This window comes from Gavia stellata, chromosome 22 (assembly GCF_030936135.1).
Source record: "Gavia stellata isolate bGavSte3 chromosome 22, bGavSte3.hap2, whole genome shotgun sequence".
NCBI classification, from domain to species: Eukaryota; Metazoa; Chordata; class Aves; order Gaviiformes; family Gaviidae; genus Gavia; species Gavia stellata.
In genome coordinates, this window is record NC_082615.1 from 2,441,737 (window position 1) to 2,511,630 (window position 69,894).

General features: G+C 52.5%; 3 protein-coding genes across 3 annotated transcripts; 1 reads left to right on the top strand and 2 right to left on the bottom strand.

The window, feature by feature from the left end:
- Positions 1-22,898: 22,898 nt before the first annotated feature.
- Positions 22,899-29,680, top strand: CCDC42 (coiled-coil domain containing 42). The gene is made up of 8 exons (XM_009817328.2): positions 22,899-22,983; positions 25,458-25,545; positions 25,868-25,973; positions 26,092-26,196; positions 26,751-26,948; positions 27,696-27,917; positions 28,978-29,136; positions 29,609-29,680. The coding sequence occupies exons 1-8, from the start codon at positions 22,899-22,901 to the stop codon at positions 29,678-29,680; spliced, it is 1,035 nt and encodes a 344-aa protein (XP_009815630.2).
- A 12,141-nt stretch (positions 29,681-41,821) lies between these two features.
- Positions 41,822-59,280, bottom strand: LOC104251934 (bMERB domain-containing protein 1). Its single transcript, XM_059828338.1, has 6 exons — positions 59,135-59,280; positions 52,173-52,293; positions 46,500-46,573; positions 42,811-42,925; positions 42,605-42,678; positions 41,822-41,940 (listed from the first exon to the last, which is right to left on the bottom strand). The coding sequence occupies exons 1-6, from the start codon at positions 59,208-59,210 to the stop codon at positions 41,822-41,824; spliced, it is 579 nt and encodes a 192-aa protein (XP_059684321.1). The 5' UTR covers positions 59,211-59,280.
- Positions 59,281-66,610: 7,330 nt separating this feature from the next.
- Positions 66,611-68,578, bottom strand: MFSD6L (major facilitator superfamily domain containing 6 like). The gene has a single exon (XM_009819135.2). It carries the CDS (start codon positions 68,576-68,578, stop codon positions 66,611-66,613), a length of 1,968 nt encoding a protein of 655 aa, XP_009817437.2.
- Between the last annotated feature and the right edge of the window lie 1,316 nt (positions 68,579-69,894).

The following is a 69,894-nucleotide window of genomic DNA, read 5'->3' on the forward strand; positions in this document are numbered from 1 at the left end:
CTGCAGCCTGCAAGTGGCATTTAGACTAACCACAGAGCAATGTCAGGGGCTGCATGAACTTGTGAATTCCCCAAAGGAAGGCGATGTTGTGGTACCAGCTCCTTGCAGGAAGAAGGAACGTCAGAGGTGCTTGCAGCCTGCTGATGTGATTGTCCACCTGGAAGGGTGGCAGAACAGCTTGGCATCCCCTAGCAATCCCAAACCATTGCAAGTCCCTGATGTATGTGTGTGCTTTGCATTCCTTTTGCTGGGGCACGGTGGAGGCATGGGGATGGGAACAAGGGCAACGAGTTAGGCACATGTCTTCTGCAAGGCTCTCCATATAGAGCCAGCAATGCCTGGTATCTCTCCATACCTCCAGGATTAAGGCTGCTGCTTTGTTTAAGCAACACAGGCTTGGCTGGATGGCGGAGAGGGATCTCCCAGCAGGGCAGAGACCCCAGGACAGTGTGGTATGGGGTGTCCCAGGGAAGCTGATCCACCTTAGCAGGAGCTAAGGGCCAAGAGCAGCTGGAGTGTGCAGCTGTGCAGGGAGCCTGCTCCAAGCCAGCCCACACTGAGGCCCAGCAAGGCTACACTCCCCCAGCAAAGTCCCTTGGAGTGTCACAGCACCAGATCCTGCAGGGCTGGGACCTGGCTGGAGTGCCCGACCCCCCTTAGATGTGGTCAGCACCGCAGCAGAGCTGGGAAGCTGTTGCACATCCCTGCATCAGGCTGCAGCTCCAACACTATTTCTTTGCTCTTTTCCTGGGGATTTGACACAAAAATGCTGTTACGCAACATCTGTTAAAAATTACTGTCTTTCCTGTTCTCCTGAAGATCAGCGGCACACCAGCAAAGCATTGGACTCGGGAGCCTTCATCTAAGCACTTGGGCTTATAAACCTGTGTACAGAAAACTGGAGCTGCAAATGTGGGAATTCCCTACTGGGAAGCAGCTGGGAGGTGGCTGCCAGTTCCTATCAGCCATCAGTTGTCGGGGGCATGTGCGGTAGCTACTGATTTCCTCCAGGACCTTCGCACATCAGCCTGGGTGAAGCAGTTCATTAAAAGCAACTAATTGCTGCAGTCAGTTGTGACATGAATTTTTCAAGGTTAATTTAGTTTAGCATTGAGAGTCCTCCATTTATCTCCAAAGAGGGCGAACTGCACACGCCGCACAGCCAGTCCTCTGCTGCTTCACTCCTCTGTGGACAGACTGTCCAGGATCGGGAGTTCAAATACGGAGCATCCTCAGGGACTGCTAAGAGGGAGCACACTGGGCTGTGATGGGGAAACCCAGCCCAGAGGATGCAAAGTGTTGGTACCACTCTGGCAGGGTGACCAACAGGGCAGCTCGGTTTGTGCTGGATGCAGGCATCAGCTTTGCTTTGTCTTGAGATGAGCAATTCCTTCAAAAGTCCTTTTAACCATTTACCTGAGCTTACAGGAATAGTGGGGAAAGCAGAGTCTGAAACGTGGCATGTTCAGTAAAATGTGCATCAGCAACCATGTCCCCTGTGGAAGGCATCTGCTGCAGAGCCCAACTTTGCCCAATTCTGGGTGTGCCAGGGCTGAGAGTTGGGGCACGGGGAGCACCCTGAGCCCCAGCATCCTCACACTCCGCAGTGGCACGGCAGGGTGCTGGTTCCAGCATGGGGCTGCCCCCCTGCCAGACCCCCCTTGGCTGGGGTATGCGTGGCCCCAAGGTGCAATGCTGGAGGGGAGCCTGAAGAGCTTCACTCGTCCCACCTGAGCAAAGGCTGACTTGGCACCCACCATCAGGCGGGGAAGGGAAATAGGCTGTTTAATGAATATATCCTGTGTTTATGGAGGACCCGCCAGCTATGACAATGCAGATGTTTCCTGTCTCCCTACATCTGCAAACAGCCATTTGCTGACTGAAAGCAGTTCCAACCACAAATCTGTGCATCCAGGCTTCGCTTCTGTGATCACAGACAGCAACTGACCTCCAGCGAGCGGGGACGTGTCCAGGCAGTGACCGTCTCACCCTCTCCAGGGGTTAGTGCCTGCCTGTGGCCGGTCTAGTGCTGCACCTCTGGGGAGGAAAGACAAGCTCAAAGGCCGGTGCAGGCTTGGCTGCCCTGTGGCATGACGCAAGCCCTCCCGGGGAGGGATGGGGCCGTGCAGAGTGCGGCCGGCCCTGTGCAGGATGTGGTGCTCTGCAGGTAGGCAGGAAGATCCCATGTGTGATCAGGTTGGGAGGATGTGACCATATTTACCGCCCACCCTTGTTGAGTCTCTGTCCTTTCCTTGTCTGCCCGACAGCCCTCTGCCCCCACTACCTGGACCCCGTGGAGGCGAGTGTTGCCTTCTCTTCTGGCTAAAGGCTGCGATTAGGAAGCAGATAAAAGCCAGGTTCCACTCCTTTGCTGTCTTGAGGACAACCTCCTGGCAAGGCTGGGTGGAAACCCTCTCCCTTTCTTTGCCTGAACAAGCCAGCGTGCAGCAAAGACACCAAAGAGCAGCTGTAAACGCGCAAGACAAAGCTGTTGGGAAACTGAGGAAGGGCTTGGCTGTAGTTCAGCTTCAAGGTCACTTTGCTAAATGGGACTCCTGGGCGCTGGTCCCTTTTCTCTAGATGAGTTGTGAACAAATTCAACTGTTTTTCTAGTCTCAAGACCAGGATCTGGTCTGGGGCTGCAGCTCTGACTAGCCAGATACCCAACCAGGGCGTCACGGCTCAAATCTCCAGATGAGGTGGCATCAGTCTGGACTTTTCCACCCAAAGGCTGTTGGTGGGAAGCTTCCAGAGAGGAATCCCTGCTGTGCCACCTGCAAATCCTAGTCTCTGGGAGGTTCACAGGCCACAGAAGTCAGTAGGAGAGGCAAGTCCTTTTAGCACTCCCCTGAGCAAGGCTGGTGCTCTCAAAACACAAGATCTGAGGTTCAGAGGCACCTCTGGAGGTCTCTGGTCCAACCCCTGCTCTGAGAGAGACCAACATAAATCGGTTGGCTGAGGTCTGCGGCCAGAGTACCTCCAAGGATGGAGATCCCTCAGCTTCACTGGGTCACTATTCCAGGGTCTGACGACCCTCATACTGAAGGGGATTTTTTGTTAAATCTCATCAGAATTTCCCTGTTTGTGACTTGTGTCTGCTGCTGCTTGTCCTTTCGCTGTGCATCTCTGAAAAAAGACTATCGCTGTTGTCTCTATACCCTCCCAGTAGGGATCTGAAGACAGCTGGCTACCACACCCCCTCTTCACCTTCTGCAGGCTGAAGAAACCCAGCTTTCTCAACCTCTCCTCATGTGTCCTGTGCTCCAGGTCCCTAACCATCTCAGAGCCTCACCACTGGGCTCTCTCCAGTTTGTCAGTGTTGTTCTTGTACTGGGGGCCCCAAAATTGAATGCAGTCAATTCAGAAGTGGTCCCACAAGTGCCACAACAGTTACTTCCCTCTCTTGATGCTCTCCAGTCTTGCTCAATTACATGTGTGGAGTCTCTTGGGAACCATGAGTGCAGAGCACCATGAAGGGACCATAGACACTCAGAAGACACCCTTTCTGCAGAAGGGCATCAGGGATGGTTTGCTTTTAACCAGTTCAGCATCAATGAGTCTCAACACTTTGAATAGAAAAGTGTGAGAAGTCTTGCAGCAAAGAAGCCCTATTTTCATCCCAGTTTGCGACAAAAAGCCAGGCCAAATGAGCAGGACACCGAGTGGAATGGAAACACTGACTGTTTTGCTTTGCTTTGCTATTTAATAGCACAAAATCCAGTACTCCTTATTCGCCTGCATCTCCTTTTCCTTTCCCATCTTGCCAGCTTTCCAAGAATCTGAAGCTGTTTTGGAGCCTCCGGTGGATTTTCCCCTCTCTGCTGAAGGGACTCACCACCATGTCCACCAACTCATTGCACAGGGCCCCTCGTGTTGTGTCTCCCTCAAGGTGTCTGAGTTCCTTGGGCTGTTGCCACCTGGGCTTCATTCAAATTGCAGAGCTGCAGCAAGGGAGGAGCCCTAGGCAGGGTGAGGGGGGTCCTTTTTCGTCAGCTACCTCAGAAATGCTGATGAGCAAGCACACTGCAGCCCCAGGGGAAGGGAAGGGGATACCAGATCTACTCATGGACACATCAACTGGTGCAGTGTGATCTGGGTCAGACTGCCCAGGTTGAGTTCACCCACCGTGAGAGGAGAAGGCATGCAAACCCAGGGCACATGCAAGTCACAGAATCACAGAATCACAGAATCACTAAGGTTGGAAAAGACGTGTAAGATCATCAAGTCCAACCATCAACCAAAAAAAAAAAAACAACCACCACCATGCCCATTAAACCATGTCCCACAATGCCGCGTCCACATGTTCCTTGAATACCTCCAGGGAGGATGACTCCACCACTTCCCTGGGCAGTTTATTCCAGTGTGTCACCACTCTCTCAGTAAAGAAATTTTTCCTAATATCCAGTCTGAACCTCCCCTGGCGCAACTTGAGGCCATTTCCTCTTGTCCTGTCACTCATCACTTGGGAGAAGAGACCAACACCCACCTCACCACAACCCCCTTTCAGGTAATTGTAGAGAGCGGTGAGGTCTCCCCTCAGCCTCCTCTTCTCCAGACTGAACAACCCCAGCTCCCTCAGCCACTCCTCATCAGACTTGTGCTCCAGACCCCTCAGCAGCTTCGTCGCCCTTCTCTGGACACACTCCAGCTCCCCAGATGGGTTATTAACAGTCCATGGGATGGGAGAGCCAAATCCTCCCTTCTAACGAGCATGGTGCCTATTTGCTGGCATGGAGCTGGGGCAGAGCGAGCAATGAGCCTGCTCCCACCCACCCATGCAGGACTCAGGACTGCTCTGGTTTCTGTCACACTGTGTTAGAGCCCTTCCTAAGGGATGAAAACGAAATGCAGTGCCAAGAGACGTCTCTCTCCCATACCTCACTTGGGAGGAACCTTGGACATCAGATTGTTTTGCTTCTGTCATGGTTTCTTTGTCTCCTCTCTTCACAAACTCAGGCAGATATTGGGAACGGCTCCTGGTCGGAGCAGAGTGCAGCTGGCGGAGCCCTCACGGCCAGCCTTTGCTTTGCAAAGGTGCAGTCCTCCAGAGAAACTGCTGGGGCCAACCATCTTTTCTTGTCTGCACTGCTTCGCTGCTAACAAAAAAGCTTGGCTTTTGGAGGGGCATGGTAGGCTCTGAGCTGATGGAGGGATTTTAGTTCCAAGTTTTCCTCTTGTGCCCCCTGAGCTACATTGAGCCCTTTCCTGACTCTGGTTTCTCTCTCCAGTGACAAACCTCTGCAGCGGGGAGTGTCTGGGCATGACCAAGTCCTCACCTGGGCTGACCTGTACACTTTCCCTGATGCAATGCACCGGGAGCAAGTATTTCCTCTGATGTCTCATGCACTGCAGTGCTGGAGCAGGTTCTGGGTGAGGATGCCACCCTCAGTGAAGATTCCTACCTGCACTATTTCAGATGAACTCTCTTCCCACCAGCATGGAAACACGGAGGTGAATTCCCTCCCCGCAGACTGAACAAGTGAATCGGTCTGCATGGAGCAGAAATGCTCTCTCAGCCCTGCCCAGCCCCAGTCAGGAGCAGCTAGCCAGCAGGCCAGGCTGGCCCGGGGGCTACAGGGAAGGCTGGCTTGTCACCAGTGGGCCCAGGTGTCACCTGGGACAGCCACTCCACTTCTCCGTGCCTGGTTTCTCTAGACCCCAGGAGGACACATGATTCAGAGTAGGGTGAATCCCCTCCAGCAGTCCCAGAGGAGGCAGGTTGGGTGCTCGCTGGACAGTTTCGAGCTGTGGTTGAGCCCGGAGAAGCCTGTCCTTGTGGCCCTCTGTCCCTGCAGCTGGGGATGCAGGACAGGGGTGCTGCAGCACAGACTGCTCTGTCCCTTAGAGTTCTGGGGTGACACACACCCCTTGGGGTCCTTTCCATCGAGGAGGGGACCACTGGCTCCAGGGCAGCTATGGACCTGTGCTGTGCCTCTGGAGCTGTGGAGCTGCAAACTCTGCTTGGCTGCTGCATGGGTGAAGATGGAGGGGGGCAGGGGTTGTACCCCAAATCGTTCATTTGCGTACCAAGCTGTGGGACAGCCTCAACGACCTCCAGCCCTCCCTGCCTGCCAGCCATCCTGCCTGGAGGAGCACCTCCTGGAGCAGAGCCCCGGCACCCTGCGCTGGCACCGTCAGGCATGCTGGGCTGGACATGGAGGATGCCCCGCATGCCTCAAAACCAGAGGAGGTGAAAAACTCGTGGGGATTGAAGCCAAAACTGGACAATTTAGCCACTGTTGCTGGAAATGCTTACTCAGAGCTAGGCCTCCATGCCGGTGGGCACGGCTTCGACCCCCACCTGCATTTCCCACATTCAGCCGTGCAAACCCACATGCAGTGATGGGAGATGTGGGGGCCAGGACTCTGAGAGAGCACTGCTGACGCATCCCCGAGAAAAAGGGGGGTTAACTCCAGAGCAAAGGCCAAAGAGAAGCAAACAGGAGGGAATTAATTGGGAATGAGAGACAAAAACGCAAGCGGAGCACTGTGGTCTGGCAGCGGGAATGCTGTGCTGGGAAAATCCTCTGATTTATTGCAAGAGGTCTGGCAGCTCAAGGAAAGAGGGGAACAGGGCCTTGAACAGAGTTTCTAAGAAGCAGCCGCTCCCCGAGTCCTTTCCCCAGGAGATTTTCTGCATGATGGGGCAGAGGGGGTGCGGGGATGCATGGCCCGGGACCCTCGAGGCTGCCCTGCTCCCTGTGCTGCAGCCTGAGCGGGGATGCAGCACCCTGCGGTGGGTGTCCCTCAGGAAAAGCTGGCTGCAAAAGCAAACCAACAACTTGTGGTGGGGAATTTCAGAGGCAGGCAGGTGGGACAGCAGCCATGCTTTTCCTTGGCTTGCTGGGGCTGTGGCAGCCAGCACGCCCTGACCGTGCCTGGCTATCCCAACCTGGGGAGCACGGTGGGTGTGAATATCCAACCCTCTCCAAAATAGACCGGGGACTGTAGGCAGCTGAGTGTCCCAGCAGAGGTAGGTGTCCTGGCCTGGTGGGTGTCCGTATTCAGGGTGGCTTGCAGCTCTTGTGCAATAGGGAGTGACCCTGGAGACCCCTTCGGAGAAATGTGCAATTCCCATTGCCGCGGAAGCCCCTGCCCTCTCCAGCTCTTAGAGCTCCTTGCAACCCTCCTTGGACTCATGGCTGCTGTCCAGGAAGGACCACAGCAGCCCCATCCTGAACCTGGGTCATCTCCTCCCCACTCCATCATGTCACACAGCCCCGTTGAGGCTGAGATGTGCTGCGATGAAGCCATGGCCACATGGGGACTCCTCCATGCCCCGCAGAGGTGCCTCTCGGCAGCAAAGGGAGGGTGGTTCACTTCGGCTGTCCCACCAAGAGACCAGAATTGGGACCGTGCTGCCCCGTGCCCCTGACTGCGGGGCAAGGCTGCAGGACGTGGGCAGGGCTCTCCTCCCCAGGGCCTTGTGGCACGTGGCTGGGACCATCCCAGCAGCCTGGCCGCCTTCCCACACAGGCCTTGCGCTGGCTCCTGTCATCTTGATTGCTTGGGCTGCTTCCAAAAAATGTGCAGTGTAAATGTCACTAGTGGGGTCCCCAGGGAAACAAGAGCGTTGATTCAGGCTTATAAGTGACATCCCCACTTAAAAACGTATTAGCCTTCTGGGTCCTCCTGCTCCCACTTTCCTGGGAGCAGTCGGGCTCTCGGGGCAGGATCCTAGACCCAGCAGGGCTGGTTTTGCAGGTGTTTTGGCTCAGCACCCTCTGAAAATTCGAGGTGGGGGAGTTCCTGTGCCTCCAGATGGGCTCCCAAAATCAGTGGGAGTTCGCTGGAAGTGTCATCTCAGGAGCTCAGGCTTTAGCGTGCTTCACCCCATCCCAGGGGCGATACTGGGAAGATGTCTCAGGTAGGAATGGGCTCTGCTCCTGTAGTGGGTCTGTTCCCCATCGTGCAAGGAGACCTGCTGGCACTGCATGTCCTGGGGCTCCTGGGTCCATCCCCAGCCCCACTACATATCCCTGGAGCAAGTTCCATCGAAGCTGGGGGAGCCAGTGCTGCCGAGCAGACAGGGCACAGAGCTGCCTGCCCAGGAGAGACAGGAATGTGCTGTGGGTTTTCCCCTGCTTGCCTCCATGCACGGGTTGCTCTCAGCTCTTGCAACAGGCTCAGCACTTTGCAAACAGGGTTTAGCCACAACCCAGAAAGTATTACTGAAAAATCCAACAACAAGCACATTCTTCTGAATTCCTGGGCTCCTTCTGCTTCTGACCTCCCGGATGGACCCTGGCAGCCCGCATGCTCAGGGAAGGGTTGGCTTGCTTTCCTGCAGCCTCTGTGTGTGCGAGGTCCCACCCCGGTATGTGCACAGCCTCCCGGGGTGGACGAAGGTTGCTCTGCAGAGCTGCACGCCGGGTGACCTGTGAGGCTGGCCGTGCTGCCCGTAGGCAGGCAAGCAGCCCGGCACATGAACCGGCTGCCAGGAAACCTCAGGCAGCAGCACTGGGCAGGTCTCACTTCTCCATTTAAAGGCAGGGTGAGGCAGGAACCGCACTCATCTGCCCTTTGTTCCTAGGCAAGTCCTTTCTTGGCTGGCTTTGCAGGCTTGCTTGAAGGATTGATTCAGTGGGCTTGGGGGATCTTGTGCTGGGTTGCTGAGCCCCGGTGCCTATCCCTGCTCCTCAGCTTGGGAATAGGGGTCTGCCAAGCTCTTTGCACTGCCTCTTGCTCCTCATGACAGCCTTCATGCCACAGAGGGGACACAGCCATGAATGGGAGGGTGGAGGGGACCCAGGGGGCACAGCTGAGCCATGGATGCACAAAGCTGTGCCTCCTGCTCCGTCATGGGCCATCGTGATGTTCAGGCTGAGCTCTGGCTTCAAATGTGTCCTAGAGCCTGGTGCCTGTGACCAGGTGGGAGCCCTGGGAACAGCTTTGCTCCACAGGGAGTGGGGAGGTAGTCAGCAACCACCCAGCCCAGGGCTCCCGCAGCCGAGGCAGAGCCCTTCTCTCCTGCTGCAGGTGATCTGTGTGGCGAGCCAGGGAGCAAGTGAGCCTTGGAGAAACAGGCATTTGCCTCACAGGCAGCCCATCGTGGCAGGTTTTCACATGCTTTTCCACTCCAAAAAGCTGCCAGAGGTTTCCATCCCGGGAAGCCCATTTGTGAGCAGCAGCTGTACGTAAATAAGAAGGGGAATTAGTGGGTGGCAGGGAGTTCCCACGAGGATCAGGGCTGCAGGCCCTGGGGAAGGGTCTGACATGGCACCGGGGCTCTGCCAGTGCTGCTCCACCCATTGCACCTGCTGCTGTGGGCTGCACACAACTGCATAGTTTTAGGGGAAGGGAGATTCCCCAAGCCCGGGGCAATCCCAAGCAGCAGGAAGGGTTCTCAACAGCAAGAGAGGCAGAGAGGTGGGGAGAGAGGCAGCAGGGAGAGGCAGGATGGGGAGCAAACCACTCAGGAGGCGTCAGGACAACGAGAGCATGGGGGCACCTCAGGCTGCCCGTTCTCTGCCCCGAAGCTGACTCCAGCCAGCTCCCCTGCTTGTGGTCTCCTAGACACTTTCCCTGGGGAACCTCTATCCCTGTATCCTGGGACTATATCCCCTATAGCCCCTCCAGCAACCCTGTGGATTGAAAGCCAAAAGGATATACAGGCAGCATCAGCTCAGGGCTCTCCATATATCCTGGTCTTGGTAAAGGTTGGAGGGGAAAATGCTGGCTGCATCTCAGCATCTGGCTCTTCCAGAGCCCGGCAGATCAGGGTCAGGCCCCTACCCTTCCCTTGGCTCTATCCTGGGCCTGATCAGCCAGTGCTGTGGGGTGCAGAGGGATCTCAGCTGCCTGAATCACCCCAGGAGCTGAAGTTCCCATGCAGGACCCTACAGAGACCCATCATGGGCTGCCCCCAGGCTGCAGCTCGTCAGGGAAGCAGAAGTGACCTGACACCGTCTCCAAGAGCTGCTGCGCTCCTTGGGATCCATTGCTCGCCTGCATGTTTAGTTTTTGCGTTGCCTCATCTTGGCCAGACTTTTATGGCCAGCTGGGGACTTGGGCTTGTTCTGAACTCTCGTGCCCTGCACATAGTTTGAATTTCCTTGTTGTGATTCAGGGGACGTGCTGAACTCTGTGGAAGCTGGGGGATGGCACCTCATTGCACTCCTTGCTTCCCCGAGCAGCACAGACATCTCCATGGGTGCCTGGAGGGCTTCCCCACGGCCCCTTGCAGTGGGAGGGTGGCACAGTGGGCAGCTGGTCCCACAGAAAAGCACCTGCATAAAGTGACCCAGGGCCATATATAGCCCCACACTCGTTGCAGCCTTCAGATGCCACCCCAGAAAGACCATAGCAAGACTTCGGGGGTTGCAGGCACATCCCTGACTGCTGCCCACGAGGTGGCAGGGGGACAGCACCCCCTCCTCCAGGGTGGTGGCAGCAGCCCTTGGGGGGGGCTGAAACACATCCATCCCCCATTGCTACCCTCACCTACCCCTGGTGCAACCTGACCTATTTGCCCTTCCCCAGCATAGGCAGCAGTGGGGATACCACCTCACCCCTTGCTTTTCGTGGGATGGGAGTCACAGACACCCTGAACCCCACTGTCCCCAGGCCAGCTCAGCCAGAGCAACTCCTGCACAAAGCAACTGCGATGGAGAGGATGTGCCTGGGGGAGATGGGACACTGGACATGGACCAAGCACTGGTTCCCCCTCCCAGCCTCCCCCCAGCCCACCTGCATCCACGTGGCCTCTGGCATGCCATCCAGGCTGGGTTTCTCCCCCAGCCTGGCCTTTTCTGTCCGGCTCAGGACTAGCACTCAGAGCTGGCTGGTCCCAGGACAGCACTGGCCATTTCACCTCTTTTGGCTCCCTAACATGGGAAACATTTTGGTTTTGGGCAGGATTTCAAGCACTCACATCTCACAGACACGTCCACCCTCCCAGTGGAGAGCTGCTGAGGAGGGAAGGAGCCAAGGAGATGTGGGGAGCCTGCAGGGGCTTTGAGCATGGCCCCTGGTTTGTTTATGAGTGTAGTGATCAGAAATGCAGAGGCAGCTGCCAGTGAAGGCCCTGCATCCTCGTAGCTCTAGCCCCATGGGACCCCAATCCCTGATCAAGCTGAGAAGAGTATGAAACACACCATAGAGGCCAGACAAGCTATAGGAAGTCATCCAGCATCCCGAGATGATGGGCAGGGGGTTTGCAAGTCACCAGGGCAGTTACCAAAGACTTGCTGCAGTTGCTTTCTCTGCCTGGGGGATGCTCAGCAGGGATGGGCACCCTTTCTGAGCACCCCTCCTTCCCTGCCCTCCTGCCCCCAGGATTCAGGCTCGGGCACCTTCATCCCCTCCCTGGAAGCCTAGGGACTGCTCATTTCAGAGGCCCCAGGGCTTGGGGCCACAGGGAGGGAGAGTAAAGGGGGGCTGTGCACCAGCCAGCATCAGACATGCCACGTTGCTTCTGGGGCTTTCTCAGCTTTTCTGTCATCTTTCCTTTCCTGAGGCAGCAGCACAGAACAGTTGGCCCAAATGAAACTTGTCTTTTTTCCAGATACCTTTATGATGAGAAGGTGGGGCTTGGGGAGAAGTGGTGCTCTGCTAACCAGAGGGCAAGTGTGAATTCGGAGGCAAGAAAGGATCAAGAGATGGGTGGGATGGAGGAGAGACAAATAGGAGAGTTCTGACAGAGCCTGGGAGGACCAGATATGTCTGCAGCTTTCCAGGTGGAGGGAGACAGCTCTGTCTGTGCAAGGGGAGACAGCCTGTCTGGAGAGGGACCATGCCCTGCCATCAGACTAACACATTTCCCAGCACACTCATTGCAGCAGAGATCGTTAGCAATACTGCCAGCTAATTAATCTGAGTGCTCAGTGTGAGCTCCCATAAAACTGCCTTAATAGACTTCCAGCTGTATACTTGCTCTGTGAAAAAGACCGGTCCACATGTCTTTAAACAGGAGGAAAACCCCACACCACCCTTGCCCTGCAGGTCCTTCCCCCTTTAAACGCTCCAGTGGGGTCTTTAACAACTGATGAAGGGATATTGTAGTGGGAGTTATTGGCTGTACCTGCCAATAACTGGAGAACTCACCAGCCAATATGGGTTCAGGACCTCAAGGTAAAGGAGACCGAGATAGAGGATGCCTAAACCCTAGGAGAGGGAAGAGACCCCCAGTACCTGTGGAGCATAGTCCCGTTTAGAGGGTTGGCCTCAGCCAACCCAATTCCCAGGGGAGTTCCCAAATCCCAGGGGCAGCCTGGCCACCTCACTGCCAAGGTCCCTGGGTGGGGATAGCAAGGTTTGGGGACTTCAGAAATGGAGGAAGGGAAGGAAGGTGACAGGAGGGTAGGGGGGGGCCTGCAGCCCTACATCAAACCAGTGTTCTGCTCTTCCCACAGTTTCCTCAGCTCCATCCAAGTACGGTGGAGACACCGGTGCCCAGTGACCCCCTCAGCTGAGCTCCCTCCATCAGGCTTAGAGCCCTGTTCACACCAGTTAAAAACATCCAAATTGTCTAATCTAGGACACATTCTTCCCTGATGGGCTCTGAGACCCCAGATCTGTGTGCAAAACCCATCCTCTGGCTCAGCCTGGGCAGCCGTGTTTCCCCTGGTCTCCATGGAGCACAGTGCATCAGCCCACCTTCCCTCTTCATCTTCAGGGCAGGACAAAGTCCTCCAGGTCAGGCCTCAGCCTGCAACCTGGCAGCTTGAACTCAAGACCTGTCCTCAGAGGCTCTGCACAGTCTCACAGACCTATGGAAGGTTTTGGGGACTTCCAGTGACACACCAGTGTCTGCTGGGAGGGCACAAGCCTGGAGCAGCCAGTGCAAGAGGAGCTGTGTGTCCCTGCAGACCAGCCAGTCTTCCCGAAGGGCACTTGGCAGCTTTGCAGAGAGGGTGCGAGATGCTGGGGGATGCTGAGACCCAGGGCTGTACGATGGAGAAGACAGCCATGGAAATCAGGGCTGGTTCCTCACCCCCAGGTGCCCACCATCCCTGGGTGTGCACCTCGGCTGTCCATCTCCTTCTCGCTGTTCAAACCCTCTGCTATTTTTCCCAGAGCCTGGGGATGGCATCACCTCCTCACTTTTCTGGATGTGTGGTGAGAAGCTGGAGGCACACGGCTTTCTGCATCCTCTGTACCAGATGTGCTGCACACTGCAGAGAGCGAGAGTGTGTGGATGAGGCTTGTTTTGGTGGAAAACAAAGAGATGTCCCATTTAAGTCAGAGCTCTTCACTCATTTTCAGCTTCAAGTAAGGGTTGGCCAGGGAAAAGGTAAAAATGCAAATTTCAGGGGTAGTGCAGCTGGAACACGAGGATTCAAAACACAAGGACAAAAGCCATGGGATATCGACGTCAATGAAAAAAGCAGGCACCAGCCCACAGAGACATTCCTGGCAGGGGATCTTTGAGGGCAAGGACGGCAGGAAAGCTGGTAGCTCCTGAGCAGGGCTTTATTTCTGCTCCAAGGGAAATGTTCACAGCACAGAGAAACACAGGACCTTCCAGGAGAGGAGAGGGAGGGATGCAGAAGCCTTCAAACACCGGAGCATCGAAAAGAAGAAGAGCGCATGAACAAGGTTGAACCTGGAGAGATGACACAAGTGAGCGGGATGTTGATGGGAAAGCAGAGGCTGATGCGTGCAGGGGCACCACAGGTAGAATGAAGAGCATCTGCAGGGAGGAAGATGAAGAAGAACTTCAGCTCGCTGCTTAGTGGGAAAGAAGAACAAACAGAGGAGGATGCAGGGAATGCAGAGGAGCTCAGTGGTTTCTTTTTTTAGCTTTAATCTTCATAAAAACCCAGATGTGACCAGATAGTTAATAAAAGGGGAGGTGAGAAAACAGGCCAGAACAGGATAGGTGGGATAAAGGAGCATGTAGATGCATGGGATGTGTTCAGGATGATGGGTCTGGGAGACCTTGTGGGGATGCTGGAGAGAACATGAATATGGGGCAGAGAGGAAAAAACCTGGCCAGAAAAAGGGGGGGACTATCAACCCATCATCAGAGTGATATCGGACCAAATTGGGGTAAATTATTAAACGGTTTATAAACACTAATATGATTAATTTACACCAAATAAGCTTCATGTCCTCTTTTCACAGGACTGATAGCCTGATGGAAAGGAAGAAGTGATACTATGAGGTGTATCAATGCTTTGGGCTGCCCTGCATCTCCAAAGGGGACCACAGCCCCAACATCAGCCCTACTCGGGGGAGGTGTTCAGGCTGGGAGGATCAGTGTGAAGCATTGCCACCAGAAGACAAGCTATGTCCTCCCCCTCCCCACGCACTGCCCCACTTCTCAAACACTCTCCCTTTCCTGGGCACAAGTTTTCATCCACACAAGTGCTCTGTGGGCTCTTGAACAGGTCTTTGATGTTGGTCATGTTTTCCAGGCAGTTGGTTCCCTGAACTGAGCCAGGGCCCAAACACTTGCGCCAGCACGGGGGGTGTGAAGGGCTGGGAATGAGCAGCTGGGGACGAGGGACCAGGCTGCGTCTCCAGGAGGCACAGATGGATTATGGCAGCTTAACACATTCATCAAAATCCAGCCCCCCAGCGTGACTGTCAGGCTGCAGGAGTGGTTCAAGGGAGGTTGTTGGAGCTCTCTCCTGGATTTCTGGACTGTATTTTCCCTCCTGATTAAGGTGGTGCGGCTCTAATGCACAAGTAACATCAGTGGATTTGGGCTTTACAGGGTTGCAAGAACTCAGGGTGTGAAGTGAAGGTCTGGAGGAGACATGGGCTGCACAAATACAGCATGGGGACAGCAGCACAGCCAGCGCGGGTCCAGGCTCTGTGTGTGTGTAGGGGGGTGCTGTGGGGGTCACAGGCTAAAAAGGAGTCTGCAGTGCCCAAAAGCAAAACTGGGCAAATCTAGACCTGGGCAGGTGTAAACCTGAAAGCTTCCTGTTGATCACTCGGCACTGATTTCAGCCAGATTTTTTCGTGTCTAGGAGTGAGGAAGGATGTGGTGCACCACTACAAAGCAGTAGGAAAGGACTTGAGAAGGCTTCTGCACTGTTGCAGGGCTTCATGGTGAAAAGCCTGGTCTCCCAGAGCGTAACAAACACCTGAGCATCTCCTTCACAGGGGTGATCCCAGCCTGCGAGCAGCTCCCATCTCACTGCATCAGCCTTCCCCTGAGGTCATATCCCTGTATGGTGGGATGGAGTCAGACCTACGCTGGGCTGCAACTAAGGATGAGGCAATACCATGGAAATGGCATTGCTGGCTGATCATGGTGCCTGCTGTGTCAGCACTCAGAAAAGACCCAGCTGCACGCAAAGATGTTCCCTCCTCAGCAACTGGGAGCAGCAACGGAGCCTCTCAGCTTGCGGAAATATCCTGCCCGGCACATCTGTGATTAGGCGATGCGATTTAAGCCAAAGGACAGAGCTGATCTTGCTTCTGAGCCTGGTCCTTGCTGCAGCACTGAGGGTTGGGAGGCTCTGTCCCAGCCTGTGGCTGGGGTGGCCACTGCCTGGTGCGAGGAGCATGAGTGAGCAGCCTTGGACTTCATCCATGCTCTTTGGCCTCACTGATTTGAGCCTCCCCACTGGGACTTCACGTTTCTCAGGCCTGGTCCTCTTCAGGAGCCATGGTCACAGCTGAGACATCCAGACATCCCTCTGTTATGGTCCCTGGGCTCTGAGCACACCAGGATCCAGTTTCCGCTCCTGCCCGGCAGCTCTGCCATCTGCCTGGATCTCCTCTGATGGGCTCAGTGGAGTCACATGTGGGGTCTGGTGCCACCAGGCCTGGCAGGAGGGTTTTCAAAGCCCAAGAGCAAGAACTAACCCAGGACTGAGTGCTTGGAAAAGGGCTTTGAGCTCCTCTTGATTACCAAAGAGCTGAATCCAGCCCAAGAAATTTGAAGACCTTCAGCTTTGCAATTATCCAGCTGTGCATTTGAGCTCCTGTGGAGCTGAAATCAAACCTTTGATAGGGAAGAAAGGGAGGGCAAGACCTTTCCAGCACCTGTGGCAGATGAGGCAGCTTCAAATGATGCGAGTGCAGGAAGCTCATTATCTTCAAAAACCTCTGGTGTGCTGGAAACCAGCTGAGTGCTGGAGCTGGGGGGATTTATTTATGGCAGGTCTCTCTGGAGCTGCGACTCTGCCCAGGCGCACCTTGGGCATCAGGTCACCATCTCTGTCCCCAGGCTGGGCAGTATGAAAACAGCTTCAGACTGGTGCTGCATCCCAGGACTTGCCTCACCCCAGCAAAAAAAAAGAAAAAATAATCTAAGACGAAAAAGGCGGCACTTTCTTTTCACCTTGATGCCTCCAGTGCCCTCCTGATGTTGCTAAAAGGCTGGGTGCGCTTGTCAGAGCTTCCCTGCTGTGCTGGTGTTGGCTGGGGTAGAGTTAATTTTCTTCATAGTAGCTAGTATGGGGCTGAGCTTTGGATTTGTGCTGGAAACAGTGTTGATACACAGGGATGTTTTAGTTACTGCTGAGCAGTGCTTACACAGAGTCAAGGCCTTTTCTGCTCCTCACACCACCCCACCAGTGAGTGGGCTGGGGGTGCACAAGAAGTGGGGAGGGGACACAGCCGGGACAGCTGACCCCAACTGACCCAAGGGATATTCCATAGCATATGACATCATGCTCAGTATATAAAGCTGGGGGAAGAAGAAGGAAGGCGGGGACGTTTGGAGTGATGGCGTTTGTCTTCCCAAGTAACCGTTACGCGTGATGGAGCCCCGCTTTCCTGGGGATGGCTGAACACCTGCCTGCCGATGGGAAGTGGTGAATGAATACCTTGTTTTGCTTTGTGGGCGCGGCTTTTGCTTTACCTATTAAACTGTCTTTATCTCAGCCCCCGAGTTTTCTCACTTTTACCCTTCTGATTCTCTCCCCCATCCCACCAGGGGGGAGTGAGCGAGCGGCTGTGTGGGGCTTAGCTGCCAGCTGAGGTTAAACCGTGACACCTGGGAAACAACCGTTCATTTGATGCTTCTGAGTTTGAGATAATTTGCACCACAGAAGATGAACTCAGACAGCTTTGGGCTTATGGCATCCCTGGGTGTCACTGTCAGATGAAAATCCAGAGCCGTGACAGAGCTATTGCTAAAACTCAGCCAGGAGAGAGGTCCTAGAGGTGTGCATACAGCAAACGCTGCGCTGCTGTAATTGATGTATGAACTCGGACTGCCTGGGCTATTGCCACATCCCCAGCACCATAGCCTGAATGTTCCCGCCAAGGACCAAGTCTCCATCGGCTCCTGGGGAGGAGACTAAGCTGGAGGCAGGCCAGCTTTAGAGCAGCTTGCAGGAGTTCGCTAAGGGCTGTTCAGAGATAGTGTGCTGGGTTAAACTGAGGGGCCGGTAGCCTCCAGCAGCCCCCTCCACACACACAATGTTTCAGATGGCTTCTTGGAAGGGGTAATTTTCTTAAGGATGAGGAAGCCCAACTGGAGCATGAAAATCTACTCTCACATTCCTTAGCAGAGCTCATAGCCAAAATATAGTCTCGGCATCTACTTCTGGCAAGAACTGATGTCTGGGCACGTGTAGTGACCTACCTCCAGCAAGACCAGCCATGAAGTCTACCCACACCATAAGGGTATCCGGAAGGACAGCCCCTACACCCCCCAGCTCCAGCCAGGCAGACTTCCTCTCCTCATCCTTAGACCTCTTGTTTACAGGTCAATCCCATAGAGAGCTTGGGGGTCTGGGCTCCACCCAGTGATTAGGCAGGTCCCAGGCCAAGTGACGGGCTGCAGGGCCTGGCAAGGATGCTCAAGGTGGCCAAATTGGATGTGTCTATGTGAGCTGGTCATGGCAGGTGCCCTGGATAGTCCATAGAGAGAAGCAGGAGCTTCCAGAAGTTCATTCAGACTTAAGGGATCAGATGTGTTTTGCCCTGGGAGTGCTTATCCCTCTCACCAGCTACAATGGGAGCTTGGGATGGCCTGACCCATGAAGATGTCTCCATTCAAGACATCTCCCATGAAGTTGGATAATGATCCTTAAATGTGCTCTTTGCAGACACAAACCAGATCCCAACTTGAACTGAAAGAGGGTAAGGGCAGTTTGCTGCCCTGAAACCCTTGGGAAGCGGTAGTTGCACCTGCCTTGGGGCAGACCTGTGAGCCTTCACTACTGTCTGGTGGGAATGCATTTTTTGAGCAGTTTAGGCTGTAAAAAAGGAGCAGCAAACTATTCCTGAGAAAACTAAATGTCTGCTGCAGCTTTGCTTTTGTGTCCAGATGTGTGGGTCTGGGGACCAGCTCTCAAAGCTGGAGAATAGGCAACATCTGAAGGCTGGAAGCAGACCCACCCCTCCTCCTCCAGCTACTGCATCCTCCCCATTGCACAGCAAATGAATGAGCCCATTTTAACACGGTCTAGTGATTGCTGCTGCCACACGGATGTCTGGACACTGAGTCATAGTTTACTTCTTATTCCTGCTGCATCATCTTTATTTTTTGATTCATGGACCACTCTGTGCACGAAAGAGCAAACTGTCCTTTTTTGATCTTTTACTCGCAATAAAGATTTGCTCAACAAATGAGGTCTTAAAATGGAAACATCCCTGGATACCTGTGTTAAATTGATCTTCTCCAATTGGAAAGTGTTATCTTTTTCTCTTATTCACCCAAATATCCAGGCTGCTGTTCTCTTGCACTGAGAGCTGGCAGCAAATACTCACCATCTCCTAGCTTCTCTGCCATGCACAGGCACCCTTCTTCGAAACAGGCTGAACCACACCAGCATGGGAACAAGCGGCTGAAGCACCAGGGATGGCAGGGAGGTGTGGAACAACCCTTTCCAACGAAGCCTACACACCTATTTCATTAGTGAGCTCACCAGTCTATTTCCTTTTTGCAACCCACCTAAGTGAGAACAGAGATAACTTATTGCAAGAAAGAAACTGGACAAGTTACTGCCCTGACAGTGGAACCTGATGCACGCAGAAACCCACTGTAGCAGCCAGGGAAGCCAAGACCAACCTCTCCCACTAACGCAGGCGGGAAGAGCAGGCAGGTCTGCTCAAAGCCACACGCTGAAGCGGGATTTCAGGAGGCACACCAAAACTGATGGCGTAACTATAGCGTTTGGGGATGGCTAACCCCTAAGCTATGTGATTCAAGTCTTACAGAATGAAAAAACTAGACAAAAAGTCAAACACAAAATACTGCACCCTGACTACCTATGCACTTGCCTTTGGGGTCATGAGTTTTCAGGGGGTTGTTCTTTAACTGGAAACCTCTGTTTAATGGAGATTGAAGAGCCTTGCATAATCCCACGATTCCAGGAGGTCAGGCGTTCTAAGTCCCTATATAAACACACAGGGACTGACAGAGAAACTTTCACGTAACAGGGAAATTTCCTGAAATGACACCACCATGCTGTAAGGTTGGCACTCCCAACTCACTCTCATCTTCAGCGTGTCACCTGCACTTGAAGAAAGCAATAGGCAGTGACTGCTATGCAGGAACCCCAAGGGCAGGTCTGGGGCCAGGGCTAATGCTGGAAGCTGAGGCCACATGGCAAAAAGGTTCACCCTGACCTGAATGGCAGAGACAGAGGCAGGCAAGGACTTCCCGTGGCCACATGGCTGTCTGGTGGCAGAGCAGAGCTGCCCTGTGCTTCCCATTAGCCCATGCTGTCTCTCAGGTGCCTGGAATGACTGAGTGAATTTAAGGGTGTGCTAGTTTGCAAATAGATGGGGAGTCTGGTGTTTGGAAACCAATTCTTAGCTCCTTCTCCTGATGCTTCTTGCATCAGCCCCCAAGCCTGAGCCTCCTTCTCCCCCAAGCCACAGTGTGGGGGGTGCACCCTGCAGTGCCCTTTGGACTGGGGTGCAGGTACAGTTGTTGGGACAAATTCATGTCAGGGAACCCCAGGAGAGGGAAAACATCTGCTCCACAGAGCTGAGCCCAGCCTGCCCAAGAAGTGCTGAGGTTCTCAGAGGAGATGGGTATCTCCGACAGTCTTGGCTTTCTGGGGGTTAAGCCGAAATCCTGCTGTGCCGGTGACTCAGAGAGAAGGTAGCAGGGGAGCCAGTGTCGTGGGGGCAGAGGCACCGAGCAGTGACTCAGGCTTCCCCACCCCTTCGCCCTTGCTCTTCAGCACATTTATCCTGCGTTGCCATCAGCATCAACTGCATTCACATCGAAGGAGCAGGCTGGGATGGGAACAGGGCAGAGGAAGCTGTGCAGAGGGGCCGGACCCTTGCCCACCACCAGAAAGGCTGCCTGGAGTTATCCTCGGGCAAGGAAACAGGGGAAGACTGGGACTGCATCCGGGACTGCACACTTGTTTAATAAGTGCTCCCTCTTCTGGGCCGTGGCCACAATGTCCCAGAGAAAATTCAAGTGCTTTGGCAAACTGGGAGGTATCTCAGGTTGGACAGACTGCTGGAGCAGAGCAGGGACCTTCCCTCAGTGCCAGACGGTCCCAGTTCCACATGGGAACCACTCCCCAGCTCCAATAAGCCCTGGGCACTCGATGAAGATATCGCGTTTGAAAGTCCCCATGCTGTCTGTGCCCACCAAGATACAGCTTCATGCTCTCCCTGGACAGAATCATAGAATCATTTAGGTTGGAAAAGACCTTTAAGATCATCAAGTGCAAGCGTTAACCTAACCCTGCTAAGTCCACCACTACAACATGTCCCCAAGAGCCTCATCCACACGTCTTTTAAGTACCTCCAGGGACGGTGACTCAACCACGTCCCTGGGCAGCCTGTTCCAGTGTCTGACAACCCTTTCGGTGAAGTAGTTTTTCCTAATATCCAGCCTAAACCTCCCCTGGTGCAACTTGAGGCCATTTCCTCTTGTCCTGTCACTAGTCACTTGGGAGAAGAGACCAACACCCACCTCACCACAACCCCCTTTCAGGCAGTTGTAGAGAGCAATAAGGTCTCCCCTCAGCCTCCTCTTCTCCAGACTGACCAACCCCAGCTCCCTCAGCCGCTCCTCATCAGACTTGTGCTCCAGACCCCTCACCAGCTTCGTCGCCCTTCTCTGGACACGCTCCAGCACCTCAATGTCCTTCTTGTAGTGAGGGGCCCAAAACTGAACACAGCATTCGAGGTGTGGCCTCACCAGTGCCGAGTACAGGGGCACGATCACCTCCCTACTCCTGCTGGCCCCACCATTTCTGATACAGGCCAGGATGCTGTTGGCCTTCTTGGCCACCTGGGCATCTTCTCCCTTAAGCCTGTCCCTTGGGGACCTAAGAACTGGGGAAAGATGCTGGGAAGAGGTTTGGCCATTCAAAATCATGCCAATACAGAACACAATGTGATTTAGAGAAATCAGCTATCACCAAGGGCGTTTTGTACAGCGCTGGGAGCTTCTGAAGGCCAGAAGGGAAAGTCTGTGTCAGTTTTCCATCAGCCTTCAACTCCAGGGGCTTCAAGAGCAGAGGAGATTTAAAAGAAAAGAAATAAATAATGCAGTTTCCTTCAAAGAGTAAAAAGGTGGGGGAGGTACCTAAGGGATGAACAGAAAAGGTTTCTCCTGGCTGTGACTCAGAAATGGCATTTTCTATATTCTAATAAGGGATGTCAAGTCAGAGGTAATTTATTCATGGCAAGCTGATGCAGTTGCTATGGAGAGCAAAATAGGAAGAAACTCTTTTTTAATGCATAGTGTATTGAGGAGGAAAGCATTTGTCAAAGATAAAACCTTGGTGTGAGGATAAAAGCGGCAAATGGTAATTAGGAACATTAAAAAAAAAACAAAAACCCAAAACTGTCTGCAAGCACTTTCACCACAGCTGTGAAATGCAAGGTCTGATCTCATCCTGCTCACACTCCCTCCAGCTGGGCAGAGGACTGATCCCAGCTCAGGGCTTCCCATCCACCAGACACCATCCCAGGAGGGTCCAGCACTCTGAGAAGCAGGTCTGGGGGTGGGGTCTGTTGGGTTTGGAGCAAGCAAGAGCCAGGAGAGCACATGGTTTTGGGTGATTCATGGGCTGGGTTCACCTGTCCTGTGAGGATGAGGGTGCTACAAGACAGAAGAGGGAGTCGGTGCAGATGCCCAGAGCACTGTGGTGCTGCATGGTGGGTACCTGCATATCACTGAGTGCTTTCTGTTAGGCCAGCCAGCAGCCATTTCACCTTCAGGGGAAAATACACACAAAGTCTATTTTCAGACCCATTTGGTCACCCATGTCTTTCCCTCTCCAGCCATCACAGCATTTCTTCTCCCTCCATCCTGAAACTTCCTCCTGCAAGTATTGCTTTCTCCTCCTCCTACCCTCCCAACCACAAGGGATGAGATCAGCTTTCCTAGTTTAGGTTGTCCCTATGTTCCCAGGACAGTGGCTGTTTGGTGCTAGTCCCCCTTTTGATTCTTTACTAATCTTTCTGATACAGACAGTGGACCTGAGGTCCTCTCCACAGCAGACAGCTGTTCTGGGCAGGGCTGTGGCCAGGCAATGCAAGCATGAAAGGCTCCATCAGAGCCTGGGTGTGCTGGAGATGACTGTTGGCTAATATGTGAAAGGGATCATCCTTGCAAACGTGAAAGAGCACAGAGAAACACTGGCAGGGGGGACCCTTGGGCGATACTCTGTCCCAGCCATGCTGGGGATGACCACAGAAAGTCATAAGCACATACAAGCTTCATCAGTGCAAACATGGAGGAACGCAGAAAACAATGGCAGACCAGGGATACCCAGTAACATACCAAGACAGACCCGGCCATCCTGTCCAGACTTCTCCTGGGGTTGTCCCAGGAGAGGCCTAGCCCCATGTGCCACATGGGAAGGCCATCAAGGTGAGTCCATGGGAGCCGCTCTCCAAAGCACCTTCCCAACACCCTAGCAGACATCACTGGTACCCTGGTAATGACAGGGCATCTCACACCACATCTTCTGGACTTTAACAGGATGGTCCTCAGCCAGCTCACTGTCTGACACAGGAGATGACCTCCCTGAATAAAGTTTTGGGAATCCTGGCCTCAGACAATGGCATCAGACCTGTTTGCTGCAGTGCGCATACTTCATGGTAGTCATTACGGCATTGTGGATGACAAAGAGCGAATGCCACAAGGTGCTGTACAGATGGGGCACACAGTCCAAGCAGCTCTGCTGTCTGCCAAAACAGGGGAGGTGGAGGCAGGAGCAAAGGGAATCCATGAGATAACATTGGTGATGGCTGGTCTGTGAGATGCAGCACAAGAAAGGCTGAGAGTAACACAAGCGATTTGAGCCTGGCTCTCTGCTGTGCTAAGCCAGTGGGCACTGCAGCTCCCCACTGCCAACATGTCATGAAAAGGATGCACGGGAAGGGGCTTTCCCTGGGCACAAGAGTATTGGGAGATCCCCAAAACCCCCCTGAGCCCTCTACCATATGATTGACCCTCCTTAGACTCAGCCGCAACTTCTACTGATCAGTAAGAATTAAACCCAGTGGCAACTTCTCCTTCATTCATAAACCTGCAGGCAGCAGTAGCTTTGCTCAGAGCGTTCAGCGTGGAAAGCGAGAATCCCACAGCTATCTATGGGGGAAGGTAAAACCCCAGGGATTTTATTATGGGCTGTGCTTTCTATCCTTGCTGTGGAAGGGCAGCACCTCCTCAGGAACAACGAAATACTGTGAAGCCAAAGGAACAGGGGCAGCCCCTCGGTGTTAGACGTGCCTAACAAGCAGGAAGGTGACTGGTGACATCACTTGCTCCCTGGAGCCCGTCTGTCGTTTGTGTGACAAGATGTCATATAATGGGTAATTCTCAGTCAGACTGGGAAGTCAACCAGTGCTTCCCCTTGGAAATGTCTGTCTTCAATTATTCATAATGATAATGAACTTCAATTGCTTGAAGTGCTGATCCTGGTGCCCAGCACCTGCCTCAGACTGCTCTCCCCAAAAGTGTAGGGTTTTTTTTAATTTCAGACAGCACAGTTCACCACTGGAGGACAAGGACACACACAGCTACGCGGCTCTGCTTGTGTGAAAGAGCAGGCCACTGTCGCTTCCCAGACAGACTCTGCCCCAACTCCCGGTTCTGCAGCAAGTACTTGAAATTCAGACGTGCTGAGACCTTCCTGGTTGTTCATCTGGTGGATTCCCATGCTCTGCTGAGGACCAGCAGCTCCTCCAGCCCAGGGGATGCAAGGGTGGGCAGGACTTTTCCAGAGAGGATCCCTGCCTGCTGGAGAAAAGGCTGAGCCCCCTCACCTCGCAGGCAGGCATGAGCCCTGCTCCCAGGCAAGACTTGTCCCACTCCCAGGCAGGACTGGTCCCTGCCAGGGTCCAGAAACTGCTCCAGAAGACCAGGTTTAATCTGCCAGTCCCATTGGGATGGGAACATGATGACCTCGGGATAGACAGAGGGGAAGTCACCTGTCACTGATGGGACCAATTTGAACGTCAGTAATAAAGCCAGGCATATTCACTGCTTTGCCTTGGGTCATTGGTCTCTAAATGAAGCATCTCTCATATAACAAATGGTCCCTTCCTGGGCCATATGTCTTCTTGCTGTTTAAAGTGCCAGACGGATCTGGCAGACTTTCCCCAGCTCCTGCAGGTTTATAATGAACAAGGGGTGACATTTGCCTGAAAACAATTTCCCTGATGCAAGTCAGGGTTGTAAGAGACATGAAGACTTCTCCCCCCAGACAGTCATACCCTTTTCCACTAAGCCAGCAGTGTTTCAGCTTCAGCAGCTCACAGAAATGTTCTTGTATGTTATGTCAGTGAGGAAGCCAGAGACTGACAGAAGCAAACATCAGAGGCTGAAATCTCCTGTGGAAGGAGCAGACCCCACAGTCACCACCATCTGTATGTTTTTCCCCCACATGGCCCATGAATACCACACCTTTATTTTGGACAATGGACCTTGTTCAAATGCCTTGTCTGGGGAAAAAATAAAATAAATTCTAAAAAATCAGTTAATTTTTAGCAAATGGTGGACCTCAGTCCCACACAGAGAGGGAACCATGGGCAGTACAGTGCTCAAGCATGCCTGAGGTTGTGCCTCAGTTTAACCGTCTTTCCATCTGGTGTTTTGGGAGAGAAGGAGCAAGCTCCTGCCCTGAGCTCTGAGACAGTGGGATGTGGATGTCGGGGACACTGAAATACCTGCCCACGACAGTAGAGGTCACAGGACAGAGGGGCTGATTTTTAGCAGAGGAAGAACAAGAGAAAATGAGAGGAAGGGAAAGAAATCTGCATTTGTTCAGCTTTCCTTTAGTGTTGAAGAGTCCTGGTCCTGGACACAGTGGTCAGTCCCCCTCGCTGGCGTGGGGGCAGCACCTCACTTCAGTTGCCAAGTAACCACCCGAGCATCTTCCAACTGCCCGCGGCAACCATTCCATGCCAACTGGCCATTGACAGCCAGTGGCTACAGGCACAACCAGGGCAAGGAAGGTCCTGAGAAAGTGGAGGCAAGAGGCACCCAGAGGCTCATCCCCTGCCCGGCTGCCTCTCCCATGCACAACCAAGCCCTCAGGCTTGCAGGGCAGCTCCTGGGCTGACTTGGGAGAGGAGCAGTGCTGGGAGGACCTGGGCTCTCTTGGCCCTGCTAGTGGCTGGAGCAATGGCCACCATGGATGACGAGGACCTGATGGCCTACTTCCGCATGCAGTACAGGCAGAACCTCCTGCCCTTGCTCAGGTGAGGGGAGTCCTCCACCCATCTCCAACCCCTCCATCCTCTTCTCCTGTCTCCTTCATCCCTCCTTCCCCCACTGTGGCAAACTTCCATCCCTTATCTCCACTACTTCATTCTCCTCTTGCAACTCCCTTCCCCAGCCCTGTTCCTCCCTGTAACACCCTTTTGCTCTGTCAGTGGGATTCCTGCTGGGGAGGGGTGGGGATGCCATGCCGATGGGATCAGAGATGGTGTTGGGTTGCTCTGTGCCGTCACCCCACCCGGGACACAGTCCTGCCAAAGTGCTGGACCCAGTGTGTAACCTCGAGGAAAACTTCTGTGGCAGGCAACTCAGACTGACAGAGGAGGACTCCCTGTCTCCATTTATTCGCCTTCAGGAGAAGAAGAAACAAGCCCGACTGATGCAAAAGGCTCTGGAGGTGAAGGACAAGGTGAGAAAGATGTGAGGGTGCTGGGGTATGGTTGGGAGGGCTTGTGCTTTTTTAGAGAGCAGCAGTGGGCTGGCTCCAGGTGCGGGCAGCTGTGTCACGCTTGCTCTGGTCCTGCCAGGCCTTCAGGGAGCAGATGAAAGTCATAACCTGCCGGTGGAGGGACCTTCATGCCAAGGAGGCTGAGCTGAAAACCTACATGGAGAAATCTGAGAGTATTTTAAAGGTACACCTGCTCGGCTGACATGACCCTGAGCCACACCACCACCTCCTCCGCTCCCTTCGGAAGATGGTCTTGGGCCACCACATCTGTCCAAGCCTCCCTTGAGCCTGGAGGTGTGAGGAACAGGACTGGCAGGGTATGGGGTTTTGTACCACAGGTGTGGAAAACCCTGGTAGGGCTTGGGCAGGAGAGAGCTTGTCCTGTACCAGTGTGACCTCCTGAGGGCCCCAAACGTCCCCCCAGAAGGGTCTCAGGCTGTCCCCACTGTTGACACCCAGGTGTCTTCCAGGGACAGATACCAGTAGGTCTGAAAATCAGAGTGCCGTCCCAGGTGTCTGACTCCAAGACCAAAGGGTCAACGTAAGAGGGATGGCCCTGTTAAATAGGGAGTGAAAATGCTCCCAGGGGTGCTCCAGTACTGGTGTCTCCTCTGTGAAGGTTTCTCCTCCCAGTGCTGTTGAGTGACCCAGCTCCATCTTCCCTTGCCTACCTTTCCCTCTGTGTCTGTGCATGTGTGTGCGTGTGTGCATGTCTGTTGGTGGGGGAAACATCACCAGGAAAATGATAAGTTGCGAATCCAAGCTCTGAAGAAAGCCAGCAAAGAAAGAGAGAGGAGGATGCAAAAGGAGAGTGAGCTTTTGAGAGCTAAGAGGGAATTGGAAGCCCTGAGAAATAAGCACCAGAAACTCTGCAACAGAGTGCAGAAGTACTCCATCTTCAACAAATACCTGGAGGATGTGGTGAAGATCTCACAGGTGAGTTTGGACATGAGAGAGACAGATCATGGCCTTACATGGGTGTTAAACCTAGAGGAGATAAGGCAAGTCCAGGGAAATCATAACACTTGGTCAAACCCAGAGACCTCAGATGGGATGGGAAGAGGTTCCCTGCAACCAAGGTGAGCCAAGGGGACCAGAGTTAGGGGAGGAGAACCAGAAAAGGAGGTGAAAGCTTGAGAAAACCAAAGAAAAACTGTTAGAAGGGGGAAAAACACAGGGCTGAGGGGATTGGACACCCCTTTGTGTCACCATTTTACGTCACACTGACGGTTTGGGAGAAGTGAAAAGCTGCCTGGGAATGAGAACCCAGGCAGTTGTTAAAAAAGCTGAGCCCTTGTTCAAGGATGCCCGGGCATCACTCAATGCATCACTCATACTCCTGCAGTCCCAGCTGCACCCCTCCCATGCCTAGGTGACTCGGTGCTGGCAGTTGCAGTTGTGCTTTGTGTTTTATCAGAGCACTGCTCACCTCGGGGAGAGGTGCAATATCCCCCCTTGCTTATGGCAGTGACAGCTCTGGGACTGACACAGTGGGATGTCATCATACAGGGGTTGTGGGGATGCTCAAACCAACTGGGGCAATAGTCTCGTCAAGAAGTGAAGATCTTTCAGCTGTGGGAGGTGTTGTCCCTGGTCAGGGCAGGATGCCAAACAGCACGAGACTTGCCATCGTGATGAGGGGAGGGCAGGGGGATTACTAACACCAGAAGCCCTGTGCCGCAGTTTGAGGAGATCCAGGAAGTCATCTGGCGCTACAAGACGCTGGTGAGGATGCACAAGGACCTGCTGCAGTCACAACACAGGCACAAGGAAATGTCCAAGCAAGCCAAGGTGCTCCTGGACCAGTACACAGCAGAGAAAGAAGCTGAGATTCTGCAGTACAAAAATGAGCTGCTGCAGCTCCAACTACGTTTTGACCAGGCTCAAAGTGACGTCCTCCCCTGGGTGAGAAAATGTGGAGCGGGCAGGGGAAGATGTCCAAGGCCTGGCTGTGTCAAGACCAGCTGATGGCTCATCCCTAAGCCATGGGGTCATGGCAAGGCCCAGTAGCAGCCTTTGTGATTGGAGGAGATGCCTAATTTCATCCCTCCAAGGGGTTGTAGAATGAAGAATGACAGACCAGGTCTGGAGCAAGTTATATAAGGGGTTAAAACAAGGCCCTCACAAAGCCATCGTGATCTTTCACTTCTTGCTTGAACTCATAGTTGAAAGAGATCAGCTAACCAGGCTTTAGGGAGGTCTGCCTTGGCACAAAACCCAAGCATACTCCACCACGTGCCTGTTGGGTTTGTCTAGCCTGGCCATACTCTTTTCCATTAACCATTCCTTGCAGCATCATCCCTGTAACGGGGCTTCAGTGTGGCATGTCTCATGGCTCAGGCCTCAGAGTGAAGTTGGTTTTGCTGATTTTTATTATTTTTTTTCATCCTTTGCACTTCATCTGCCCACCAGGGCTCCTCCCTCCTTACCAGTCCGAAAGTGACCAGACTGGTGGTAAACTGGGCTGTAATGAGGCCCATCGCTGTGTAGCCAGTGGTGAGTGTGCAGAAATACCCTCAGCTCTGCTGGCCTCTGCTCCCTTTTTGCATCACTTTGAGGGGGCCTTGCCAAATTCCCATATTGGATACTCCAGGCTCCAGGAGTTGGATCCCATCAGGCAAAGCTGGAAAGCACCTGGTCTGGGAGGGTGGCAGTGGGATGTGCTGCTCCCAGGCTATCACCTAGCCCTGCTGTGGAGAGTGCAAATAAGGCCTGCAGGGATGACCTGCCAGACTGAGGACCACAGGAGATGGCAGAGAGATGGGGAGGTTCCTGGGGCAAGGAGCAGCTGTGGTGGTTCCTGAATCTGCTGCCACCACACCAAGCTGAACCGCCTCCAGCACAGCCCTGGGCAAGGACAGGTTCTTCCTAGCAAAACAGATGAGTGTGGAAGTTAGTGTCGCCAAGCCAGGGTCTCCAGTGCTGAAGGAGCATCTTTGCTGAGGCGTGTCTCGTCTCCTCTCAGGAGACTCGCTGGGCCGACATCCAGAACACGACCGCCAAGAAAACCCTGAAGCTGGGGACCATCAAGATGGCCATCTACAACCTCTTCCAGTGCACGAGCATGCAGCTGAAAGCAAACCTGAACGTGTCGATGGATGACAGCCACAGACAGCTGAACATGGTAGAGCCAAGCCAGACCCCTTCTCCCCACCCAGAAAGAAGAGTAGTAATGACCCTCAGCTGCCCAAAGGGAGGGGAGAGCTCAGAGAAATCAATGTGCCCAACAGACACCCTCCTTTTCACCTGGGGTCTCTCTTGGGCACACGGAATGGGCAGAGGACACCAGGCAAACCTGTCTCGTCCAAGGAGGCGGAGTAGGGTGTGGGTCCCTGTGGGGGCAGAAGAAGTGGGAGCCAGGCAGTCTGGGGCAGTGGACGCAGGGGATGCAGATCAACCCATGGCCAAGGTTTGGCCTGAACTCAGATGCATGAACAAAAGCCCATTCTGGTGGTACAGATCCAGCAAGGCAAATGCCTTATCCTCTTGCTTAGTTTTGTTGGTGAAATTTGCCTTCCAAAAGGGCCAACAAGCTCCCCTCTGCCTCCTGTTCCCATCCCTGCTCTGAGCTCTGCCATCTCTCTTCCCCACCCTAGATTCAGCAGTTTATGCAAGACCTCACAGACATCTCTATGGAGGTGAACCGGAAGGACGTGCAGAACCACTAGCGAGCAGCTATACCTATGGAGCTATAAGGGACATGCCAACATGACCTGCTCTGCCAGCAAAGGCTCAGCAGGGTGGGAAGGGAAGGAGGACGACAGAGGGCCCTACAGATATTGTAGACTCCACCATAGGTTACATCAGTGAAGTTTCATAGCTTTCTAGCTCTTCTGTCCTGCATAGTTGCCGACACCTTTTATACTATTAAAAATAAGCAAATATTCTAAGGAGTCTCTTCATTTTCTGGGAGGATTGGAAACATCAGAGCATCTCCATCCCACAGCCTCACCCCAGACACCATTGGGGTGCCTTTTCTGGCAGATAGGATTCTGGTTGCAGAAGACAGTGTCCCAGCAAAGCAGGCAAGCTAGGGAGAGCAGGCTGGGACAGGAATATAGTCTTAAATAGGGATTAGTACTAGTGTTTACATTTGGACATCCCTCTCAGCCTAAGCTCTGAGATATTTGAGAGGGATATATCACAACAGGGTGGGGGGACTATGCTTTGGGAGAGCATCAGAGATTTTCCAGCACCACACCCAGCACATCCGTGGATGTGGATTTCTCTGTACAGCCATGTGCTATGTACTAGAACACACGTCCCCCCTCAAGCTGTTAGGGAAAGTGTGGAGCATGGATATAGGTGAAGGATGAACCAGCCAAAGCTATTGCACCAAGCATTTAGCTGTTCATCATGACTGCTAACATGATGAATACAAAACAAGAGGACTAAAAATGGCTCTGAAGACACACTGGAGTTCAGACCAGGCTCAGAGTCTTTTGGGGAGGACATTTTAATGCACCAAGGACCCAATGACATAAGCTTACAGATTTTGAAGCAAGAGACCATTAATCACATGCTCCTGCTCCCTTCTTTCCAGTAGTTACTCCTGTCCTGAGCCAGTGGATTCAGCTAATGCATCCTCCAGAAAAGCCTGAGTCTAGCTAGTCCGTGTTTCTAATGCCTGGGGGTTGCGCATGCACCTGACCGCTTCCTTCGAGAGTGAGGAAGGCACAGATTAACCTCCTCCCTTTCCCAAATCTGTGCTTTCATGAGTGACAAGGAAAACAGATGCACCCCAGAGCTGGTGCTGGCTGCTTGTTTGGAAAGCAGAGGAAGGATAAGTTCGGGGTGGGAACACTTGGTGCAGAGTCTGAACAGAGGATGCTCCCTCTGTGTCTTTGCTGTTGCTATCTCCGCAAGCTTGAATTCATATGAATAAACTCAATTATAAACACAGTACCTTAGGTCAGGTCTCAGCAAGAACTCATGCAAGAAACCCAATTTCCCTCAAGCCTCTGAGCTCAGACCCATGTTGGGCCATTGAAGCTTAGCGAGTTACCATCCATCAGCAGAAAATGACCCTGTGCAGTGTCCTCAGTGTGATGCCAGTGCAGAAGAAAACACAATAGTGAAAGCCTCCATTGCAGAGGCAAGGGCAGTAATTGCTTCTCAGCTGCTATATGTGGAAGAAGAGCTCATTTCTTTCTGAAACCTTGACATGTAAATGCAGTGTGGGCCACAACGTGCCCGGTGTTCTTCTGCATAGATCCCCAGAGCAGTGGGAGGTGAATGGCAGTTTGCATTTCAGCTGGCAAGGAAAAGTAAAAGCTGTTGCAACTTCATGCAGCCACCACGTGCCTACACTTTAATGATTATATTATGTTCATTCTATAAAGCAGGGATAATAACTGTCAGGGAGGGGCAAGAGTGGGCTGCTCCTCAAGGGAAGGAGCTAAGGTGACAGCAAAGCAGGCAGGAGGATATCCTCACTGAAAGGACGCAGCCCCGTGGTATGTGAGCAAGAACAGAGAGGTTCATGGCTGTGTCCAGTGATTCCCATGTTAGTCTGCAGTGATGAGGCAGGTCCAAGGTGAAGCCAGAAAGTCAAGTCAGCAAGGCAAGGTCAGAATCAGCCAAGTACAAGGCTGGGCACAGGCAAGGCAAGGACCAAGGGCAAGGATCTAAGCATAAATGCAGCTCCTGAGCAAAGCAGGGTGTATTGGGTTTGCGTGGCAGCGCTTTGGTAGCAGGGGGGGCTAGGCTACAGGGGTGGCTTCTGTGAGAAGCTGCTAGAAGCTTCTCCTATGTCTGATAGAGCCAATGCCAGCCGACTTCAAGACGAATCTGCCACTGGCTAAGGCTGAGCTAATCAGCAACAGTGGTAGTGCCTCTGTAATAACATATTTAAGAAGGGGGGAAAAACCGGGAAGCGGCAGCCAGAGAAGAGAGGAGTGAGAATATGTGAGAGAAACAACTCTGCAGACACCAAGGTCAGTGAAGAAGGAGGGGGAGGAGGTGCTCCAGGCGCCGGAGCAGAGATTCCCCTGCAGCCCGTGGTGAAGACCATGGTGAAGCAGGTTGTCCCCCTGCAGCCCATGGAGGTCCACGGTGGAGCAGATATCCACCTGCAGCCCGTGGAGGACCCCACGCTGGAGCAGGTGGATGCCCGAAGGAGGCTGTGACCCTGTGGGAAGCCCATGCTGGAGCAGGCTCCTGGCAGGACCTGTGGAGCCGTGGAGAGAGGAGCCCACACTAGAGCAGGTTTGCTGGCAGGACTTGCGATCCCGCGGGGGACCCACATTGGAGCAGTCTGTTCCTGAAGGACTGCACCCCGTGGAACGGACCCGTGCTGGAGCAGTTCGTGAAGAACTGCAGCCCGTGGGAAGAACCCACGTTGGAGAAGTTCATGGAGAACTGTCTCCTGTGGGAGGGACCCCACGCTGGAGCAGGGGAAGAGTGTGAGGAGGAAGGAGCGGCAGAAACAACGTGTGATGAACTGACCGCAACCCCCATTCCCCGTCCCCCTGCGCCGCTCGGGGGGAGAGGTAGAAAATTGGGAGTGAAGTTGAGCCCAGGAAGAAGGGAAGGGTGGGGGGAAGGTGTTGTTTTTTTAAGATTTGGTTTTACTTCTCATTATCCTACTCTGATTTTGATTGGTAATAAATTAAACTGATTTCCCCAAGTCAAGTCTGTTTTGCCCATGATGGTAATTGGTGAGTAATCTCCCTATGTCCTTATCTCGACCTACGAGCCTTTTCTTCATATTTTCTCTCTCCTGTCCAGCTGAGGAAGGGGAGTGAGTGAGCAGCTGTGTGGTGATTAGTCCGGCTGGGCTTAAACCACGACACAGGGGAAGCTCCAGTGAAGGCTCCACACAGCTCCTTCTCACACCTTATCTGTTTTTCCAGCAGTCTGATCCCACGTTACATGGCTGTCCCACACCAGGGCTGGCCTTGAGCACAGGCAGCCAGATCCCTGGCAGGTGGGGAAGGGGTCGCAGAGCCCATGGGTGCACTGAGAGCCCTGGCATTAACACCTCCTTGCAGTGGGCTGGGAGCCCCATGGTGCTGACATTTGCCAAGAGCCATATTACTTCTTGTGGCAGGAGCCCAGATTCATGTCCTATTGAAGACACGATGAAACTAGTACTGTGGTCTGGGCTCTGCTCTGCTTGGTGTGTACATACAGTCTTTGCTCCAAGGACCTCAGGGTGCAAGGAAGAAAGAGATGCCCAGTCTGGGAGCAGAAGCAGCATAGAGGAGCCCAGGGTCACCCAGGGGGTGAATGACAGAGTTGGGAAGAGGTTGGTTTCTTACCCATTGGCCATCCAGAAGGAAGGGACATTTAGTTGCCACATCAACAGAGTGGACCATGGCTTGGGGACAGGAGCTGAGGGTTATAGGGAGATGGTCGGGGGCTAAGAGGGATGAAGAAGAGATGGGATAAGGGTAAATGGGAGGCTTTCCCTTGCCTTTGGTAAAGACCCCACAGGGGGGCTGTGGGATTCCTTGCATGGGAAGAACTTCCCACTAATCCCAAAACGCATACCCTTCCTGCTGCCATGCCTGGGCCCCCTTCCCCAGCAAGAAGACACCTTCAGCCTGGCTGTGCTCTCCACCATGGCTGGGACTGCAGAGGTGGCCTTGAGAGGCAGGTGGGTGCAGAGCACTTCAGGCCAGTGAAAATCGATTTCTCAATGGGAAGCAAATATATGTCTTTTTGTTTGCGTGGAGTGATCCAGTGCTCAGCCCCAGGACTGGGCCTCATGCCACCTCCTCGGACACTGCAGCTCTCTGTGCCAGGGCTGGATCCGAGAGACTTCGCCCCACAGTCAGCAGCATCCTCCAGTGCTGGCCTTCCTTGGTCTTCTGTGAGACCAAATACACAGCAGCAGAAGAGAGAGGGAAAAAAAAACAAGCAGGCGAGAGTGAACCTTGCTGAGGCCCTCAGGGGTCCCAGAGGTTGGTAAATGTCTCACAGAGCTACTGGTGATGATACCAAGAGCTGCTGCCTGCACTGGAAACGTCAACTCATGACTCATCTGAGCAGAGATGACATTGCCCGTTTGTGCCCTTGCATCTCATCTCGGCAGTGACATATCCAAAGGGACCGGGAGCATTTACACCCATCCTGAGAGGTGACTCAGCTGTCCCCTCTCCTTCCGCCCACAGCCACCTCCTCACCTACTTTGATGCATCTCACTGGTGGCAGCTGACGGGAGCCATTGGGAGCTAATGGGAGAGGAGCAGCTCTGCCCAGCTGCTGAGGAAGATGGGGGGCTGCAGCTCTGAGCCTGCCACTCTGCAAGTGATGGTCTGAAGGCACAACTGTCTCCAGGTTGGGCTTATGGAGAGGACAGACTGATGGGCCAGGTTTCCTGAAGTCCTTTGGACACTGAGTGCTGGCCAGTTCAGAGACTTGTCTCTGGATGCCTGAGCTAAGCTCTTCTGAGGAACCTTCAGCACGGGACAGAAAGACAATGAGACCCATTGGTCTAACCAGGCACTTTCTGATCTGTTTCAACATACTTTCTTCCTTTCATTCAGCAGACCTGGCCTGGCAGTGGCCATCTGTCAGCCAGTACATCACATTCAGCATGTCCCTTATAGGTCTCCTCGAAAGCTGAAGACCTGTGCTCCTGACCAGTCCTGATGTCCTGTCTGCTCCTGCTCAGCCCCAGCAGTCCTCACCATCCTGAACATGAAGCCACACTCCAGCTGCAGAGCAGCATCTTTTGCCGGAACTACTTGGTTCTGTGGCCCCATCTATGCCCCCATACAGTGAAATGCCTGGTTTTAAAAAGTCAAAAACCAGCAATTGAAACTTGAAGGCAGATTTTGCCTTTTCTTATGTGCCATTTGTGCCACACCAGCAAAGCAAATCTCCCCTGCTAATGCAAAGTCCTTACCCAGGCATGAATAAGTCATACTCAAGTCCCAAATTGCTGGGAGGCATTGCAACTAACTCTTCTTCCTCCATAGGACTGGACAGATGGCATTGCTCTTCAGATGCAGCACTGACTTTCTGACCAGCTGAGCAAGCTCTGTAAAAGAGACAATGTCAGGCTGTCCACCACAGGGATCGCAGACAAGCTAGTGGAAGGAGGAAACAGGAGCCCAGGCATCTCTATCTGTGGGCACATCAGGGGAAGGGAGTGATCCCCAGAGACCTACCAGCTGTCTTTGTCGTGACCAGGGTGGTGGAACAAAGCTGTGTCTAACACCAGCCTGGATTAGACCCAGCCGAGCTGCTGGAAGGACAGAGTGGGGTGACACAGAAGAGATGCTGTCCCTGGCCCTGTCCCAGGTGGGAAGGCATGACAAGAAGGTATTTCCCTGACTGCTCCAGAGGAGATTTGATGCCTGGTGGTCTTCATAGCCAGCAGCACACTCAGAGAGATGTGAGCACCACAACAGCACTTTTCAACTTTCCAGACCGAATGATTCAGTGTCCTTGTACATATGGGTCTGCTGGAGAGGCTCTAGCCAGCTTGTGGAGTACAGGTTGTGCCCTGGATGGCTACAAGATGTCTGAATAACCTGATTTCCTCACCCCTCCTCACATGACTAGGAGCTCCTAAAGATGCCTCTTTAAGAAGCCTTGGCAAGAGATGATGCCCATGGGGTAAAGGGGACAAGGTAGTACCCCAAGTGTGGACTGACACTGTCATGACTGGGGTGAAGGGATCCTTGGTCAGGCTTGCCTGGAAGGGGAACCAGGGGTTATAGGGGTATAGGGGACAGGCACTCATTTCATCCTTCCTCTGCTCTTTCTCTGGGGAGCTGGAAAGGAAGCCAGCCAAGGCATCCCCAGCTTAGCAGAAAGACAAGTTCTGCTCTCACCACTTGTGAGATGCCAGAAGATGCCAAGCTGGAGCTGTGCTGGTCCTGAAGTCCTTCTCCAGAGAGGGGACTATCAGGGTTGCCAGGGTTTCCTGGACCATCAACCATGCTCCCCTTCTCCTGCCTGCTGGAGCCATTCTGCTGGCTCAGGGACCTCAGCACCAGCAGAGGAGATGGCAGGACCTACTGCCGAAGCACAGTGTGCTGAGCATCGCAAAGATGCAGTTCTAACCAGCTCTATGTGCTTTCTTGGGCAAAGCAAAATCAATGTGACTTATGATGCCATGGGATATGGAAGCAAAGACTAAAATTACCTAATCTGGTATCAGAGTTTCAGTTCTGTGATGCTGCGTATAATAAACAATTTTTTTGTGTTAATAGCCTGCCTTCTCTTTGGGGAATTGCAGGGTTTGGATTTGTTTGCATTGTGTTTTTTGCATTTGGGTGAGTTTTTTAGTAAGCTTTCTTTCTCTTGGCACAAAGAAGAAATGATTAAAGTATTGGCTAAATCTGCAGTCTGTTTTGCCTCTTGGTGACGGAAAATCCCCAGCACATTGAGATGTTGTTACTGGTTTAATCTGGACTCTGTCAACATTTCCTCTGGAGCAGCCTGCTATTCCATCAGTGTGGGCATGAGCTAGCAATGCCGGTACTCACTGCTGTGCTCTCTGCTCTGTGGGGCAGCTCTGCCCCAGCACCAATGGTGGGATTCCCACTGGAGGGGCTTGTGCTCCAAAGCGGCCAGATGCAGAGCGGCCATCGTGCAGTCCGAGTGACAGGGACACGCTCTGACACAGAGCACGGCTGTACAGAAAGGCGCTGTCAGCTCCAGATCCCTTAGGATGCTCTCACCTGGAGACCTGCTACCTCCCCTCTTAGGCACTCTGCAAGCAGGCGCAGGACAACCCTGTGCTAGCGCTGACCACTGTCTTCAGCAGTGACTTCAGAAGACATTGCTGGCTTGTGAACCCCATGATTAGCACTTACCCAGGACTTGGCATGCCAAGCACCGTTGGGTGCCAGATGGCAAAGACATGGAATTCATTAAACCTGAATTAGAGCATTGTTTTTGCACATGTAGTTTCCAGCCACCTGATCCCAGAGAGGATGAGGGTGCCAGAGCTTCCTGGTCCCCTCTTAGCAGTTGCTGGCCTAAAAGCACATTGCATCTGTGAGTGACTGCAAGCTTCCCTGGTCCTACAGAACTGATGAGACCCAGGGAAGCACAGACTGTCCTGCCTCTGTGCTCCTACTCAGCCCATCTTCCACCTCCTTGTCTTCTCCAGCATGTCCACCGTGAGGTGATTTTCATGTTTTTATTCACCCATCCCAAAGACAGAAAACACCAAAACCATGAGACCCTGCAGTTTGCAGGCCTGCCAGTCCTGCTCCTCCTCCCGAGAGTGCCTGGGGGGTGGGATACAGGAGGGGGAGAGTCAGGGGGCCAAGGGAAGAGATGGTGCAGCCAGACCCCCTTCAGTGCTCCGTTAAACAAAGTTCCAGATATAGAAGACATCTGATGTTCCACAACCCTTCTATAAATGCTACCGTTGAGGCTTGGTGAGGACAGAAGGCTGTTCTCAATGAACAAATACATCAAAAGAGTTCAGGGCTCTGAGCATTAAAGGATATTAACCCAGGGAGGGAGTTTCTTGCCTTTCCAAAGATTTTTCAGCCTGGCCCAAAAGTGAAATGTTAGGTCAAGAGCCAGAAATGGAAGGGTTGGATATCTTGCTGCAGCAGCAGGAGCTGCTCTGTACTCCTGCAATACCAGGGAACTCCAAAGTCCAGCCTGAGTTTTTAGGATCTTGTTTCCGTTCCACTTCAACCACCTTGCTGTGACACAGCCTGAGACATCTCTCTGCAAAGGTCCCAGGTGGGGAAAATATCTACGAACCAAGCTTCCAACAGACATTTATTTGTTTGGGTTGAAATCGATGCACATGAAACAGTGTCGCTCCCGTGTGCTGCGCACCTTTGCCATCAGTTAAAACACAGGCCAAATAGTATCGTACGACCAGGACAGCAGCCTGTCTCCTTCTCCATGACCTGCCACACAAACACAGCCAGCAAACACAGAACAAAACAGGCCAGGACCTTGCCCATCTCCTCCCAGCCATCCTCCCTGCCTGCCCAAGCACTGCTCAGCAGCTGAAGTCTGGGTCTTGGAGCCTTGTGGGGTGGAGGTAGGGATGAATTAGGGGAGTAAGTTTTGAATCAAGGGCTCTTCCTTGCCTTTAGCTCTCTCTCGGTCCAACCAACCAAACTGGCTCAGTTACTGACCCTTCCCAAGAAGACTGTGGGGAAGGCAAGGACGGTGAAGGAGGCCTCCTAGGTCTTGAGCCTTTGGTCTGTGTGGATCAAAAGAAACACCAGTATTGCACCATGTGCGTGACTGCAGAGTGACCAAGTAAAGCAGCCACTGGGCAGTTTCTGGAAGAGCAGGGAGTGAGTGGCCCAATCTGTCCCATCAACTCCAGAATGGATGCTACCAATGATGGCCTGTCACCCCTGCTTGGACAACAGCCCCAACTGTGTACTGCACCTCAGTCCATTACACAGGGTTGGCAAAGCTCTCTGTGACTTAATTTGCCCCTGTGATCTACAGGGTGCTCCCTCCAGGCCACACTGAAGCCTCTCCCAAACAAGGAGAGCACCAGGAACTGGCAGGTGGTGTTTGTAGGATGCTGTAGGTCATTAACAATAAGCAGCACAAAATGTAAGCAGGCTTCGGACAGAGGCCATTGAAGTCAACTCAGAGGTGACATGAACCAAAGTGGGGTCAAGTTTGCTAGAAATGACCAGGTGCCATGTCAGCCCATTCCGGCCTTGAACCCTGGTCTGTGAGCGTGCAGAGGGACTGGTTTAGTTTGTGGACTTGTCTGGATGCTGGTGAGATGCATATGGGGAGGAGATTGCTAAGGAAGGACAAGTGAGTGGAAACCCCCTTACAAAGATTAGAGAACGGGTTCCCACACACTGGGTTTTCTGGCAGTGCTGATAAAGAAATGCAGGAGGAACGTGGACCTGCTTATGGCATTGCACTAGGAACAATCCCACCTGCATTGTTTTTTATAAGGATGAATGTGCTATCAGGTGCAATGGAAAAAGCCAGGTGGCTTGTGACCATCTCACTGGCATGGGCATGCCGGACAGGACCGCAGGCAGGAACACCATCTGAAGACCTTACAGCAAGATGCAGCAGGTCTGAGCTGGAGGAATCAGCATTTTGGCTAGAGGGCAACCAGAGCTCTCAGGCAGCCCCCCAAATGGGAGGCCACCCCAGAACACCCAGTAAAACCATAGCAACCTACAGGGCAGAAAATGCAGGGTGGGAGATGTGAGAGGCCTTCACACCCAGCGAGAAAGAGATCCCCTGTCCTGCCACGATGGGCATTAACAGCTCTGGCTGTGCCACCTCAACACAGGTGGATGCTTAGAAGGGACAACAGGAACTGAGACACTGGGTGACCTCAGGGTGCCATGAGTCTTTTGCACAGGACTTTATGTCCTGCTCATGGTGTCAAGGCCAGAGGTGCTGTCTGGGGCACTGGAGGGCAGGACTGAATGCCCTCTTGGCAGCGAGAGTGTCTCTCACCTGCTGTTTCCACCTTCCCCTGCCACTTTTCCAGACTCCTCTTTAGTTTTCATTTGCTTCTGCATGTTGCCCTGTTCTTCTGAATTTTTCTTATATTCTCTTTTGCTCTAATTTCCTCATTTTCCTTGGAGCTGAAAACTGAATCCAGAAATAGTGAGGTGGGGAAAGCAACTCATCTGCCCGTAGTTCAACACACCAGGTCTGTGCTCAGGTGATAACAAGAATTAGCCCTTCATTCAGCCAGCTCTGGGGACTGCCCTTCATGCTTTGCTCAGCTCTACCCAGAGCCATAGAGCATCTTGCAAGAAAACCAATGCAAGCACAAGGCAACCCAAACCAGAGGCATTCCCCACCAAGAGTCCTCAGGAATCATCCCATAGAGACTCACAAAGCAGTACAAGGCTAAGGATGAGACATCATCTGTGGCCACAGAATGTCTTGGATGGTGGAGCACAATGTTCTCCAAACATTAGCTCCCAGTGCTTTTTTTATTACTCCAGGTGAAGGACTGCACTGGTCCTCTGTCATGGACTCGCTTGCCGCTGCTGCACACACCTCTTCCAAGCTGAGCTCAGGTGGAATTTGGTGTTTGCTGATGTCATGGAGGAGACGACCGTTGACGTGGCACCAAGGACACATGCCATCATTCAAGCTTGCACCAGCCTGCTTGGGAAGTCTCTTCGGTGGTGGTGCTGCAGTGGGAAGCATGAACAATGACGGGAACTTGAAACTCTCGGAAGAGAGCAGATTGTGAACTCTGGCTGGAGACCTGTGGAGGAAAGGCAAGAGATAGGAAACCATGGGTTGCAACCATGGGATCCCCTTGGTGCCTCCCTTTCTCCAGTGCCTAGAGAGCCAACCCTGCTTTATAGAGCGCCTAATGCCAATGAGACTAACTCTTGGGTGTCAGGTCACCTGCCACAATGGAAGTCTCCAGCAATATTAAGGACGAGATGTATCCTCCCACAGAGACTACAACCCACTGGACCTCCGTTACCATCATCTTCCTCTTACACAGTGCTTGTCACACATGCTGTCAGTCAGGACCTAGCACTCAGCTTTGGCCATGCTCCTCACCTACTGGGTGAATCCCAGGCATGGAGGAAGGTGGGAGCTCAGTGGGTGGGTGGTTTCACCTCCTTGCCCCTGCCCTGTGATGAGCTGTAAGGTCTGGACTCAGATTTGTGGTGCTGGAGCGCAGAATTTCACTTCAACTGTATTAAAGCATATCCTTATAGACATAACTTCATCTCAGATGTGACTTGCTTCACCTGTGTCCTCACCGCACTCTGGCAGGAGTGAGCTTGGCTCACCAGCTATCATCAGTTCCGCCTTTGCTCCATCCCACACCAAGCTGTTCAGGCCTTGCTTGACTTGTCTGCACCTCACAGAGACTGATTTTGGCAGCATGTGCTGTGGAGCAGTGTCATGCATAGGCATAAGAGTAGGGAGGCAGCTTGAGCCAGGCAGAACTGGTCCAGTGAGGATCCAGCCACCCACCTCTGTGAGCCTGGTCACCTCAGCCTCCTCCTGGGATAAAGTGGGGAAGTCCACACCAGGCTGCACTGGCAAGAAGCACCTTTCTATGGGTCTGCCACTCCTGACACTTCTACAAAGGGGCAATGTTTGGAATGGGATTATGTACTGAACCAGTGGCAAATGGACAGGGATGTGTCTGGTTGCCCCTTGGCAGCCAGAGGATAGTCCTGCACAACTGACACAGCCTGACCCTTAGTAAACTGTTTGAAAAATAAGGGGCACATCACTTTATGGTTGGGCACCTGTGGCTGTCAGCAGATGCCAGCGATTTAACTGCAACCTGCTGAAAAGGAGCAGGTGGGAGGGTCAGCGAGAAGGCATGTGAGGACCCTCAAGGACAGAAAGGCCTGATGGCCTCTTAGGTTTTCAGAGAAGATGCTACAAGAAGACAAAGGCATTGATGGTGTAACTCCATAAGCACCAGGTGTGCGCAGCAGTGGTACATTTCACTGACAACTCCCTCCTGTATATGCTTACAAAGAGATGCCTTAGTGCCTGGGGTACGCTACCTGCAGTGTGCTTGGCCCTGCTCCTCCCTGCCCTCCATCTCTCTTCTCCGTCCACCCAGCTCCCTCCATCCCCTTGTCCTCCTCCCAGCCACGACCACTGCTGTTTCCCTTCCAGCCCCTCTCTCAGGACTCAGCAGGGCTCCAGCACTTTTCCCTGATGGCAGCCCCTCCAGAGCAGGGCTGCAGCCTGGTGGTCCCTCATGCCCAACACCTGCAGCACCAGTGCTGTGCGAGTCCCAGACGTGGACGCTTAGCCACCCTGCACAGGCACTTGGCCATTTTAGCACACCAAGGAAGCCCCTCTTGCCTGGCCCAGCTTGCCGGGACGTGTACACTACCATGGTCATGTCCTGTGCAGAGGAGCTGGGGGCTGGCCTACATGATGGAGCAGGTGAAGCCACAGCACTCCTTGAGCAGGGTGAGGCCCGTTTTGGTCATGTACGGTGCAGAGGTTTGCTGCCCCCTGGAAGTCATTTTCTTCTCTTTGACAGGAGCTACGGAAAGAAGAATCGGTGTCTGCCTGGTGGTAAGGGCACAGGCCCATTGCTGCTTCTTAGAGCTCCTTTCAGGGCTAGGATGCTGACCCTCCTCAGACCCACAGCTGGGCATGAGTTCCTGCATACAGGAGGCATGTCACCATGTGCGCTTCATGGGTATCCACGGGCAGGACACAGGCACAGGGACCCTGGGCTGGGAATGCCTCCCACCATACTGGGGAGGTGTTCCTCCAGCAATGATGGAGGCACAGGGAAGAGGGTGGCCTGCCGTCAGAGGCCATGAAGAGAAGAGGGCTGGATGGATACCACAACTTGTGACCTTAGGTAATGGTGTGATGAAATGTAAGGAGCTGGTTGCGAAGGGCCAGATGAAGTACATCAGCCATAAAAGGACACCTGCCTGTCCCCATTCCCATAGGAATGGTGGCTGAGAAATGCCAGGAGGGAAATGGACGCATAACATCTGTACTGATTTGGGATGTTTCCACAACCTGATTTCAAGCATCAGCAACCCCCAGTTGCCATTTCCCCACACCCTCCTCCAGCAACAGATGGCCTCCAGATAAGCTGAGCAATGAAGTCTCAGAGACAGAGTGCTCAGGAAAGGGGAGAATTTGCCAGGGAGGTTCAATGCAAGGAATAAAACTCATCAACCACCTACTTGCTTTCTGGAGGTAGCTTTTGGAGAGCTTACTTTGCAGGAACTCTGCCATTTCCTTGTCTTCTTCCCTTTCCCTGTGACAAAGAGATTGGTTACCACTCAGGAAAGGAGCAGCAAGGCATCCAGGAGCATCTGGCAAGGCATGATAAAGATCAGAGGACAGACTGCACTGTCCTCAGTGCAAGGAATAAATTGCACCCAGCTACCTGAGCCTCTCAAACTCCACATCGTCCACCAGGAAATCCCGTGTTTCCACCAGCTTGTGAATCTGCTGTACCAGCTCCTCTTCCTTCTGCTTCTCCTCATTGGACTTCTCGTTCTCTGCAGCACAGGGAACACATTTAACACACCAACAGGGGCCATCCTGCCCATGCTAAGGCCAAGCTTGCTCTGCTTCTGCTCGACCCGGGAGCAGATATGAGAGTGGGGGTAAAAGCCAACCCAAAGTAAGCACCTGGATCCTGATACAGGCTGCTAAATAAGCAACAACCTCATCCCAAACCACCCTGGCTGGGAGGAGACAGGTCTGGTGTCAACAAACTTGGAATGTTTAGCTTCTCCCCAAAATTTTCATGGGGCTGAGCACTGCAAAATGCAACTGTGAGCTCTGCAGAGCAGAGAAAGGGCCCCTCATCAAGGTGACCTCTCTGGTGGGCGGCGACCATGGGTCCCCTGGGGCCTTCACCCTGCAGTGCCGAAGAGGCTGGGTACGGGGTCTCAATGAGCTCAGAATGTCAGACTCTCATGTCATCCTTCAGCCAGGCTGTGCTTAACCCACATTTCCCATGCCAGCACACCCAACCAGTCTCAGCTTGGCCCTGAGCTGGGTAGGAATCCAGAGACCTCTGAGCCAGGTCCTCCATGTGGCTGAGAAACCAGCCGGGGATTCAGGTGCCTAGGGAATTATCAACAATGCCCAGATGCCTTGGGAACACCTTGCACCACCATTTATCCCATACATACAGAGACATGAAAACCATTACTGGTTTTGTAGCCTTATTCCCTGCTGAACACGGTCCCAGTGATCTCATCCTCTACTTCTGACCTTTCAAACCCCAGCAACAAGGATGACAACAAGTGTCTGCCAGGCTATTTTGAATGCGTTAGCCTTGGTTGTCACTTGAACCCCCAGACTGACCTACCTTGAGCACAGTGGGACCCACTTGTGCCACATATCTTTGGGCAGCGAGTTAGTGAAGACCTGGAAAACTCTCACATCACTATGAACTCATGTCCTATATAAATAGGTACATAATGGTAAGTGGGATATGTGAAGATAATAGAGATAGGGCTAAGGAGTGCTAAATATAAATGGAGAGCTACCTTAGGTAGAAACTATGACTGTCTGTGCTGCAGCTATTTAGTACCATTTCTGAATTCAGCAGCCAGCTCCAAATCAATCCAGCATAGGACGGATCAATCTCCAGTCTTCCTTCAGCTAAATAAAAATGCAGCGAAATTCACAGTATGGAGCAAACCCTGTAGGCTGGATCTCAGCAGTTGCCTAAACTATGTATTGATTTGTGGTTTCAAGTCTGCTATATATTGATCGGAGGTGCTGCTGCAGGGGTCTGAGTAGGAAGAACTTCTCATAATCATCATGTTGTTAGAAACATCCCCAGCAAACAAAGGTTTTCCTGCAATTGTGGTCTTGTGCAGAGAGTGATCTCAAGCTTCCTGGCAGAGAAAGCTGATCTGGACTGTGGTCTGCACCACAGCCACTGGTCTTCTACCATGAAGAGTTAATGCAAAGTCACCTGGCCATGGGCTCTGTCTCTGTGCAGCAGCTCCCACCTGCCTGGTGGGAATAGGAGCACTTCACAGTGTCATTTGGATGCCATACAAATCGGAAACATCAGGCTGTACACAAACATACCAGCTATTTGGAGTTCATTAACAATCTGTATTCCTGAGTTAGAGCATGTCAGAGTTAACATACCCGCTGTATAAACACTGCACCTTTTTTTCCTACTTGCTGATGTCAGAGTCCATCATGACCACGATCTCTCTCTGAATTATTAAAGGCACCTTGGTCTGGTGAGACTTCAAGCCACAGGTCTGGCTGAGCTCTGAGTAAGCATTGACGTGTTTGAATCCTTATCCGAACCAAAGCTCAACGCGCATTTTTACGAATGATCTGCTGTGATGGTCTCACAAGACCAGTGACTTGCAGGATTTTTCCAGCACAGTCTGATTTGAGCCAAGTTATAAAGAAGACAAAAAGAGCATTCCTGATGCAAGCAGCATTTCTGCTCTCAGCTGAAGCTGGAAATGCTGAAAAGGCTGGAAATGAAAGACCAAAGCAGATGAAGGAACACCAGCCACATTTTTCCAGCTTCAGAAAAGGCCAAATGTATCTCTGGTCCTGACCATCGTTTAGGTCAAGTCTTGTTTTATGAACTCAAAGGTATTTGAATTAAAAGCCCACATGAGATTCAGGTCTATATTTTGTAAGCAGCTGCCGTTTTTATGGCAGAATCCTCCCCTCCCCTGTCTGAACCTCCCTCTGGATGCAGCCAGGTTGTATTAAACTGATCAAGACCTGCATATTAAGCAGCAGTTGGGCTCTAACTGCATGCTGAAGATTCACAAGCACGCACAGTATAGTGACATTATGGCATTAGAAAGGGTCAAGGTTTCTTGCCACTCTTGTCTTTGAGATAAACTTGGGTACAGAACTGATGAGCTGAGCTGCTGCTCTGGGAAACAGATGTGCACAGCTGGTCCCTTGTCTGCATCCAGGCATCGCCTCCTGCTACACACTCATTGGTCTCACCAAGTGCAGCATCTTCAGTGAGGTACTTGTGGTGGAAATAACTGAGGTCCAAACCTTAATGTTTGGATGGGTACAAGTCAGCGGGGATATGTGTCCCATCTGGTTCTGAAAACACACATCAAGTCCTCACTGGGGGATGAATGAGGATGTCCTAGGAGGAGGCATAGCCTTGTGAACAGTGATGGACACAGCTTGTGGGGAAGCCTTTCTTGCTCGTTCTCATTCAAACCCTGAGCGGTTTGGTGTGTGCTATCATTTGAATACTTTGGCTGAGGCAGATACTTTAGAGAAACGAGGTTTGGCCTTTCTTGGGCTGTGAAGGAACAAGGGTGGCTCTGGCTGTGACAGGGACATGGAGGGTCACTGGTCATGGTAAGGGGAGTGACAAAAGCAGCATTTCCTCCCAGCTGAACTTTTCACATATGTTGCCCTGGACTGTTTGCCTCTTTTCAACAACCTGAATGATGAATTCACCTAAATCAGGGACATCACCAAGCCCTTTTGGCATGTCATCCTGCTAGTATCCATCCTGCCCTGGCTGCAACCAGGAATCCTTCCCTGGCAGCTGCTGCCATCTGCCCCATCACTGACAGTTCTGACATGGCCACAGCAAGAATTCATTGCTTTTCACCTATTTGAGGCCTTTAAAGTTATCTCTCCTCCTGCTGCCTCCAAAGGGGCCCCTCCATGGTGTGGTCTGACAGTGTCCCCTGCTTGTCCTCTCAACTCATTTGGGGATCCTCCTCAGTGTATGTGGCAGGTCACACTGTGTCGGCATTCATTGCCACCTCACTCAACTCCTGTCCTCCTCCTATACCAGGCCGATGCTCTTCCTCAAAAGACTCATGTTTTTCTCCTTTTCTGTTTCCTCCGCCCTTCAGCCCAGGCCAGGACAAGGACTCCCTGGCAGTACTGTAAGCAGCAAAGCTCCCAAGAAAGATCTCAGGTCAGACTCAGGGAGCGAGCCGTGTTTCTTGATGGTCCACGCTGCCTACAGCAGCAGTGTCTCCGGGAGCATCGTGGCATGGGAGCTGTTCAAGAGCTTCTTGTATTTCATTAAAACCTTTCTGCTGATTGCAGTGGCAGGGTGCAGCTCTCTGAAGCTTTACAAAGCCTTACCTGGAAGAGCTATGAGTTTTTGAAGCTCCTTTTTCAGTCGGCTGATTTCTTTACAAAGCTGAATGTCATCCATCCTGCAGAGACACAAATGAAACCACTGAGGGAAAGACTGGGAGAGGAAAGGTTCAAAACCTCCAGAGCAACACCCAACCAACACTGGAAGGCAATGCACTCAGTGCCCGCGGCGGGGAGCACAGGTTTACCTGCCTTCCCACAGGAAACAGCAGCGCACTTCATCTCAGAGCTTTTGTTGGAGCTACATAGGTTGTGTCACTAGTTGTTGGCAAAGAAAAAGTTTCATTGCTCTAATGATAATAAAGCCATATTAAAACCTGGCACATCCACCATGCAATAGCAGCTGTGTTTCCCCTTCTCCCAAAAAAATAATCCCCAAACAGCAAAATCCAAAAACAAATGGAAGCTGCTGTCACATAAAAAGATCTGACATTTTTATACTGCCTTTCTGCAGAATTAAAAAAGGTAGAAAAATGAAACACAACAGAGGGGGGAAATGTGCAAACTTTGCAGGTGTCCACTGAGAAACAAGGTCATTTCAACAGGAGAGAAGGAGCATGCTGAAGCTGCAGGCAATGAAATCATCTCTGGCTCAAACCACACGACAGCAGCAAGATACCGATCAGGATGGGCTCAACTCAAACGTCAGTGGCAGCTACTGATGGAGCGGACAAGGGACGCGCGGCCCTGTCTGCGCTGGAGGCAGTTTGATGATGTCTCGGAAGCACCACAGACACTCAGCCCCCTCCACGGGTGTACCAGCTCAAGTGCTGCTTGCTGCTCACTAGGGCTGGCAGAGAAGACTTAACCCAATTTATTTATTGATTTATTTTAAAAAATGACATGCCTATGCCCTCGCTAAAGCCGTGCTTGGACAAGACTGAGGAATGATGGTATCTGGCCATGATGAGCATCAGTGCTTCAGTTTGAAGAGCTTTATACACTCACCCGCGGTGAGGGAGACCCCAAGAGCAGACAGTGCTCATGGCTGAGACCTCTCTCCACCACAAAACAAGCCATCCTTGAGGATCTCCCCTGGGTAGGTGACACCATAGAAGACGAGACAAGTCACAACTACAACAACCCCCAGTGCTGCCTCTGGTCTGTGGGCCGTGCTCCCCACCTCATGACCTCTCTCATGCCAGCAGCTTCTGGCTTTAGAGACCTACTTGCTTTGCCCTTTAGGGTCCTTTCCTCAAAATTCTCCTGCTTTCTGCCAGCAACTCATATGCACAGTGAGCAGCAACCCAAGGGCTGCCCAGCCCCGTCTGCCCTTCCAGCAGCCTAAGGTCAACCTTGGCCAGCCACATCTCCAACCAAAGCATGACAAGACAAACTCATCTGACACTTTTCCTTCCGCTCTGAGTCCTCCCTGGGCTCCTTACACATTATCCCTCACCGGAAAGAGTAGGAAAAGCCTGCTGCTCTGATGTGGCATTCTGAGCCACAGCACAGTCCAGCCAGCCAGCAGCCAGTGAAGCACCATTTCCTTGGCATTAAGGTACCTCGGAACTTAAGTCCCTGATTGGGGATTTTGGCTGTTGGCTCATTTGAGAAGAGTTTTTACAAGCCCCAGCTAAAGATACATACTGGCAGTACTCTATGAGGTGCCACCCTGTGGCAAGGCACTGAATGTCCTGATCAGGGTTGGGCTGTTGAGCTGGGATTTGGGATGCTTCTCTTCTTTCTCCAGGCTTACCTTGGCATGGGTGACCACCCTGGCCAGACCACCTGTCATCTTCCCACCTCTGTTACCTGTTCTGAAGCTGAAAGAAAGTGTCTCCATCCAAAATCCAGCTCCAGATTTTCCAAGTGTAACAGGCTCCCACACCCCCAGGACCAGAAATTGCTCAATTGGTGCAACCACAAAGCAACCCCTTCACTGACACATCAGTCCTCACACTCTCGATACACGTCTCTCAGGAGCTTGGAGCCCGCAACGGCACCAGAAGCCCCATGGCAGAGGGGCTGGGGTCAAGCAGCACATTCAAATGGTGCTGAGTAGCTCCATCAGCAGAAAAGGGGGTTCCCATCATCACCCTCAGGTAGTTGTGGACACTCTGACCAGGACGATTTCCTTATGGCAATGCAACTAATCCACTGATATCTCAGAAACTCCTGTATCTAAGGGCTCCCTAGACCTTACAGACTTGTGATGGCAGCCCTGGATGTTTTAGACAACAGACGTGGGCACTGAATCATAAGCAGTCTCTGCTGGGAAAATACCTGGTGGCACAAATCTCTCAGCTGGTGACCAGACGTGTCCATACAGGATTTGGCCCCGTGTTGCCGTGTGCATGGTGCCTTGCCTACATGGAGTGGGATGGGAAGCATTTGCCATCATGTTCACTGACCAATTTCATGAAGAAGCTGGTAAGCACCAACACCTCAAGGCACAGTGGTCAACCTTTCTGGACTGAGCCTCCAAGAGGAGCAGCATATCCAAATGTTAACTATGAGGAATTGGCCAACCCATTTTTCACCTAGACAGAGGCACCATACATCCTCCTAAGCCCTGCCAAGCACCCCAGCATCTTAACATGACCTTCCCAAGGCTGTCCAAGCCTTCAATGCAGAAGGATTCCTTGGACGCTTTGCAGGGCGCATGGAAAATTGTCCAACCTGGAAGAACACAGCTGAGATTTCTAGTAAGCTCCATGGCTGTGAGTGAAGAGAAACCCTAACACATGATCTGTGTCTACAGATAATACATGATTGACTTATAAACCGGTGCCATCTTGAACAGATGTGCCTTTGGTTCCTTTTGAAGTGTGTGTTACTAAAAGCCCTGTCTGCATCTTCAATAATTCTGCTGGTCCTTCCACTGAGTCATGCCATCCACCCCTTCTGGGATGAGTCATATTTGCTGGAGTTACTTGAAGATGCAGCTTTGTCAGCTGAGCCGAGGACACCAGAAATATTGATAAGGGAAGGGAAAATAAACAGACTGACCAAGAGGGACCCTGTGAGATATTGCTGTAGGAGGAGATCTTCTCAGGTGAAGGAGAAGACTTCCTCTTGGCCCTGTCAGATTTTTGCTCCATCTGACAGTGTCTTCATTTGTTGGCATACCACACTGAGCAGGTCCACCAATGCCAGTGTCTGGGGGCTGTACGTGGAGAACAGGGAGGTCTGTTTGGCCTTTCATTGCCTGCTCATAGTCCTGTGGTGGCTAAGCCCTGAGCTTGTACAAAGACCACCAGCGGGGACGTCTGCATGGGACACATGGGAAACAGGTGGATTGCTAGTGATACACTTATTAAAATTAAAATAAACAATCAAATGATAACCGAAATATTATTAAAATTAAATTGGAATTTAATTCTGTAAAAACTGATAATGAGGATAATAAATGGGCAATTAAAAATTTCTCATTTCAATAAAACTTGGGAGAGATTGCAAAGACAAGCACCCAGAAGGCTGCTGCTGGAGCTGAGATTACTTCTACCAATGGTGATAAAACTTACTGCAGTATCAGTAGCGCAGTATCAGCTGCGCTACTACCCCTGTCTGGCCCTGGGGAGCAGATCAGAGCACTGGGCGAGTGAGGTGCGGAGCTGATTCTCCTACAGGAATTTCAGACCTTTCCTTCTGCCCTATAAAAGGAGAAATATTGGGAGCTTCATTGTTTTCCAGAGCACAGACATCTCAGAAATGTTGGAACGGTTTAGTTTGACATTTCCAACAAGAAGAAAACACTGATCACTATCGACTGAGCAGATGGGTCACTCCTCCGTTTGGCAGCACATCAGTGGAGATGTCCATCTCCCCGAGCCCCACAGTCCAACCATCCTGAACGTCACATTTTTTTCCCCATTGGGAAAAAAAAAACTTTGCAGCCCCACATCCCCATCCTTTTTAATGCTGTCCTGCAGAACCCAGGTCTGGGATCCCTCTCCTCCAGCAGTGATGCTCAGGGAAGCCCACAGCTTTCCCTGCCTTGCAGAGTCGCGCTCCTCCCCACTGCTGTGCTCCGCAGAGCCGATGCCCGAGTTCCCCACAGTGCCTCCAAACCACTCAGACATGTAATCTGGCATTTCCAGACTTCCAAGTGATCACTTTTGCAGCCATTCCCACCCCAGTATGTGGTTTCTGTAGGTGATTTCCTTTTGTTTTCCAAGTGGAAGGCAAGGAAGAAAACAAATAAAGGGCTAAGAAAAAGCAAGAGATGTGAGTTTTGACAGCACCTGTGAGATTTAGGTACCGGTTGCCATGGAAAGCATTTAAGAACTACATTTTTTACGATTTCCAAAAATCCTTTTCAGCAATATATTCAGGGGGAACGGTGCCTCAAAGAGGTCATCACTCCAAATCCGAGCCTCCAAACCACAGCCCAGCTCACAGTTTCCCCAGACAATGGATTTCCACAGGCATTTCCAGGCTTTGGTTATCCCTGTAGCACAGGTACCAGTGGGGACCCAGACACATTAAAAAAGCAGCGTATCAAGTGCCGCAGCCCAGTAAATATGATCTTTGCCATTACCAGTAAAAAATTCCAGGCTTTGTGTTGACCTGACAGCATGGGATCTCAGGACTCGGCTGCCTATAGCAATTTAGTGGTATTAAAAACCTTAATCAACCCAGACTGTGAATGTTAGCCAGTCCTTTTCCTCCCAAACCATAAAAGCTCCCGATATGCCCAGGGAAAATGTTCTTTATCACCCTAAGTGCTGGTTAGAACCACTGCAGCAGTGGTTATTTGATTGCCTTAAATGAGAAAGGCCTACAGATTTTTTACTCAAAAACTGCTTTGATTATTGAAATGGACCCTGGAGAGAATCCTTCCCTCCTCATCTGGCTGCAAAGGCTGTGCCAGGAGTGGAGAGCAGGATCCAGTGTGGAGACAGGCATCAGGCACCGATGCTGGTCCAGCCCCAATGTGTCCTGATGACCCCAGCAGCCAGGGGATGGAGGAGGAAAGGAGGAGCTGCGATACTTCAACATGAGGAGAGTAAATTGTGGTCGTGTGGGTGTTCAACAGCCACAGATCTGTGTGCTGGGGCAAAGCGATATCTCCAGAGAGCAGCAATGAGCCACTAAACCTCAGGTCCCTTCCCTTTCAGGCTGGGTATTCCCTTTCAGGAAAAATTTCCTTCCTGAGAGAGTGGTGAAACACTGGAAGAGGCTGCCCAGGGAGGTGGTGGAGTCACCATCACTGGAGGTGTTCAAGGAACGTGTGGACGAGGCACTGCGGGACGTGGTTTAGTGGGCATGGTGGGGTTGGGTTGATGGTTGGACTTGATGATCTTACAGGTCTTTTTCAACCTTAGTGATGCTGTGATTCTGTGATTCAAGCCCAGCCCAAGACCCATGCACTGAGGAAGAGTATGGACCCACTGGGAAGACGGGGTGCTTGTGGTTGACTATGGAAACATTTAGTGTAGTTAAACCCATGTCATAAACTCTGTTTGCATAGAAATAGGCTGGCTCAGATCATCACATGATCAGTGGCAGCTTTGTAACATGGACCCGTTCAAGCCCCTTCTGAGAGCAAGGCCAGAGCGGTGGGAGAGGCTGCGCTTCCAGGTGGAAAAAAAGGTGGAAAGCAGCCTCAGCTCTGCCCATCCCTGGGGATGATCCGTGTTTGATCAGGCAGGCAGAAAACACTGGGGTGACCCTGGGAAGGGGGGACAGCACAGGAAGAGGGCAGGTACTCACATGTACCGCAGCTCTGACTCCCTCCTCACCAGGATCTCCCTGATCCTCTCGATTTTGAAGAGCTCCCCTTCGATGTCATCAATGGTGGTGGTCGAGTCAGCCATGGAAACAATCTCGTCCTCTGCAATTGAAACGGGAGCCATGTCAGGCAGCAGGAGATGTCAAACGGGTGCTGAGGACAACAGGGACCACAGGGCTGTCACGGGGACCCCCCTGCAAACACCAGACGAGCATAACCACAGCATGTGCACAGTTTTAAACCATTTCCAGAATTCTTGCTAGTCTGCTGGGTGCTGCAAGAGGAGACAGCCCAAGGGGCACATGGAAAGTCACCGACATATGCAAGGACATTGAGCGGCCGGCAGCTGTGTTTTGCCTTTATTTGTGCTTTATGTGAGGCTGGACACTGGAACAGTTCTGTTCATTGCTGTGTTTGCATCAAAGCCGCCTTGGCTTGCTAAGCACAGCTCCAAACACACATGCAATATGCATGAAGTGTCCGCATGAAAGAGGACCTCAGAGGCCAGCAGGCCGCCTTGTCTGAGCTCGCAGCTCTCTGAGCCTTAGAAACAAGCATCATTTTGCCTGTTTGTGCCAGCTTTGCAGCACACCCTGCTCACATCAATGCTGTGCCGGGCTCTGCGCTGCTGAGAAAGCCCCAGATTTCCAAGGGTCTCCCCCTCTGCTAAACAGCGGGAGGCCAAGGGAGCTAAAAACTGCTGGAGGGAAGGACAGGAACGTTTCTTTCTTTCTCCAGAACCACATAAGCATCAGGCATCTCCAGCACAGAGACATGAGCCTGTGTGTGCACCCTCCTCCAGTATGTGCCAGGAACGAATGTTGGACCCATATAGCACAGAGCTAAGGAGTCATGGAGGTGAAGTTCCTACAGCTGCTCCCCTTCCATCACAGGCTGGATGAAGACCCCCCCATCCTTCCCAGCTCACTGTGGGAAAAAGCCCCCATGGTACTCAGCAGGACAGTTCAGCTTCCTCATCCTCTGGAGTGCTGAGCATCACCTCTATAACCCACTTGGGGAAACTGAGGCAGGGAAAGGGGATGTCACTTGTTCGGGGCAAGGGGCAAGAGCCTCACAGCAAAATTAGTGAAAAAAGGGCTGTAATTTATATTTTAGAAGAGTGCAGTGGCAAGCCCAGGGCCGGGCAGGATGAGAGCCCAGCAACCTTCATCCATTGCTCTGACCACAGGCTCTGCCTCCCCCCTCCACTGATTTACACACAGTTGTCCCTCTGATGTCCCCTTGGTTTGCACAAAACTGTCACATTGATTTACACGAGGATGCCATGCTGATTCACACAGTGCCTGCGAGCCTGCGTGTCCCATGGCGGCTCCCAACCTGTTTTATGGGGATAGCTGAGGTTTTGCTCGCAGGCCAGCTCCCATCTCCCAGCCTGGTCTGGCTCTCAGAGACACATCATTGAGCTTGTTATCAGTGGCATGCAGCAGCACATTTATCACACGCGGGCTAATCTGGCTCTCCTGTGATGTACGCACGGCACACGTTGGGGAGAGGGGGCTTAGCGGCTACAGCAAAGCCAGGATATGAGAAAACATTGAAAATCACAAACATCAGGGGCAAACTGTGCTTCCTTTGAATCTTCACAGTGCACATCTCCCCTCCGAGACTTTGTCTACCTGCAGCCCTGGGACTTTCCCTGTGCAGGGAGAGGGGAAAGCACAGCCAGGGAGTACCAACTCCGGGAGCAGGGTTTTCTGGGCAGCCAAGGTCTGGGAACTGGAAATGTCAGAGCTGGAGCATGTGGCTTGGGGATCCCAAATGGGACCCAGGCCAGTGCTGAGGGTTACAGGGCAGGAAGAGACCAGCATTAAGGCACAAGCCAAAACACTCTGCACTCACTGGTCCTCTACCCATCATGTAAAACTGCTTGAGAAGTCATTCCCAGAGTGAGGCATGTTTCCAAGGCTGCTGGCAGAGAAGGTTTATTAGCGGAAATACGAGTGGTTTGGGTTAGCGTGACCGGTTTGGATAAGAGTTTTCTCTGTTTCTGGCTTAGAAATTCATGAGGACTACTTGGAGATTATCTCCCTCCTCACCTAGCCACGAAGGCCATGCTTAGCTAATGCCAGTGTGCTGAATCCTCGATCACTCCCCATTCTGAGCCATCAGGACACCCTCAAGAGCCAGCACCTGCTCAGGACAGACTGATGGATACATGGGTTGGACAAAGCGTGGGGTTGGATGTGTTGCCCTCCGTCAGCTCTTGCTCAATGCACAGAAACCCTCCCTTAGCCTTGTTTCTACGGGCCTGAAGGGGGTTGCTAGGGGACCGGACTGTGGTTGCTACAGGACCAGGATGCGGTTGCTAGGGGACCAGAGTGCGGTTGCTAGGGGACCGGGATGCTGAGGTCCCTCGTCCCAAGTATCCTGCTGCTCTGCCATCCCAGAGCTCCTCTTGCCTGGGATATTTTGCTGCACCTGCACCCAGAGCCACTGAGCAGCTGGGGCTGTGCTCTGGGGACAGGCAGGATCTCCCTGCAGATGACAGCAGGCACGCAGGTAACAACACACGTGAAGGTGCAGACGGTACAGCCGGCGTATGCTTGTAGGCAGCCATTCCCTGGGGTTCGGCTGTACTTCAGTGCAGCTCTAGACCTGTCAGGAAAAAAGCTGCATTGCTCTAAGTGTTGCTTCTGTGACCAGGCTAAAATGACAAAGCTGATTATTTTACAGATGCACCAATAAACAAAGATACGAGCTTACTGCAGCCTTCATTAGCCAAGGACAAATCTAATCACTCCTGGGAGCCCAGGGGTGGGTCTGGGGGAGGGGGACTGTCACTCCTGGCCTGGGTGGGTGGGTGAATAACCCAGAATATCTTTGATCACTGGTGGCAGAAGTATTTGGCTGAGGTTATCAGCCAGCTGTTTCCCAGTGGGTGAGCGCTTGGGTTTGAAATAGGTGTCAGCATCGTTTCTTCTCCCTTCTCATCCCAGAATCTCATTAGCAGAAGCCATCCCAGACAGAAGAGGAGAATCCTCACCTGTGTACAGGAAGGGAGGAGGTGGCAATGCTGGGTTGCTCTCTTCCGTCTGCGGCAGGAGGCTGGGACGTGATTTCAGCCCGTAGGCAGCTGCCCACAAGAGGGAGAAAGCTCCTGGCTTGACTGTGGGTGGGTTCCCATCAGAGATGGGGAATACAGCATGGCTGGGACCACCCTGCACAGAAGGAGCTGCCCTCACGCACCCCTCCTCCCTGGTCACCTTTCTGTAGGACACTTCCCAGCAGCCTCCCACTGCAAGTCAGGAGCATCCTGTGAAATGGGGACAGTGGACAGGTCTACACCATGCAGCAGAGCAGTGGTTGCAGGACAGGAGCTGGAAGCTCCCCTCAGCCCTTGTCTGTGCCTTCAGGGTGGTGTGGTCAGTGTCATGGCACTCTGGTCCCTCAGGCAGAATGTGTCCTCAGGCATGCCAGGGAACTGCTCACCAAAGCAGTAAGTCCTGGATCAGAAGCTCTAAGAGGACAGTCATGTGCCTGGAGCTGCTTAATTCAGGGCAGAAGCAGAGGAAGGGCAGTCGCAGGCAAGTGCTCCTGCAGAATGAAACCCATGAACACTGGGAGGGAGCACCTGGACAAGGGGACACAGAGCTATGCCTCTGCACCAAAGCCATCCACTAAATCTCACAAGAAACCAGTGAAACCACACAGGTAACTAATATGCAGCTGATAGGATGGTAGGATGAACTTGCTGATGGAGACTCCTTCCATCTGCCAGCATCTGCCCAGGTCTACAGGTCATCATGCCAAGACCTGAACATCTGAGTGAGGGCAGGGGCTGGAGATGGGATGGATGAGGAGAGACTGAGAGAAGCAGGTTGAAGGATTGTTCAGACACTGGAACAGGGATCAGAGAGGTTGTGGGATCTCCACCTTTGGTCCAAGATACCTCATGGACAAGGCTGTGAGCAACCTCATTTAACTACTAAGCCTGCTTTGAGCAAGGCATTGGACTTGCTATCTCCAGAGGTCCCTCCCGATCCAAATTCCTCTGCAATTCCGTGTAACGAGATCAGTCTGTGACGACCCATTGAGATGCGCATGGATCTTCCCTGCCAGCTCAGGAGATGCTTTCTCCAGGCAGATTCGGGGTGATGCCGAGTTCCTGAACCCCAGCAGCAACAGGCAGCTTTCCTGAGATGGTGATGAAACCAAAGGGCACCGTGCACCCCTGAACCTGTGCTATGGCAGCGACACCACACAGCAGTCACAAGTGGCAAGTGCAGACACTCGGAGCTCATGAGGGATTAAAACCCAGCACATCCTGAAAGCAGACAGCTGGACAAAAGATTTCCGTGGAGATGGTTTTGCCAAAGCTGAGAATAGGTTTCTTACACCCTCTCTAAGTGCCTAGCACCAGCGAGGGCCTAAGGCAGGGATGTAAACACGATTAAAGCTGTGATCAAGCTCACAGTCCTGAGTCTCCCTTTGGGGATGGAGAGGGATGATGCCCATCTGAAATCACGCTGCCCAGGGGTCCCTTTGCTCCCACAGCTGCACATACCAAAGCAGAGCCAGACACAGAAATCAAACCCTTGCTGCCTGAGCAAAAGTACCCCCAACTGGCACCATTTCAACCCAACAAACCAAGTAAGGGGAGAAAGCTTCGATTTAAACTTGGAGATGCTCTAATCATCACACATGGCCCAGGGGAAGCAAGTATCGTTAATGAGGAGTATAATAGCCAGAGACTTCCACTCCATATGGCTTTGGTGAAAACATTTAGACAGCCAGCAGCAAGCCTGAGATGAGTCACAGCAGCAACCAGCCCAGGGTTGAGTTTCAAGCGATTTATTTCATGATTAAAGTTGGGCGATTGATTGACAGCCCCCTGGGGCTGAGCTCTTTACTTGGGCTCCATCCCAAAAGGCCTTTAACTCAGCTGTGTGCTTCTCTCTGTCATGGAAAGCAGCACGGGCAGGGGGCATTCAGCCTGTTGAAATCAGCCCTTGTTCCACAAGCTCGATAATGAGAGCGATGGTAACCTGCTGCCTGGCTGTGGGGCAGCCTTGACAGAGGTGGTGCGGTCCCCACCACCCACAGTGCCTGACAGGAGGGACACGAGCCTCCAGGACTGCCAACGCACAGCTGAGCATGCTGGTCCCAGAGGACAGCATCATACTCAGATGGGAGAGATCACAGCTACCAGCAGCCTGCAAACCACGACACCGTATCCGTGCCAGTGCCCCAGCTGCCCCCTCTAGTAAACCAGGGAGAAACATGCGGCCATGGCCCGCTGCAGCCAGGGGGGATGTCTCTGGCTGTGTTTGTACAGCCCCTGGCACAGCCAGCACCACTGGGGCCGTGTTAGACAGCCATAAAAAAGACTAGAGTTCACGGGTGAGGTAGCCCGGGGTGACTTACGGGGGTTATCACCAGCGGTGTAGCCGCTCTGCAACACCCCACTGCTGTGTGCACACTCCCCAGGTCACCTCCTGAGCACAAGCAGGGCAAGAGGCTGCGTGTGCTCAGCGCTTTGCAGGGTTGGCCTAAGTTTTCCTGGGATGGTAGGAAACAGCAGAGCAGCATTCAAAAAACAGACACTGACCATTGCCACGTTCTTGCCCATGATGAGGGTCCCCCAGGAGCTGGGAGTTTACAGAACTGCATTGAACCAGCAAACGTCGCAGCCACCACAACCCTGCTCACAGGCACCCGAAGGGGGATGCCCAGGCCGTACCCAGCACCCTGAGTCCGGCAAGTGTTTTATCCTTCCCTGGGCCACCCTGATGTCACCCGGCTGCTGGGAGCAGAGGATCCAGGTGATGGAAGTGCTCAGACCCCACCAAGGGGAGGATCTCCACGAAGACACTCTTCCCAGGCAGGGGACGGTGGGGCGAGGGGGGGAGGGAGGGGGCAGGATACATATTGCTCTGCTGGAAGGCACAAAGGAAAAGGACTAAAACTTTGGGCAGCTGACCAGGGAGTTGAGCAGCTTCACGGGCAGCACCCCCACACAGTAGCACCAAGCAGGATGCTGGAGTTTGCTCCATCACTCCTTCCCTGCTTTTCTGGCTTCCTGTCCCTGTCCCGCTGGGTGCAAGGGGCTAAGGGGAGCAGAAAGGGATGGGGAAGGAGAGAGGTTGGAGGGATGTGATGGCAGAGGGGCTGCAGGAGCCTCCCCTCCCCAGTATGGTGCCCACAGCCCAGCATTGGGCCCCTTCCTCCAACCCCGAGGTTGGGGACTCTGCCCTGGACAATCCCCCTGGTCGGTGTCCCCCCCTCTGCCCACCCCGTTTCAAACTGGAGAAACTGGTCAGAGAGGGCAAAAGGCAGCGAAGGACAGGGTGGGCACCCCACTCTCCCTGTCACAGCCGTGCCCGCAGCCAGGCATGACGGCACAGCGGCTCCGTGTCTCTCCGGGCAGCATCAGCCGGATGGCGGGGCTGCATCCCTCCTTCCACCGGTTCGTTCCCTCCAGCCATCCCTCCTTCCCTCCATCCTTCCTCCCCTCCAGCCATCCCTCCTTCCCTCCATCCTTCCTCCCCTCCAGCCATCCCTCCCTCCATCCTTCCTCCCCTCCAGCCATCCCTCCCTCCATCCTTCCTCCCCTCCAGCCATCCCTCCTCCCATCCAGTCCCTTCTCTCCGTCCTTTCTCTCCTCCATCCACCCCTTCCCTCCTTCCATTCACTCCTCTCCCCCATCCAGCCCTTCCCTCCGCCCTTCTCCCCCCCACCCGCCCCATCCCTCCTGCCCCACGCCCGATGGCCGCGGCGCGGGGGCTCCGGCGGTGCCGGTGCCGGTACGGGGAGAACCCGCGGGGCTCCGTTTGGTGGATGAAGCCGCCCGTTCCCCGCCCGCTCCCGGGGCTCGGGTGCCCGGGGAGTCCCGGAGCCACCGGGGGCAGGGGCGGGGGGGGGGGGGGAGGGGCAAAGTTTGGATCCGGCAGCGCCCTGCCCGTCCCGGTGCCGCCGTGCTCACCTGGCCCCGCGCCGGCGGGCGGCCACCGGGTGGACTCCAGCGATCCGTACCGGGGGGGCGTCCGGCTCCCCTCCATGCCGCAGCCCTGCCCGCTCCGCGCTGCTCCGCCGGGGCGGGCGGGGGCTCCCGCCGCTCCGCTCCCGCCGCTCCGCGCCCTCTGCCGGCCGCCGCCCCCCGCGCCAGCGCCCCGCTCCCCCCGGACCCCCCCGGACCCCCCCGCAGCCTCACCCGGGTTCTTTCCCCGGGGCTCGGGCACCGGCGGCACGGCCCCCCTTTAGCCCAGACCGGCTGCCTCCCGTCTCCGCACCCCCCCGAGTCTCCCGCACACCGCAGCAATAAAAGCAGAAGAGATAGAAGCAGCCCGGTGGGGCACCCGGGAGAGGGAGCGGAACGCTGCCGGGGGGTACGCTCGGGAGGGCACACGCGTTGCTCCTGCGGGTAAAGGGAAGGGGGCTTTGCAGAGCCTGCGTGGGACACGGGGCGTGCTGTGGGGCGAGGCACGGCACTAGACAGGCCCCCCCCTAAGACACTGCGAGGAGGTAAGCAACGCTTACCAGCAGGAGTAACTTTTCCCTATGGAAAAACACAACAGCAAGTGTTTGAAAAATGTCCAAAGGTATGTGTTGGTCTGAAATTCAAAGGTTGGTTGGTAGCACCTTGGCAGCACCCACAGCAACGGGGGCCTCGGCGATGAGCGCTGCCCCTCTCCTCCCTCTGGTCGGGCTCTCCGGTGGGACACAGCAATGACCAGTCCCACCATCTTGAAGGCTCGTCCCGGCAAACTGGTATGGGGAAGGTGGGGATGGGGTGTGGACTGTAAACCCTCCCGCTCGCAGGGTTTTACACTTCTCACTCACTGATACAAGAAGCGCTTCCTCCACTCAGGACGGACAACCTGCCGTGCTCTGCGGAGGCACACGCCTCAGCACCACCTCCCCCAAAACACACGGAGGGGCCACGCGTCCTCTGCTAGGACACATTTCTCTGCTACGACGTGGTTGCAGGTGGCATTGATGTCCCCACGCTGGCTTTGTGCAAGAGTGCAGGTCCAAGGCGAGGGTGAGGCTGGGCTCAGGGCCACCCCATCTTTGCAATGGAGCTCAGAGACACCCTCCAGAGCATTTTGGGAAGCACCACACAAAGTCACTGGGCTGGAGAGCCGCAGGGGCGACAGCGGTGGAGAGGGGTGAGGGCTAGGTCTGGGGGAGCAGCTACGGGGTTCTGCCCTCTCATCCCGCCACCCAATCGTCCTCCTGCCTGGCTGGCAGCAACCTTGCTGGAAGTTGATAGTCAATGCAATAAAATAAGCTACTGGTGAGCAAAGCAGAGGTATGGCAACACAAGGGATGGGTCCAGAGGATCACCCCCTGCAGAGAAATACCAGACTGTCATATCTGTTATCAGTACCCTGCAGCAGCCTTGTCTCTAGCTGCTCCCCTCCCCAATGAAGCAGGCTGCTGAGCTAATCCATAGGAAATGTCCTTACTGGAACTGACATAAATCTGAGAAAAATCTTGGGATTCCCATCTCCAAAAACCAGAGAGAAGCTGCTGACTTTTGATCCAGTCTGGTGGTTTAAACTGGAACATGTGCAAGGGAGACGGTGCTTCATTCATTGAGGATAACTGTGGCATACAAACAAAATGAGGAGACAAAACTTAAGAGTCTATGCATAAAAAAGGAAAAAAAAAAAAAAAAGGACAGACATGGGAAGTGCTGCTCTGGGTTAGAAATGCAGCAGCAGCCTCTGAGAGCCGGCAGACTGTGAGCAGCCACAGCAGCACCTCGCTCCGGCAATCCTCTAAAAATGCAGAAGCACCCCTCAGACTGGAGCAACACAAAGCCGCAAGGCCACGGAAGTGTGCTGTAACCCACCCCAGAGCCGAAACGGTGTTTCTTGAAAAACATAAAGTATCACTATTTGAATTAATTGCTCAGGAATGCCCTGAGTTTTGTAAGGCAGCTGCATTGTTAGACAGGCAAAGCCCCGCTGAGGGACACGGCCACTTCAGAATCTTGTGGTTTGGTCAGTTTAATGTGAAAGGTAAGAATAGCCACCAACTGGCTGTTCCTCAGCTAATTAAATGATGAGCATCCGCCACCACTATAATTACGAACTCAGGTCTGAAGTGACTCACCTTGTTTTGATTGCTCCACAATGCAGAGAAAATGAACGTGTAAATATTTTAATCAGCTCTTCAGTCAAATACGCTACAGGATTACTTTCACCATGAGTAGCCAGATTGGCTCACTTCATTCTTAATAAAAACATGGGATTAAATCAAACAGTCCAGAGTCATACACAGAGTTACGATCCAATTAACGCACACTACCCAGTCTGCCGTAATCATTATGTGCAAATCCATTTTGCAGAGGTGAATGCAAATCAAGTGCACCACACGGTACAGAAACAGTTGGCGTGCACCATGCAAACTGCCCGACAGGCGAACTCTGCGGTTCTTCCTTTACCCAGGTATGCTCTTTGTCCTCAAATCCATGGCTGAGAAGTTTCAATGGGTCTTGAGATGACTTTCACATTGGTCTACATGAGAGGAGAGCCACTAGCAGCAACAGTTTCAGGGCACTAGCAAAATATTTCTTAAAAGCACTAATATTTCCGGTATACAGTCACTTCTGTAGAAATCAAGCACCTACACAATAGAAAGTACACATATGTTACAAGCTTATAAACTGAACATCACCCAGTACCAAGCAACAGTAATACAATCTCCCACGCACTTGAAAGGTGCTGACAAATACAAAGAGAATTAAAATGCAGCTTGGAGAACATTAGGACGGACACGGTTATTTGAAGCACTTCAAAGAAACAACCTGAGTAGGCAACAGCAAACAACAGATATCGCCAAGGCACATTCAACAAATTCTGAGTCTTCAAAACGCTTCCAAGATGATGCTCACAGGGCCCTTCGCTGCCAACTCAATTAGGCGCATCCTGATGACAGAAGGAAGCTGAGTATTTTTATTTGTCACTTACTGAGAAAGGACCTGAATGCCTATCCCTGTGGAGGGATGTACACGTCCGAAGAACTGGTTTGGAGTTATTTATTATTTTCCTTAGGATTTGTCAAAAAAATCAGGTTCATGTTTCTCAATTCATGCCTTGAATATTAAAGTTATTTCAGTATGTGATTGTGTTTCCTGGCTCGAAATTCCTTTTACTAACAATAAAAACCCACGGTAACACAAGGCTACTATTTTCAGTGTTGTAACTACCTCCATAGTTCTGTCCTTTCAACCTGATTAGAGGTAGAAATGTTCTCAAAGTTTCAAAAATGAAGCCACGTTACCAACAACTTCCCTGTCTGCTGTACTGGTGAGGTTGTGATAAGATAACTACATCTTCTGTTCCTTGATTTCTTCAGGCAAGATTTCTAAATATTAAAGGTGGAGCAAAGGTTAATTTTAAAGTTGCCTCATACTCACCTCTACATTTGGGTTCACAGTTTTATGGTCTCAACATACCCAATTTAAAGTAAAAAGCTGCCCTTGGCCAGAAAAGTCATTTATATTTCAGCAAAACCAGGCCCCAGGGAGAAGCCATGCAGAAAAAAATTTCATTGTTCCCTGAGAAATGTACAGTCTAAATTAGCAGAGATTCCTTCACATTGGCTCCTTCTTGATAAATACAGCAATACAGATGCCAAGCTGAGAGCACCAAGGTATTTCAAGATAGGCTCTATTTCCCCCCCCCACATTAGTACTTAGTGCTCATGCCAGTAACGGTCAGGAACTGCCTAATACTTTTAAGAAGTCTACATGGGACCCATATCATAAAGGCACAGAATTTCAGTATCATGCTGTAATCACAGTTCACCTAAAAGTTCAAATCAGACTGGTAATGTCTTGTTTGTACTTTAAAGATGAACAAAACGAGAAACACTTTTACTAGCAGCACTAAAGACAGCACGGATTGTGCCTCAGAGGCATTACACCACTGAAGAAAAGACAATTCAAGAGCTCTTGCTTTTGAGATTCAGAACACGCAGAATAACTCCACAGCTCTCAAAAACATCCCTCTCCTGTTCTTGTGAAACTACAGCTAAATGGACTTACCTTAAATGGACCATATCCATGATTTTGGGCAACGACTCTTTACAAAAATAGAAAAACCCCTCTCTGAATTAATCTGGGCAGATTTCACTACAGCCAACAAAGAAACATACTGTGGTTGTTTGCTGAATTATAGAAATCTTTGGAGACACTGGAAAGGAGCTTTCTATGCTGATCAGATCCCCAAGAAAAATGAACATTTAGAGATCAGTGCCCACTGAGTTTTACCTGATTTCATATTCTGAAAGTCGATCACAGATATGAGGTGCACACAGAGAGGAGCTGAAGGAAACATTTGCAATATCCCATCATAAAATAACTGCCAGAAAGACAGCGTCTGCAATTTTAGTTCCCTTATACCTTGGGAACAAAATTTTAAAAAGCAAGATAAGGTGTCTGACGCAATGAGCTTCTCAGATTCCAGTTCAGCTGCATCAGCTGTACACCGAAACTACCTGCGGGGCCTGTAAGTTATTTCACGATAAGCAAAGAGGCCTTTGTCATTTTTTGGCAAATGATGTCTCATCTAATAAAAGTGATTTACTTAGATCCTTTAAATCCTCTCACAAAGCACACATACATTAAGCTATGTGAAATTTAAAATCTAAGCGCTACAAAGACAGTCATTGTACAGAACTTGTTCCTCAACGCTAACTATGGTTTGCCTCCTGATCTTAATTAAATCAAATTGTATTTGGAGAAGAAGGACACAGCTCAGCTTAGACCCTGGACTGACAACAAGGGGAAAAAAAAAAGTATTTCTACACATAAGCCTCTGAAATTTGCTTAAAGTTTGCCATGAAGTAGGCAAACAGTAAAATCTTATGTGATTTTATAATCACTTTTAACCTTACAATTGCTGTTTAAGAATAAAAACTTAAAGAAACATAAGTTTTTACATCAATTTTTTTGCAAATAGTTGCAAAGTAATACAAAAATAACCACTGATGTGGTTGGGAATACATCATGAGAATCTATTTTCCCCAAAGGCAGTTTGGTTCTTCTCAGTTACATCTTATTCCTTAGCCATGCTCAGAGTTAAGAAGTCTCATACAGAACAATTTAAGTCCACCTCCTTCCTTACCCATTTGGCTTGCAGGGTCTGACCATGAGAGAAGAAATGGAGTCACCGATGTTGCAGAGCTCACACACAGAAACTGTATAAACCCCAGCGGAAAACGCTTTAATCAAATTGGTGCAATTTCTTCCACAAATGAGCCCTCTGCCACTTTTGCCTCCATAGTGGTTTGTAATTCAGAACATATTTCAAACTGTATAAATATGATTCTCCCCTGAATCAGCACCAAATGTGTTTATTGGATTAGTAACTTTAAAAAAAAATCTTATTATGCAAGATTATTACACCTGAAGTTAAGCTTTGGGCCATACCGTAAATGCTCCCTGTTCATAGCAGTGGAGGCTGAGCACATCTAAACATCCATGGTCAAAATGACCACGGAGGTAAGAGCCCAGGGAGCCGCGCCACAGCTCCGTCACAGTTGCAGCACGGATTGCACACACACTTTTCATGTCAAGGTTTCTTTTTGCAAAACTGGAATTACAGCAGCTGATTTTGTGCTGAAGCAGATAAAAAGAGCACGTATAACCCATTTGATTGCCTTCAAATGAGGACAGTCATTTCCAGGTAAAGAGGCAACCACATTTGAAACCCTTCCAGCTATTTCTGCAGTGTTCATCTCACAAAAGCACACATGGCTCTATGATGTGCTGCTTGCAGTTATGTTACTTGAGACTGAAGTCAGATACTCTATTAACAAGTAATTAGAGTTCCTGTGGTATTATATGATAATAAGGCTGGGATAAATTCTTGACACTAAAATTGTTCTCAACTTGAGTTTGAATTCCTGGGAGAAGGTAACATCTTAATAAAAAGTTCCAGGTGTTCTTGGCACGAGGACAATTCTATCTATAGAGTCATTCTAGTAGAGTATTCTGTACGGCATAGTGATTTGTGCCAGGAAAACAGAGAGCTAATTGCCCTGAAAGCATTTGGTGTACAGATAATCTGGAATCGATGCATACAAAGAGATTATCTTCAATGGCATTGCTTTTCCTTGTCCCCAACCACTTTCTACTGAGTCCAGAACACAGCAGGGAGACAGATTGCAATGCTACTTACATATTACTTATTAAATATGCATTTAAATAAATATTCTGCTTTTTGCAGCTGTCTCAAGGCTTGTAAAACATTAGGAAGGTGTTAGTAAAATCTATCCCTCTGCAAAGGAATGATGCAGTCACTTGACCAAAGAAGTACCTAATAAACTGGCAGCAGCTTTTGATGGTAGCTGAAAGGACTGTAGGGCTCAAAGCTTCTTCGCCAGCGCTGTTTACAGTCTGACACAGACCTTTTAACGAGATCAGACCACCAATTTTTCATTTGTAAGCAAATCTTACCTATTGAAGAGGTGTTGAAATCTGTGTGCTTACGAGGTTAAGGCAAGGCAGATAAGGCAGCTTGAGGATCCTTCTGGATTTAGCAGGCCTTTTTCAGGACATGGATTTAGTTCTAAATAGGAAACCTGAGAAGAGGGCTGCCCTCAGGCCAAACTGACCCAGGGAGAATCACCACCTTCAGATCAACCAGATCAACTCAGCCAGTGCCAAGTTCCTTCTGAATGAATATTGCCCTGCGTTAATTCCCAGCCCACAGAAGTTACTCTGATTGGAGTTACTCCCTGATTGGGAGGGCAGACCGCTTCCTGGTCACCCTGAATGCCAGGGTGCCACCTTAGGTGCATAAACACAAGGAAGTCCACAGGCTGCTCTGCTGAGTTTGGACAGCTAGCAGGCACTGACTGTGAGCAGACATGGTAGGTTTTTTTCAACAGATGCTGATACAGAAGCATACTTAAATCCCAAAACATGAGAAGAGTGACAGTCTGTAGCAAAACCTGGTTTTACAAATCAAAGCAGAGCAAAAGAACCTTTTTTTTATTCACATCCCTTATTTAGCGAATGGAGTTTGCAGACATAGCACCGTGAAAAAGTTTAGTGTGCTGTTAGCATTACAATATTTTTCACTCAATTGTGTCAAAGTACAGGTCACAGCTTTCGCTCACAGTTTCCACAGCATCAGCTCTGGGGAGCAAGAATTCAACTCAAGTTTGCTTTTTGACTAAAAACTTAGCTACGTTCACTTCAGCAAATGTACACCTGAAATACCTTGTTATGATTTTGGAAGCAAAATCATTACATTAAAAGGAAAAGTTACTACAAGATCGCTATAAATTAAGAAAATAAAAAGATTTATAAAATTTTTAAAGTAAAAATCTGTCCTGTCAGATATATACTGCATATATTTAGCACTTTAGAATTAATGGTCATTTCTGTTAATCATCATCATACCACGTTACCACTCCACCCCCTACATTCAAGTACAGATTAGTTGATCCCATGCTGTTGTGACCAATTCCTATTAAAGCTTTCATCCTTCATAGCTTTTACCAGCCAGTCCCTCTCGTTATCCTCATCAGAGTCACTCATATCACTGGAATCGGCAGCCAGGAGACGAGAATAATTAATTTTTTTCTGCCGCGGCAATTTAGATTGGACAATTAAGAACAAGAAGAGCCATAGCACCAGGGACACGCAGCACGCCCTGTACAGAACTGCCAGGCCAAAGTGCTTCACGACAAATCCCCCTGCAAAACTGCCCAAGCTTGCTCCTCCACCGTAGCAGAGGCCCTGGAGAACAACGTGCAGGGACCTCTCCATGCCTGGAGTGGCTATGTCATCCACCGTCATGTTAACCACCCACCACAAAGCACCGCTACTGAAGGCAGATAAAATCTGGATAAGGAGAACTGACCACGCAGTCCACAAGAAGGAGTAGCACAGAAGCTGTACTGCCAGGAGGCTTAGACTGACTGCAGCAATTTTGCTGCTCGAGAAAGTCCTCAGCAACTTCCCTTTGAAGAAATAAAGCAAAATTTCAGCAAGTAGCCCAACGGCCACAGAGAGCCCCATGTACAGCTCACTGCTGCCTTGATCCTGCATCTGCCAGAAGAGAAAGTTGTGCACCGCAGACCCAGCCGCGCCGGTGAGGAAGACGGTGATGGCGTAAAGGATCGCTCGGCTGTCGCTCCACAGAAGGGCCAGGGCTTTGGCAGTTTTGTTAACACGGTCGGTTCTCTTGGGAACGTGGACGGGAAAAAAGACACTGACAAGCAAGGAGAGCATTATCAGGAAAGCATAGCCATAGAAATGGACGGCGAGGCGGGTGATTGTACTGCTGAGGAAGCAATTCAGTTGATCCACCAATACGGCAATGCTGCAGGCGCCTACAGATGCACCCAGGTAACTCCAAATCCACAGCTTACCATACCTGTCAGTCGCATCAACAAAGTCAAGATATTCATAGAGGCTCTCATCCACTGTCCATTCAAGAGAAGTAGCCAACAGCTCCCAAAGCACGACAGCACATAGTACCATAAGAAAAATCTGATGCTCTCTGTCCTGAAAGATGTTTTGCAGTGCCTCCAAGCTGATGTCTTTCTGGTGGTCTGAAAGGTTTCCAGACACGTAAGTATCTCCAACAGTAAGACGAGTTGTTTTAAACAAAGAGAGCTCATTACTTTCAGTAGCATAAAGGCTTTCTTCAGCATTATCAGCAAGATCTATTGCAGCAGAACCCAGACTGCTCATTTCCTTCTCGAGTCCACGTAAGGGAGGTCTGTAGGAAGCCAGCATTTCTGGTTCTTGTGTCTCCCAGCTAACTGCTTTCACAGAAGTTGTCCAGCCAGAGGGACCATCCAGGTAGCCATTCGTCTTTGTATCACCTTCACCAACACCTCTGCCTTTTTTCTCAAGTGTATCTGTCTGGCCAAATAATCCCTGGAAGGCTGAACTGGTTAGTGTTGGCTTTCTGCTCACTATCAAAACACCAGCAGTGGTTTTCATCATTTCTTTTGACACAGCTTTTGTGTTTGTAACGGCACTCATGCTTGAAACACCATAGCCGCTCGTGCCCGGACCAGGCACTGTGGTGGCCCCTCGGTCACCCGGGGGGGTGTAATGCTGGCTGGCATTACAGTACTTGTACCCCGCATCCCCGTCGGCGGGTGGGATGAGGGTGAGCAGCAGGCTGGCCCCCGCCGAGCCCAGCAAGGAGCTGGCAACCAGAAGGCGCCGCTTCCTGCGGCCGTTGGGGCAGCGGGAGCAGAGGGGAGCCCAGAGAGCTGCTGCCAGGTGCCTGGCTCCGGCCACGACGCCCACCAGCGCGGCCGGCAGCCCCAGGTGCCGGAGGTACAGCGTCAGGAACGGGGCCGCGCAGGCCCTGCCCGCGCTCTGCAGGAGGCGGAAGAGGCCGGAGAGGGCCAGGGCTCGGCCGACGTCCCACTGCTCGCTCATGGCGCCGCCGCATGCTCCTCCCGCGGGCACCGGCGAGGCGGCCACGCACCTCTGTGGGCCCCCCCCACCCCTCCGGGCCGCGGAGACCGTACCTGCACGGCGCGACCCTCTGCCGCCGCCCGCCCGCCCCCGCCCGCACCTGCTGCCGCCCGCGGGGCCGCGCCCCGGACCAGCCCCGTTGCCAGGAGACGGCGGGCGGGGGGGAGGACAGCGCCGCCTTCCGGCTGGGAGGGGAAGGGCCGCGCCCCGCCCCGTTCCCGCCCCGCGGTCTCCCCAGCGCGGCCACCTCAGCCCCGGCCTCCTCAGCCCCGGCCTCCTCAGCCCCTGCCTCCTCAGCCCCTGCCACCTCAGCCCCGGCCTCCTCAGCCCCGGCCTCCTCAGCCCCTGCCACCTCAGCCCCGGCCTCCTCAGCCCCGGCCTCCTCAGCCCCTGCCACCTCAGCCCCGGCCACCTCAGCCCCTGCCTCCTCAGCCCCGGCCTCCTCAGCCCCGGCCACCTCAGCCCCTGCCTCCTCAGCCCCGGCCACCTCAGCCCCTGCCACCTCAGCCCCTGCCACCTCAGCCCCGGCCTCCTCAGCCCCGGCCACCTCAGCCCCGGCCACCTCAGCCCCTGCCACCTCAGCCCCTGCCTCCTCAGCCCCGGCCTCCTCAGCCCCTGCCACCTCAGCCCCGGCCTCCTCAGCCCGTGCCTCCTCAGCCCCGGCCTCCTCAGCCCCGGCCTCCTCAGCCCCTGCCACCTCAGCCCCGGCCTCCTCAGCCCCGGCCTCCTCAGCCCCTGCCACCTCAGCCCCTGCCTCCTCAGCCCCGGCCACCTCAGCCCCTGCCACCTCAGCCCCGGCCTCCTCAGCCCCTGCCACCTCAGCCCCTGCCACCTCAGCCCCTGCCTCCTCAGCCCCGGCCTCCTCAGCCCCTGCCTCCTCAGCCCCGGCCACCTCAGCCCCTGCCACCTCAGCCCCGGCCTCCTCAGCCCCGGCCACCTCAGCCCCTGCCTCCTCAGCCCCTGCCACCTCAGCCCCGGCCTCCTCAGCCCCGGCCTCCTCAGCCCCTGCCACCTCAGCCCCGGCCTCCTCAGCCCCGGCCTCCTCAGCCCCTGCCTCCTCAGCCCCGGCCTCCTCAGCCCCGGCCTCCTCAGCCCCTGCCACCTCAGCCCCGGCCTCCTCAGCCCCGGCCTCCTCAGCCCCGGCCACCTCAGCCCCGGCCTCCTCAGCCCCTGCCACCTCAGCCCCGGCCACCTCAGCCCCGGCCTCCTCAGCCCCTGCCACCTCAGCCCCGGCCTCCTCAGCCCCGGCCTCCTCAGCCCCTGCCACCTCAGCCCCG

What these genes read in the sequence shown, in the direction of transcription:
- CCDC42 (XM_009817328.2), top strand. Translation starts at nt 22,899, where the DNA reads ATGGCATCAGACCTGTTTGCTGCAGTGCGCATACTTCATGGTAGTCAT. An exon ending in AACCTCCTGCCCTTGCTCAG is followed by an intron (nt 25,546 to 25,867) that starts GTGAGGGGAGTC and finishes CTTCTGTGGCAG; the next exon opens with GCAACTCAGACTGACAGAGG. An exon ending in ATGTGGTGAAGATCTCACAG is followed by an intron (nt 26,949 to 27,695) that starts GTGAGTTTGGAC and finishes CCTGTGCCGCAG; the next exon opens with TTTGAGGAGATCCAGGAAGT.
- LOC104251934 (XM_059828338.1), bottom strand. Translation starts at nt 59,210, where the DNA reads ATGGAGGGGAGCCGGACGCCCCCCCGGTACGGATCGCTGGAGTCCACC. An exon ending in GCCCGCCGGCGCGGGGCCAG is followed by an intron (nt 52,294 to 59,134) that starts GTGAGCACGGCG and finishes TTTCAATTGCAG; the next exon opens with AGGACGAGATTGTTTCCATG. An exon ending in GTGGAGTTTGAGAGGCTCAG is followed by an intron (nt 42,679 to 42,810) that starts GTAGCTGGGTGC and finishes TCTTTGTCACAG; the next exon opens with GGAAAGGGAAGAAGACAAGG.
- MFSD6L (XM_009819135.2), bottom strand. Translation starts at nt 68,578, where the DNA reads ATGAGCGAGCAGTGGGACGTCGGCCGAGCCCTGGCCCTCTCCGGCCTC.